General features: G+C 36.8%; 6 protein-coding genes across 7 annotated transcripts; 1 reads left to right on the top strand and 5 right to left on the bottom strand.

Annotated features, from left to right (window-relative positions):
* Positions 1 to 255: 255 nt before the first annotated feature.
* LOC103343062 (Sterile alpha motif (SAM) domain-containing protein) lies at positions 256 to 3,983 on the bottom strand. The gene is made up of 7 exons (XM_008246739.3): positions 3,576 to 3,983; positions 3,115 to 3,260; positions 2,755 to 2,804; positions 2,095 to 2,657; positions 1,266 to 1,346; positions 807 to 869; positions 256 to 626 (listed from the first exon to the last, which is right to left on the bottom strand). Exons 1-7 carry the CDS (start codon positions 3,627 to 3,629, stop codon positions 561 to 563), a joined length of 1,023 nt encoding a protein of 340 aa, XP_008244961.2. The 5' UTR covers positions 3,630 to 3,983; the 3' UTR covers positions 256 to 560.
* Positions 3,984 to 20,764: 16,781 nt separating this feature from the next.
* On the bottom strand, positions 20,765 to 22,578 carry LOC103343063 (protein JINGUBANG-like). The gene has a single exon (XM_008246740.3). It carries the CDS (start codon positions 22,226 to 22,228, stop codon positions 20,906 to 20,908), a length of 1,323 nt encoding a protein of 440 aa, XP_008244962.2. The 5' UTR covers positions 22,229 to 22,578; the 3' UTR covers positions 20,765 to 20,905.
* Positions 22,579 to 23,547: 969 nt separating this feature from the next.
* MMP (matrix metalloproteinase) lies at positions 23,548 to 25,186 on the bottom strand. Its single transcript, XM_008246741.3, has one exon. The coding sequence runs from the start codon at positions 25,090 to 25,092 to the stop codon at positions 23,815 to 23,817; it is 1,278 nt and encodes a 425-aa protein (XP_008244963.2). The 5' UTR covers positions 25,093 to 25,186; the 3' UTR covers positions 23,548 to 23,814.
* Positions 25,187 to 30,028: 4,842 nt separating this feature from the next.
* Positions 30,029 to 33,479, bottom strand: LOC103343066 (zinc finger MYND domain protein). The gene is made up of 7 exons (XM_008246743.3): positions 32,756 to 33,479; positions 32,412 to 32,552; positions 31,959 to 32,324; positions 31,333 to 31,575; positions 30,987 to 31,079; positions 30,582 to 30,782; positions 30,029 to 30,495 (listed from the first exon to the last, which is right to left on the bottom strand). Exons 1-7 carry the CDS (start codon positions 33,077 to 33,079, stop codon positions 30,283 to 30,285), a joined length of 1,581 nt encoding a protein of 526 aa, XP_008244965.2. The 5' UTR covers positions 33,080 to 33,479; the 3' UTR covers positions 30,029 to 30,282.
* A 906-nt stretch (positions 33,480 to 34,385) lies between these two features.
* On the bottom strand, positions 34,386 to 38,103 carry LOC103343067 (zinc ion binding protein). Of its 2 annotated transcripts, XM_089045346.1 has the most exons (13): positions 37,836 to 38,103; positions 37,579 to 37,617; positions 37,284 to 37,317; positions 37,068 to 37,181; positions 36,840 to 36,958; positions 36,681 to 36,727; positions 36,506 to 36,606; positions 36,134 to 36,221; positions 35,807 to 35,915; positions 35,449 to 35,620; positions 35,227 to 35,298; positions 35,017 to 35,130; positions 34,386 to 34,921 (listed from the first exon to the last, which is right to left on the bottom strand). In XM_089045346.1, the coding sequence occupies exons 1-13, from the start codon at positions 37,934 to 37,936 to the stop codon at positions 34,814 to 34,816; spliced, it is 1,218 nt and encodes a 405-aa protein (XP_088901472.1). In that variant the 5' UTR covers positions 37,937 to 38,103; the 3' UTR covers positions 34,386 to 34,813. The 2 variants fall into 2 exon arrangements, with proteins under 2 accessions (XP_088901472.1, XP_008244966.2); XM_008246744.2 differs by lacking the exons at positions 37,284 to 37,317; positions 37,579 to 37,617 and having other exon boundaries at positions 37,835 to 38,089.
* A 3,847-nt stretch (positions 38,104 to 41,950) lies between these two features.
* Positions 41,951 to 43,400, top strand: LOC103343069 (two-component response regulator ARR5). The gene is made up of 4 exons (XM_008246747.3): positions 41,951 to 42,374; positions 42,467 to 42,546; positions 42,654 to 42,802; positions 42,902 to 43,400. Exons 1-4 carry the CDS (start codon positions 42,212 to 42,214, stop codon positions 43,206 to 43,208), a joined length of 699 nt encoding a protein of 232 aa, XP_008244969.1. The 5' UTR covers positions 41,951 to 42,211; the 3' UTR covers positions 43,209 to 43,400.
* The last annotated feature ends 17,548 nt before the right edge of the window (positions 43,401 to 60,948 follow it).

Below are 60,948 nucleotides of genomic sequence, written 5' to 3'. Positions count from 1 at the left end.
GAGGCGACTCTGCCCAAAAATAGGACACATTATTTTGTTAGTCAGTGTAACAACTACTTCGCTTACTTTCTCGGCAGAAAGAGTCCATTTAATTTACTAATGTGATTGTGTGACTTCGGAGGAAACTAAAATTTGAATGTGTTTTCTTTTATCTTCCTTTTCTCATATCATATCTCACCTTCAGAACTCAGCCGAAGGGGTAGGGTGGACATAAGGATTAAAACGCTGCAGTATGACCATTTTGCTTTTACAAAATTTTACGCATAAAATGTTCTTCGTGCTCATATATGAAAGGCAATTAACATTTTCCAGTTCAAAAGGGGGAAAAGAAAAGAATAGGGTATTCTACATCTCAAAATTTTCTGGTGCCATCAATTACCGTAAAACCAATAACGTTCACATCTTAGATTTAAAATATGACAACTGGTTGAAGGGCCACTTTATAACCCTAATTGAGAGGAAGTACATCGGAATCATTTCATGAAGAAAAAAAAAGGGCTTTCTAATATGAGCTTTCAATCATAGAAAAGTAACTGATGGTCCCTAAGATATCTTGACTTTCAACGTATCGCCGGTGGCCGCTTGGAACGGGGCAAGAGAGCAAGAAGAATCTTCTTCCTTGGTCCCTGCAACAAAATCAATCTCCATAAGGACAAAATATGACAACTTATAGTACATTCACCACCAATAACATGCAAAACTTCATGACTACTTATGCAGGATTAAGCAACACAACCATAAAACACCAAGTTGGACCGCATTGATAAAGCAAACTAAAAGGAAAAGAACAGAAAAGGGGGAAATACCATAGGTATTCCCAGCTCTTTGAGATCATTTTCTCCCATCTGCTTCAATGCAGTCATATCAATCTGTGTAACATCAGACATATCAATTATAAGCTGAATCAGAGAAAAGGTAGTAAATCAATTACTTGTCCACAGCAAGCTTATAAGCCCACCAAAACTCCAAAGTTAGCTATATGAGTGTCTGATAAAAGCTAAATGGTTTCACATGTTATTCAACAAGCACATGATTTTTCACTAATAGACTTAGATATAATGCCCACATCCCTAATGTTGGATTCTTACAACCAAATGACCTCTTAAATAGTTATAAAACAATGCCTCCACTAAGTAGTGTGGTTATACGCCACTATGGCAACTTGTAGCACTATCACAATTTGTTCTTCCTTTTATCACTTAACATAACCTAATGAATTACCAAGGACGTTAAAATAGTAAAAACAAAGATAACAAGCAACATACTTCCTCTGCCTTAAAAATGATGGCATATTTTCCCAACCCCAGCGTCTGTAGCAAGCCATCTACAGTCTGTTGTTCATCACCCTACAAACAATAAATACCCAGAAAAGGGGAGAAAAATCAGCAGATTGAAGTAAATTACTAAAATTTTAAAAAGAAAAGTTGGGAACTTATTATTCCACCACTTCATTATGGTTAAAACTAGCTAATATTAATAAATGAAAGTCAAAACAAACAAATGACTAGCACAGAAGTCAAATTATACATGTTCTATGGCAGAATACCATTTTGAGGTAGAGAGACAAGAATACGTAATTTGATACGTAGACAACGCTTAGGTAATTATAATTACAGAGCTTAAAAAACTTCAAGATACAACCACAGTAAAGTACTTAATTTCCTTGTAACTCCAAGACACAGGCCTACTGTTTTCTTCATCATGCAGACAGGGCACAGTTCCAACATGAAAGAAAGAGATGGTTCTAATTGTAGGATGTGGGGGAAAAGCTTGATGCAGACAATCTATGTAAAACTCAAGTGCCATCCTACTTCAATTTTCAAACTTTCAAGAATGCCTAGTCAGCTCAGCTAGTAAGATTAGCATACATGAAAACATAAATTGGACCTATAAGCATAAACAAGTTCAATGAGTTTCTTCATGGACATACAGCTACAAGCACAAAGCTTATCTGGATAAATAATAGAAGCAAATCCCATTAACAAAATATGAAGCAGTAACCACCAACTAGCTATCCACAAAATAAGCTGCACTTGAGTTTTAACTCATACACCAAAAGATAAAAGCAAATAGCAAAAGGCAAGTAGCATGTACCACGTATGAACTTTTCTGTACAACGCTGCTCAGTGGAGGAAGTTGGCTCAAATGGGGTGGAGGTGGAGCCACAGGCTTCACAGATCCAGGAGGCAATGGAGGATTAGACATGAAAGGAGCAGCATTTGTGGGCCTTGTAGCATCTAGAACATCTTTGCTCATATATGGAACCGATCTGACATCATCAAATGCCCTATTTAATGGCCTTCTCTGCAATTCTTCAGGATTCCTCTGTGGGGAGAGGCCCCTAGAAGTGACTATAACTCTATCTGGGGATCTTCGTCTTAAATGGTCCAGTGTCCAAGGGGAATAAGAATTTCTCAATGAGTCCACATGCGGCAAATCATCTGCACTTCTTGAAGAAGGGATACGAGCCATGGCACCAGTCTCCTTTAGTTCTGGCAAGCGCTGCCGTGGGTCAAGGCCAGTAGAAGGTCGCTGAACTGCCTTTGAAAGCTTCTCACGAAGGTCCCCATGTCTCTGATCATCATCACTCTGAGCTCGTCTAAACGCATTCTTTTGCATGAGTTTAAAGCGGAGATCACCTTTACCAATGCGCGCGTCTTGGTGATTTAAAGGCAGAGAGGTTAGAAATTGGAAATTAATTCAGAAATACAGTAATGCAGCGATATTACAATTGCTCCGGAGTAAGCTTATTACCATCAAAACCATTGGAGTTCAAATTTGACACACCATAATCTCCTCGCTGGCTGCAAGGTAAAATAAGACCATAAATTTGACTTTCGCTGGGGACTTTTATGCTCATAGGATGTAAAAACCATATAGACATCAAAACATTCTAGCTGCATTGCCGACAGTCATACGTATTGCCTGCGACTTATACCAATATTTCAATATAACTCAATATCCATGTTATTTAATTTTGTATCAATAGTATAATTTACAAGGAATTATAAAAGGCACCGAGAGAAGCTCTGAGTCAGACATGGCAACATTCAAAGCAACAGTATCTTTCTAAAAACAATAATAATAGAACTTGAAAAGTAAAGAAGGGCATACCGTTTGTTGCTGTTGTGTAGGCTTCCATGCGAGAAAGCACCATCTACATTACCTCCTAACCTATCTCTAACAGACCGCTTGGTCCCAGCTGCAGGCAGAGAATCAGATAAAGAACCATCAGACCCGGAAACTGCCCTCTTCACTACCTGTCAAATGGTGATACAAGTCATTGCACTTTCATGGACACCAAAACCAGGGAAAAACCTAACCTTCCTAGCATTTGCTGATATAATTGAGTAAATACAAGTAAATGTTCAAAATTCAATTCCTTCAATTCATGTTGCTTTAGTTTCTTTCTTTTCACTAACTAACAATGTAGACTTACTCAGTTTTATGAATCCCAAAGAAAAAGTTGTACATACACATACATATAATACAGAAAATGAGAAATTGGATAAGTTGCATAAGGAAGCAATGAAAGATCATATTGCAAGCTTAAAGAGGTATAGTGGATTAGATACCTGGCCACCACGCCCAAGCGTAATGGTAACTTGGCCCCTCGAAGTCCCTGACATATTTTCGAATCTGAAACCCTAGGTTATCAATCAGCTAATCAGTCTTGTACCACGACTATGACGGCTGGTAAACGAGGCATCACCGCTGCAGAAACCCTAATCTCATTGCCGGTGCCAGCCAAAGCGAAACTCAAGAAGATTGATAATCGTCTGTTTGTCTGCAACTTATGGCGAGCAATTAGGGTTACAAAGAGAGAGAGAGAGAGAGAGAGAGAGAGAGAGAGAGATAGAGAATTTGAGTTTGGCGTGTTTTTAGGTCGAAATGAAATAAAATGAAAACGATGACAATGGCGAACTCGGGAAGATGGCCCCAAAATTTTATTTGATCGGACCAATATGAGACGTCTTCTTACCGGACACTCTCAAAGTCTCAAGTCTTTTGACCCTCTTTTCAAACGAAAGGCCAAAAACTAAATTAAATAATTAAAAAAGAAAAAGGAATGAAAATGTAAAGAAAGGAAAGAACGGTGTTTTCTTCGGTAAATAAATAAATAATAATTGCCTTTTATCACATATTTGCAACTTGCAAGAGACATAATTAAAGTTGCACATAAAATTATTTATGAAAAGAAAAACAAAAATTGGACCATAAAAAGATAAGGGCCGAGGTCTCCTAGAGCCCACCAAAGATAATACACGGCCCAAACAAAAAAGTCAAAGTCAACATCAAGTCAAAAGAGACAGCAGCAGGAGCAGCCCAACGTTGGAGGTTCAGAGCTTTCTTTACGCCAAGAAATGAAAACTTGGCTTCAAGCCTTCATCAAATAATTAATTATAGAGAGTCTGAATTGGCTGTATGACGTGTCTCTCTGCCTTCATTTGAGTTAAAAGCTTATGGTTACTTGATAAATTATTCTGTTTTCTTAATTATACAAAAAGCATATGAAATTGTTGAGAATTTCTTTTGTGAGATAGACTTTTTCCGGCGAATTGTGTTCTTTCCTGACAAATATATAATACTATAAACCTCTCCAATACCTATAACCAATTGATTTTGAATTGTTCAAAATTTGAAAAACGCACACATCCATAGTCTACGAACTGAATATTGGGTGAGATAAAAATTAATTCACATTATTACAGACAAGTAAATAATTTCTTCCAGCTAGCCCTACTTACAGTCCATCCTAGATGTGAAGATTGAGCGGAAAAATTAAATGGATCGGCTGTCATATATGCTCATGATCATGTGCAAGTATCCAAGATAGTTGCCCAGCAGAAGGAGAAATTATGAAGCATCCAAATTAACCACTAAGACTTTGTAACATATAATTATATATGGAAAATTTTGAAACATACAGATATGTTTTTATTGAGAGGACTTAATTAAGCTACTCAAATCTTCACACATATCATAGGTCGAAATTGAATTCATTAGGCATTATAGCATCCAAACATAAGTGAGCTTCTGGATCAATTGAGCTACTCATATATGATACAAAACGACATTAATATATGTTCGTTGTAGTACATGCAAATGGACTTTCAGATCTCTACCTGTTGTTGCCTTTAAAGAAATGCACACCATTAGTTTTGATATTTAACGAGAGAGAGAGAGAGAGAGAGAGAGAGAGAGAGAGAGAGAGAGGAATTGAACGTACATGATATGTATATTGAATGTTCTTTTTTCCTTTTTTTACAGCACAAGCACACAACACAAAGAACACAAGGAACACAAGGAACACAAAGAACACAAACACAAATGATAGGATCCTATTATTCAATCAACTAAACCAAAGCCCAAACATACTTACTAGGTATATATGAGTCCCGAGACTCTCACGAATTCAATTCAGATCGATATACCAACAAAATTAAAAAAGCAAATCATTGTACAAACACACGTACGAAAGCACTCAAACTTGTGTAGATTTGCTTGATGCAGCAAACAATCGGACCACAACGCTTCAATTCCCCAAGAGATAGATGAAGAAGAGAGAAGAAACTAACATCAAAATCTGCTGCTAGCATATATCGAGATCCAAGAAGAAGATCTTGACCCTAGCTAACCCTTCGATCGGTATTCAGAATAGATTACTGGAAACGGATGGTAGGTAGGGTTTCTTCTTCTTGAGTGAACCCATCTTCTCTAGTCTAAATCTAACGGCCTAGCTTGCTCTTTAGTCTTCTTTCGCTTTCTTCTCGGTTTGATCTTCGAGGTGGAGGGTGGTTTTGGTGGGGTTGGCAGGTGGCTTAAGAAGGAGTGGGAGTAGCAGTGGTGATGGCGATGATGAGGAGAGTGAGGGGTTAATGATGAGAGGAAGAGAGGAGAAGACATGATGATTAAAACCGCTGTGCAGCTAGCTGGTTATTGTTGTTTTTTTTTTTTTTTTTTGGGCTTTGAAGGGAGTGAAGAAGAGATTTCTATACAGTTTCAAGAGAACTGGATTTGATGGCTAATGTTGCTTCTTCCACATGGAGATAATTATCACAAAGCTATACCATCATTCTGCCTTTCTCTCTTTTCTCTCTCCCCAAAACCCCAGAAAGTCCTAACCTAATAAGCCCTTGTACTTCTACCACCTAAAAGCGAGGCGGTGGAATTTGACTGTGCACAAAGAGAGAGTAGGGCAGCAGAGAAATATTATCTATAATATCTTCTTCTTTTTTCCCCTAAAAAAAAAACTCTACATATATTATTTTTATTAAAAGGGGTGTTGAATTTAAACTCGACACCTCTTTCAACTTTGGAAATAGAAATTTCATTGCCCTAGCTAATAGTTAATTTGTAAAAATATATGGTTGAGGATTGTTTATTTACTTGCAAAGAAAAAAACATTTATATAGTATGTTTGTTTATAAAGTGTTATACTATATACCCACGGAAGTGCTATCCATTCTCTTACATGCGTGAAAATGAGAGTACATTTAAATTACAAAAAGGGAAATGCTAGGCAATGGCAGATTCGAGATTCTTGGGTCAAGGGGTCTTAATGTAAAAGTGTCAAAAAATTTCCTACAAAGAAAATAATACTAGTGGAGAGGTAGTGGTGGAGGTTGGGAGGTTGGGGCTCCTAGGGTTGTGAAATATTAATTTGGAAATGAAAGGGGTTTGGGGATGTGCTGTGGAATCAGATAAATGGGAGGAGAGGAGGATAATATTTTCTTTGTTTTTTGTTTTTTGTTTTTTTGTTTTTGAGTAAGTCTAGCTAAAAACGATGTAATTTTGAGGTCAGGTCAATTTAAAAAATTGAATGAGCTTTGGACCAAACAACGTCGTTTGGTCCAAAGCCTTTTTTTAATTAAAAAAAAATTGGATGTTGCCTGCCGCGGAGCAACAAGGCAAGCCGACAGGGGACTTTCATCGAGCACCTTATGTGCATACAAAGAGTCACTCTGCTGCTGTCCGAGGGATCACTCATGGAGTCCACATCTGGATTTTCGGCATCCTAAGGGGTCATGCGACCCTTCTTGTCCCAACGTGTGTGCGCCCTTAATACTAAATATTTTTATAGCACATTGTGTACCACTTCTCTAATAGAGGTGGAGCCCACCAATACAATGGGGCTCGTTTATATTAGAAAGGTGGTATACAATGTGGTATAAAAATATGATAAGCCTAACATTTTCCTTACATAAATGGGAGGTACTAATTCAAAGCCGATATATATATATATATAAAGAATACAGATCATAGTGATCAACCTATAGTTTGTCTTTGCCCCAATCATGAGATGTTGATGGTGGCGACACTAATTACAAAATTTAATGATTGTGGTTAGGACCTTAGGAAGCTGAAAATAAGTATTTGGCAATGGAAAAAAGAGATCGAGATCGACTATATAGCTCAAGTTGATGATTTATGATTATGATGTCTTACGAAATTGATGCATGCATTAACAAATTAACTTTGCCTTTTCCTTTCATGTGACAAACTAGCCATATCTTTGGTGCCAAATTAACTTTGCCTTTCATCATGTTAACTTGCACCACTCAGTTTGCAAGTTTTCATAAGCCAGTTATGGAAAAATGAACTGTATAGCAATCAAGCAGATCAATTTTTTAGTGCAGCAATAAAAATGAGTCACTATATTTTGGCCTCATGATAACAATTTCTAATTTAATTTACGTTTGACCCTAATTTTGAGTAAAGTCATTTCTTTTAATTTACTCAATTTTTTCGATTCCAATTCTTTTTAGCTACTTTCACCTAACGTTTGAAAAGACCGCATATATATGAAATGAGGGGTAGTGCAATGACCAATTACAGGACGCATAATTTCATCACTAATAAGTATTTCCGTATCGATAAAATAAACAAACACAATCCTTTTCCTTTATGCTTGCTAGGTATAGCTTCTACTAAGTTTGAACTTGAGCAAAGCATTGGAATAAGGTTAGCTTCTACGATGTCACCACATTTGACTGAAGTTTAGAGGTCAATAAACGTCACGATTCACGAACAATAATGCAGAGGGAGCATATGATTAGTTCTTCATGGATCATAGATATAGCACATGAGTTTTGGTCAATTTTTAAAATCTTGCATAGCTAGAAGGAGGAGATATCATCATGTCAATCCATTTACTTTGCCAATGGTCATGATTATGATTCCATTTTCTGGGGCAACCCAAAAGGTCATACTTTTTTGGAATCAAAGTTATTTCTTTTCATAAATTTGGGGGAGCCATGTAGAGCACTGTAACAACACCCACCAAGTTGGGCTCCACAACAAATTTACTCAAACCCAACCCTTTCTTTCTTTCTTTCTTTTTTCTTTCTTTCTTTCTTTCTTTCTTTCTTCAACTCCAAAACGAGTCAAAACCAAAAGGCTACATTTTCACTCTCAATTTGACTTCTCCATTGTTGACCCAAAAAAAATAATTTTGACTTCTCAATGAGAACAGCCAACAAGATTGAGCCACGTGCCACATGTCATCATCACCTCCCTCAATCAATTGGAGAAAAGTATTGTCTGTAACTTTCTGTGTGACATTTACTGTTTTACTGCTTATAAGCTATAATATTACCCTACCTCTTACGTAAGATTACGGCAGCACAGAAGAACTCTTTTTCTTTTTTTTCTTTTTTTTTTCTTTTTTGTTACTTATCATGTAAAATTTTCTCGGTAGATTTGGAGGTGGGTCTTAATCTTTCTTCATTCTAGGATAAAGAGAGGAATTTGCGGTGCAATGAGAATGTTGGGTTAAAGCTGGAAAATGACGGCAATGTTGCGTCCTACAGAGAGAAAGAGAGGATAACGTAGGAAGTGGGACTAGGAAGCAGCTAGCTAGGAACCAAAACCTAAAGTCATACTACTTGTTGACTTTCCTACGCATTACCTTTTCTTTCTTTCTTTTGTGTCGGCTTTCTAGAATGTCCAAAAGTCTTCTCATATAAGTCCGAAACCTAAAAGCCCAATGTTTGGGCCGTAATGAACTTGACCCACCAATCTACTGAGCCCGCCCCAGGTTTCCAAATCAACAAACGCAAATAAAATGTGCAAAAATGTACAAAAATCTTAGGGCCTATTTGGTATCCTACTAAAACAATTAAACCCCTCTGAATTATAACGCTTGTCGAAATGTCCACATTGAATTATTTTTTCATCCAATTTAACTATCAAACTATTTGAAATGGTCAATTTACTCCATGTCGTTAGTTTCCATGAAGTTTCATCCAATTTTCCGTTAGAAATAATTAAATCCTTAAAAACTAAAAAAGTAAAAAAAACAAAAAAAAAAAAACTAGCAATCAACGTCTTCCCCACCCCATCCCCCAAACCCTCTCGACAGCCACCTTGTCAGCCATGGCGAACATCATCTCTTCATCGACCTCGTCTTGGCCTGTAAAAAATGTAAAATAATCTCTTTGTTCTTTTTAGAATACTCAATCAAGGAGCTTGGGAATGGTGACTCACTTTTCTCAGATTCTTCTTCTGTCTATAAGTAGAACAGGGGGTTTGGGACCATTTCACGCTGGGGCACTTGAGTCAGCGGCGGGATTGAATACCTGGATCGAATCAGAGTTCAAAGCAAAAGCAGAAATCCCAAAGAGAATCGGGCTATTTCAGCTCACGACTTGAAATTAATATCTGCTCTCTCTCTCTCTCTCTCTCTCTCTCTCTCTCTCTCTCTTTCATTTTTCCTTCTTATTCTTCTCTCCATCTCACTTTCTTTTAAGAATCTGATTCCATCTCAGGCGGCCACCTCAATCCCGTTGTCACCTTAGCCGCAGCGTTCGTCGGCCTCATATCCCTCTCACGTGCCGCGGTCTACATCTTGAGCCCGTGCATGAGGGCGGTACCAACCAACACCAACAATCAAATAAAAACAATACAAATTTATAAATAAACCCAATCCTAGATATGTATTTATAAAAAAATCCAAGCACTATTTAAATATATAAACACACCCAAAATCAACCTCAAAGTCAACTTTTTGGGTGTGTTTATAAATGGGTTTTGAGTGTGTGTAATGATGGGTTTTGGGTGTGTTTATATGTTTAAATAGTGCTTGGGTTTTTTTATAATTTCAGACCCCATTTTGGGTGTTTTAGTGAAACTCCCTAAAAACAACCCAATCACCCATAAAAATCAGCCAGTCTCCGAATACCCAAACACTGAAATGCAATCCCTAAATCCCATTGACCCAATCAAGAACAAGTAGGTGTTGATGAAGATGAAACCATATCTTGATTATGATTATATGTTTATTTACATGAACCAACCATTGGCATGCACTTGAAAACCCTTGTGGATGTGGGATTGAAGACAGAGTCTTGGGATGAAGGGGCTGGGGAAGACGTTGATTGCCTTCCCCCTTTTTTTTTTTTCATCTTTCAATTTTGTAATTTTAAACATTTAATTATTTTAAATTTTAAAAAATTAAATTTTAATTAAACAGTAAATCACGTGCCTAACATGTGACATTTAGAAAGAAAATTAGATGAAACTACATGGAAACTAACAGCATGGGGTAAATTGACCATTTAAAATAGTTTAATGGTTAAATTGGCTGAAAAAATAATTCATGATGGACATTTCGACAAGCGTTATAGTTCAGGTTTTTGACAGTTTACCCTTTTTTTTATTATACAAACATGAATTTTTAAATACTTATTTTAAGAGGAGAGAGGGAGAAGAGAGAGATCTAGGAGACCAAGGTGCGAAACTAGTAGGTGTTGACGACGAGATCTGGGAGCGGGTCTGGGTAGGGTCTGGCTTTGGAGAGAGAGAGAGAGAGAGAGATGTAAAACCTCACTTTTTTTGTTTTTAAAATTGGGTTTTTTTAAAGTTGTTTTTTAGTTGGGCTTTTGAAAAATGGGCTTCACCAAATGCAAATTATGGGCATTGGACTAAAAAATTATATTTTAGTTTGAAAAAAGGGATCCAAATAGGATTTCAAACGACCCCTTAAATATCTCTCCTGGAAATAATCAAAGATGATGATTGGTTCATTCGTATATTACAAATGGGTATAAACATAATTCCTCATTATCAATACTATTAACGGACGAATTTGTATATAACGGATTAAGACATATCACACACATAACACAAATGTTTGAGTGGTTCACCTATAATGGGGCTACATCCACTATAGTTTATAGCTTTGTATTTGTATTTGAATATAGAGATTACATTGTCCATGAGAGATATAGAGGGAGAGAGGCTTGAGAGCTCTAGTAAAAGAGAAATAGAGAGCTTATGAGAGCTTTGGACAGCTCTTGGAGAAGTGAAGAAGTAGCAGCCGACTCTCCCTTGGTTGGAGGTGGTGAGTTCCCTTTTATAATCCCCTTAAGTTGGAGTAGACAAGGTTGATTGATGGCTAGGACTTTTGCATGACTCCCCTTAATTTGAGGTCTTGGTCATTGAGAAGGCTTTTGCATGGCTCCCTTTGATTTAGGGTCTTGGACATTGAGAATGCATAGGAGGTGGCATGGCTACTCCTTGGTTGGTGTGAGGTATGACAAGCAAAGATTATCCCTTAATTTGTGGGATTTGTTTAAGAGGGAGGTGAGGTCAACATGGTGTCAACAGATACTTTATGTATTTGATGATGTAAAATAGAAAAATTGATAATATGATCATTAAATTATAAATGTTACTATCTGAACCATGGAAATTTGTCTGCGTGCATGATCATTTGTAATCTTAGCTCGGATAACTGACCCACTAACTTCAATTACATCATATATAAACAAAGAATTATGAGAAGAGGTGCGTATAGCAGATAATATACGAATGGTCAAGGTTTAAAGAACTAGACATGACATATAAAAAGCATCCTTTAAACATTATTAATTTGATTTGTTCAACCAAAAGAAATTAATTTGATTTGAAACATTTGTGTTAGGTAAACGATTGGATAAAGTCGCATAATTCTTTTCAACAGGCAGAGTTGACAAATTGTGCACCTTTCAAAACACCATTAGGATATACAAAGGTTAGGTACGTCCAAGTTCAGGTTGAAAAATTATGTACATCTTGTGACTTTCTCAACTTTAAGTGTATTAAAGTATTTAGTAATAATATATATATATATATATATGGAAAAGCTTTGAATCGAAGAGAAATATTGTCTTACGAAAGCATTTCATTGGCTGTGGTATGGATTACGAAAGCATTTAAGACAAATATTATCGATTGAAATTGAAATATTGTCTCCCAAACTTCCATCTCCTATATTTCCAGATGATGACTTCAAACCTAACTTGTGTTACTTGTTTAATTTTGAGAGGTTTTTTTTCCTTTTGTTACCAAATTAATTTGGAGAGCTTTTTGTGGAGGAAGGTTTGTTGCTCACCAACTCGAAACATTAAAATCTGAGGTCAGCCAGATTTTGAACATCTGGTCCTGTGAAGCATAGAAGAGAAACGACCCATCGTTCAATATTGTTAAGGTATGAGAAAAACTTAGTTACAATGGGGATATCATTGTTTTGCGTTTTTGTGTCCAATAATTATGTCATGTAGAAGTGTTATCATGTGTATCATAGTGTTATTCTTCAGAAATAACAAAATAGTAATATCCGCGTTTCATAGAAGCCTTTATCTTAAAGCCAACAACCGTGGCAATTTGCAACTTGGGAAGTTAGTGTGTGTGGCCCACATGAAGTGACCTATGTGATAAATAAATTATTTAATTGTTCAATAAATATTATTCCGAATAATTATATTAGTCAAATAAAGAGAAGTAGTTTTCTATTTTATTAACGTGATGGGTGGTAATTGATTATGGGCTTCACTAGGAATCGGGTCCTCTCTGCCTCGTGCACATACTCATCTTATGTGTACACTGATGAAAACATATATTAAAGTTTTCTAACGTGCAAAAGGCTAAAGAGAGAAACCTATTTCCTCTACACTTACGGCCAACGGATCACTCAAACAAATATCTTGATATGGTAGAAGACTAATCATTCAAGGTATGTATGTAATTTAAGTCTAATCGAATTTCTGCCTAATGCTATTGTGAAAATCATGAAGTTCCAGATCTTGGATCATGGATTGAGTCTTATAGTTTTACCCAATATTAAGTTTACATGTGGTATTAGATATCTTCCACCCATTTGCCATGGCAAAGAGCAAGGATTGTTACTAGTTATGTGAATAGTGGCAGCCATTGCAAAAGGTTGTGGTGTTTTCACCCATTGTCATGGCAACCACTATTCACACGAGATATTAGGAGAGGAATTTGTATATAGTTTTGGTATGTGAAGAGAAGAATATGACTAAGTATTTTTTAAAAAAAAATCTAAAAATTCTAGTATTTTTTTAGATTTTTTTTTTTAAAAATTATTTGTTGCTAACGTCAGCAAACCTAGGCTAGAGGTCAAGCTGGTTTGGCCTACGGGCTGGCCTAGTCTCGTGGGACTCATGGCTTGCCAGGATAAGCTTGGCCCGCTGGAAGCTGTTGCCTGGGCTCGGACCCTATTCTGCCAGGGTTGGGGGTAATGGCTAGACTTGCTCGTAGAATATGGTTAAGAACTCTCGTGATTTTCCATCATGGATGGTTTGATGGTTTGATCTTTTAATTTAATTGAACCGTAACAGTTTTTTCATGATATGTTGTGATTTCGATTAAATTTCTTTGATCAAATAATTGGTGCACGTTTTGACGGTGGGTGAATGTTTAATATATGATATTATTTGACTTCCTCAACGAATGAGTTACTTTTATGACTAATAGTGATTAAAGAATTTGTTACTGCATGCTTTCAATCGTGATGATATTATGGGTTTATTTTATTTCAACCATGATGGTATAAATCCATGTGCACTGTAACTAGCTATTGTCGACTCATAGAAACTATAATATTCATTGCTTTGAATGACATCACGTGGCTATTACAAGTGCAATATTTGCAGGCAGTAGGCACAACGCTTTATATGCATATGCATATATATACAGTGCCGGAGCCAGGAATCGAAACACAAGGGGTCTTAGTGTAAAAGTCCCAAAAAAAAAATTAGGATGGAATCAACATATATATTCTACATATGCAAAAAAATGAAAATAAAAACTCACATTGTTACTGGAAATTAGTGCAATAAACATCTCTAATACTTCACTTACGCACTAAACACATAAACTTGAGACATCATTTTATTTGAGATCACATAGAAAAGGGAGGGACGAGAGAGGAGATTATGTAGTTACCCTAAATTCCTTAATTAAACTGCTGCCTAAGTTTTAATTAAAAAAAAATTAGAATGGCATGCACAAGCTGAGGCGCAAGAGTGGCAGAAGTTGCAGCTTCGGATAGATATTAAAGTGTAAACTTTGTTATTACTGGGGGCAAGAATGCTTTGTGATGGTCCAGAGGCCAATAGATAGCAATTTGCCATTTTGCTTTGACTTCAATTATAGTGTCTCACAGACGGACCCATAATTTTTTTAGCGGAGGTGCAATACTGACTAAGTATGAAAAATGGTTTTTCGGAATAATCATTTTCTCAAAATAATTTTTGGCGGCTTTTATTCTCTACATATCAAATAAGAAAACTTGATTTTATGGGATTTTAGTATGAAGTATATATTGACTTAATGAGCCATCATTTTTAGCCTAAATCATATTTTGCACTAAAACCGAATTTTCATATTTTGATTTGGTGAGAATTTGATTTTCTAGTATTTTTATTTGAATCCAAATAGGGGGTACTTCCTTATTTACATTGTAAACTTAAGTAAATGGAGTAATATAAAAATAAATAAAAGTAAAAGGACAAAGACATTTACTTAAATGTTGAAAATGGAAATAAGGACAGATTGGAGAAGCAGTAACAAAAGAAAATTGGGGGTTTTGGAATGGAGGAATCGGATTTGTGGAGAAGGAGAGGCTGGAGGATACGCTGGTCATTATCTTTTTTCTTTAGACCTGGCCCAAAACGACGTCGTTTTGGCCAGGTCATTTAAAAATTCCCTGGGCCAAAACGACGTCGTTTTGCCCAAGTTGTTTTTTAAAAAAAGACGCGCGCCAGCCAGCCTCCTTCTTCTTCAACCTTTCAGCGAACTCTTCCTTCTTCTTTCAGGCATTTCATCGACCACGTGGTGTGCAGCTCCAAGAGGTCGCACCAGCAGCTCCAAGGGACCTCTAAGCTTATTTTCATGGCTTCCAAGAGGTCGTGCGACCCCATTGACCCCACTGTGGCTCTGCCTCTGTATATATATATATATATATATATATATATATGGCTATGTCGAAAATTTTGTATTGTTTTTTCATTAATGAAGTCATATAAAAATATGAAGTAATATGTATGTGTATAATGAATGAAATAGAAATTGTTTTATTTCTATATTAAAGTGCACATACAATGCGGAGGATAAATTTTTCCTTCTCGATTTCTATGTGTACGCATATGAAACGATCGTTTCGAGTTTGCAAAATTCATTTGCTAATATGAATTGGAGTGCTAATGACTATTGCTAATGAATTTGTCATTTAATTGGAAAATTATTAAATTTATGCTATAAAGTTATAAATATTCGTTTGATTGTCTGACTTATGAATTAATTAGGGTGCTGACAGTAAATATAGTAAAGAATAACATCAATTTTACTGTCAATTTAAATTAGAGAAATTTACATAAATACCACATGAACTTTCAAGTATGTGAGTCATTACCTCATGAACTTTTAATTTTTATTTTTAACCACCTGAACTTTGTAAGGTGTTGCAATCCACCACTTACGTCTAACTCCGTTAAAATTTATGTTAAGTTTAAGGGTATTTTCGTCAATTAACTATACCAAAGAATAATGATATATTAAAAAAAACAGATTTTAAAAAAAAAAGTGACCTAATTACAGCCCCTTCACCCTACCCCTACTCCTACTTTTCGAACTTTTCGAACTTCAATTCGCTCCACCGCAAAAAAATTCACCATCTGCACACACAATACTCTATACTTAATTTTACTATCAGTTTAAATTATTATGTAGAAATCTTAATCAATATATGTTAAATGTATGACTACTTATTAACTCATCATATGATCCTGGTGTAGACATGTACAATGAATTAAAGTTAAAAAAAATAAATGCAAACGTATTTTCTTTCATTGTCATTGTACTTTGTCTTATGAGGGGAGACAATCTAAAGTTCTATTGCCCACTACTGTTTTAAAGTGGTCATATATTTTTGTAACAGAAAAAAAAAAAAAAAAAGAGGTGATATATTTATATCAGTTAATCTAATAATCAATTAATCATTAAAGTGTATCAATTAATCTTATGTAATCGATTAACTATTACAGTTCTTATCAATTTAATTTGACATTCATATTATAAATGGTTTGTTAATCATCAAAATGGCCAAGCTAGAACATTCCATGAATTTCAAATTAAATGATAATTAATCAATTACTTGTGACTTATGGATGCATATAAATGAAGTTTAACCTTATAATGTTTCCATGGTTTCAACATCGTGAGTATATTTATTTTCATCATATTCATAAGAGATATGGATCACCTAAAGGTAAATCCACTATTTATATAATTGGAGATATAAATGAGGTAACTTGTATATGTCTTATTTAGATTTGTTTTTGGATATCCAGAAGTAATAAAGCTTTTCTAATTGTTAATTATTGGTATTGTCATAATATATCCCAAAGGAGAGTTATGATGATACGTGTATGATATTCAGACTATATAAGTATGATTAATGTTTATTGGAAATGAATGTAGCCACAACATATAATGCAAAAAACATTCATAATGGCAGATTAATTTGGCTTATTCTAATTGAGCTAAGTTGCAACAGAAAAAGTAATTTTTAATACTTTTCAATATAGAGGGCCCGCTGGTTTTCATGCTTTTGCAGGTTCTGTTTTTCAAAATGTGGGGCCCACTGGGGCTCTAAGGCTCAAGTCTACAGATTTATGATTATCTCCGGCCAGTTTCATGATATAGAACCCAAAAATTCTCCCATTGGGGATGCCTTTTTGCACTTGGGCTCTATATTTATGAGCCCCAAGGAGGTAGAGCCCAATTTAGGGCTCCCATTAGAGCATTGGCAGCAAAGGGCCCAAGGGGAGGGTTGGAGGGGGAAACCAAAATGTGGTTTCTAGCAACAAGAAGCTGCTAGGGCAAGCGTGGGGCCTACAAACCGGCAAGCGAGGGCAGCCCGCGGCTGTGATGACGTCGTATTGCTATTTAAATTTTTTAAAGTGGCGTGTGCAATACACGAGCCCAGTTTAAAAAATTTGACGCTACAATAGCCGCCAACGGCATGATTCCACGTGTTGCATCTTTGGGCCATCCGATCTGCTTTTTAAATTTATCCAACGGCAGCCATTTTTCGCGAATAAAAAATCGAAAAAGCAACCCCCAACGGCTCTATGCCACGTGGAAGCTCCTGGGCTCTCGATTAGTTTTTTCCAACAATCCAACGGCAGACAATTTTTTGCCCAATAAAAAATTGAAAAAAAATCGAAAAAATTTAAAAAATACGAAAAAAATACTGAATTTTTTTTTCTATAAATACCAACCAATACTCTTCACTTTTAACACCGACTCTTCATATATTTTCTTCTCATTCTACTATTTTTCACTTTCTAGTCAAATTTTTTTCACTTTCAAGTTGTTTTTTTCTCTCTTTCAAGTTGTTTTTTTCTCTATCATATTATGGGTTCTTCTAGTGAAACCGGAGGAGGGGCATGGAGCATGACGGAAGATATTAGCTTGTGTGAGGCTTGGCTCCAAGTTAGTCATTGTCCCGTAACGGGCAATGAGATCAAATTCTGTCATATGTGGAAAAAAATTCATCAGGAATTTTGTGAAAGGGTAATTGGTTCGACCCGTACGGATCAAGTATTATCTAGTAGGTGGAAAATTCTTAACAAAGAGTTGGGAAAGTGGAGAGATGCCTTGACAAAAGCGATGAACAACCATAGAAGCGGGCAAAACCTTAGCAGTGAGGTAAATTATTTGTAATTTTTATTTATTAATTTCTATGTCATATTAAATTTTATTTAAATGTTTCTTGCAATTTATATATTATGTTAATATTTCTTGTATTTCCAATATTAATATGAATGTTTCTTGCAATATTTATATTTTGTTTTGCATTTCTAATAAATGGTTAAAGTTTCTTGCGTTTCCATTAATTTTTTTAATACTTGTTGCATTGCCAATATTTTTTAAAGTTTCTTGTATTTCCATTATTTTTTGTTATACTTGTTGCATTGCCAATATTTTTTAAAGTTTCTTGCCTTACCTTTTTTTTGTTTTTTTTTTTTTGTATAGATTATGCAAGCACAAATGTTTTTTGGTGCTACTGGGTAAGGGAAAAAAAGTTTCAACCATACCCTATGTTGGGAGGTGGTGAAGAATTGTAAGAGATTCCAAATTATTCTAACGGGTCCAACGATAGTGTTGAACGAGATGCCACTTCATGAGACACCGACATCGGATTCACCTATGGATTCCCTGATGAGTCAAGACTCACCTATCGAAAAAGAACCGAGGCCTATTGGGAGGAAGGCGGCGAAGGCGAAGAGAGGGAGTAATTCTACCAAGAATACATCTAAATATTTGGAGGAGCTTTCAAAGATGCAAGCCATGAGAATTGAAATGGATATGAAACAACAAGAGCACGATAGGGCAATGGAAGTAGAATATGCAAAAGAAAGGGAGTTTGTACGCCAATGAATAGTATTGACAATTAGGAACCCAAAAATCTTATCCGAAAATATTATCCAAATTAATTGTTTAAGTAAACAAAGTTGTGAAAAAAACAAAAAAAATGAATAGTATTTGCCATGGCAAGCCTTGCATTGCTGGAAACACAATTTTTTTTTTGTGCTAGGGCAGGTACTATTCACATGAATAGTACCCCCTAGGGCTCCTCTTGTCATGGCAATGGGCTAACTGGTGGAAGTGCTCTTAGGTATGGCCTTATCCACCACTATCTACGAATTGTTCTCAGACAGATATCTTGATATGGTAGAAGACTAATCATTCAAGATATGTATGTAATTTAAATTTAATTGAATTTCCGCCTAATTCTATTGTAAAAATCATGAAGTTCAAGATCTTATATAATAAATTGGGTCTTATAGTTTTACCCAATATTAAATTAACAATCGATACTCACAACCAAGGTCTAAAATATCGATGGTTTCAGAAATATTGGTAGTCCAAAAACACTGAAATTTCAATGGAAATATTGGGATATTATCGATATCGATAAAAATTGAATAAAAACCAAGGAAATTGTAAGAAAAACTTAGAAATTTTTCTTGAAACTTTGGAGGATGTTTATTTAGTCAATTATCTATTACTTTATCACAAAAAATTGAAAGGAAACATATTGCATTATGGGTTTAACTGATTTAAGTTGAGTATATAGCAAACTGACAAACACTACTAGTGTAAAAAATTTTGTAGTAATTAATGAAGAATATTAAACACACCTATTTCAGTTTGAGTGAAAAAGTTCTCTTTATTCCTCCATTCATACGTATTTCGGACATTACATATATTATAAAATTTCATGCAATCATTTATTTATTACAATATTTTACACTTTATACGTTGCATGTAAGATACATGAGTGACTTAGTACCACATAGAGTTCCTATAAGATTTAAATTTGAGTTATTTATAGTAACACCTCCGAAGGTTTTCAGCTTTTTCACAGCTTTTTCACAAAACTCCTTGAAGTTTTGGAAATTACAAGAACACCCACTGAGGTTTTAAATTGTTTTTACAAAACTATTTTTCATTGATTTTTCATCCAAAGATTGATGATTTTATAATGAAAAATTCTCCAAATGACAAAGTTGGCCTTTGAGATTAGATTGCATATACTTCATTGAGGTTAATTTTGTCATTTACATAAGTTTTTTTTTAATGAAATTATCAAGTTTTGGACAAATAATCAACGAAAAGGGGTTTTTTTGAAAACAAACTGAAACCTCAGGGAGTGTTCATATAACTTTTGAGACATGATGGGGTTTTGTGATAACACAAGAAACATCAGGGTGTGTTGGTATAAATAACTCGTCAAAATTTTCATTGTCTTCATCATCTCGATATTATTGATATTATCGATATTATAGCGATATTTTGACCAAATATTGTTGAAGTGTAAGAGAAATTATCGACGTCGATATTATTGATATTTATACAATATGTGTATAGATACGTTTCAAAATATCATTGATCTAAAAAAAACGATAATATCTCAATATTTCGTTGATATTACTTATATTTTTTTATTTATTCTCACAATCTTTTACGAAATGGCTTTTGCGTTGGCAAACAGATATTTTCGTATCAATTTATTTTGTGGCCCGAGGTTTTCTTGAGTTTATGGATATTTGACAGATCATGCATTGCTTTTTGTCCATTAGGTTGAAGCAGCACTTGGAAAGTGGGAACACAAATCCAATGTGAAATTAACTTTATATATATATATATATATGGAGAATTTTGAAACCAATAATAAACACAAACTTGTCAAAGTTTGGATAGTCCTTACTTATTGTCTTATCTAAAGGGTTGGTAACCTGGTCACTCAGTGCAAAGGGATATTTCCTTTTGCTTTCGTCATTGAGGTTAATTATAATCAACTCCGAAATGAGAAAATTCCAACAACAAACCCCAAAATGATCATGTAAGGTCCAAAATACCCTAATCTAAAGCCTACGCGTTAAAATGTCAAAATCAACTCCTCAAATCTCACAACAATGTTAGAAATTTATATTTTTGTACCACATTTGTTTTTATCAACCGACGAAACCCCAAGCTCGATAAACTAAAAAACATTCTTAGCATCCAAATGAAAAATAAATAATAAAAAAAAAGAGAAAAAGTAACGTTAAAAAAAGGGAACATGTATTTGCCAGACCTTAATATCACAATCCAAACTACCACTGTAAACAAGAAAAGAATCACCAGAATCATCAGAATCCTCACTTCTATTGTTACAAGCTGCAGTCAAACACTTGACGGGCTTCCTGTGACCTTCCAACACAGCCAAGCAAGAATAGCCGATGCTCCTATTATGATCATCATCAACTAGCCGCCCTGATCTCCTCCAAACCCTAACACTACAATCCGCCGACCCACTAAACACCAAATCCGCCACCACAGCCAAGCACAATATGGCCTTGCTGTGTCCCCTCAGCGCACCCACCACCACCATGCCACCGCCTTTAACGCCACGAACATGATCACGATCTCTTTCCCACACTAAAATTGACCGATCGCACGCACCGGAGTAGAGCACAGAGCCATCGGAGCTAAAAGCCAAAGCATTCACAGCCGACTTGTGCCTCTCCAGCGTAGCATCAAGCACGACCGACTTATTAACTTTCTTCCACACCTTTATTTTCTTGTCTGCAGAGCCGGTGTAGACGAACTCCCCGTCACGCGACGACGCTATAGCGTTGATGGCGTCGTCGTGGGCGTTGCTCACCGACTCCAAGCATCTGAAATCCGACGTCCGCCAGATTTTGAACGTGCGGTCCCACGAGGCGGAGTAGAGAAACGACCCGTCGTTGGATATGGCTAGGGCGGAAACTGTGTCGACGTGGTGCACCCAGGTGCACTTCTTGTGTCGCCGGATTTGGACATAGTCCTTGGGAGAGAAGAATCGTGGGACCCTGTCTTTTAGGGTGGGGAGGGTGGCGATGCATTTGAAGTGTTTTTGATGACCGTGTGGGTTTGTGATGAGATTGATGTCGATTTTCCAGACTCGGATTTTGTGGTCTTGGTGAGCGCTGAATAGTAGCTCCCCAATGACCGCTAGAGACTTAACGGTGCTGTTGGTGGTGGCTACCACCTTATTGGGTGATGAAGAGTGTAATCGGCTCCATGCTATGATCTGACCGTTGGATAAGCCGCTGTATAGGAAGTTTCCGGAGAGGGCTAGGGAGCATACGTAGGAGGAGGAGGTTTGGGTTTTGAGGGTGGCTATGCAGAGGTGGTGGGTGGTTGGGGCTTCTAGAACAAGTTGCAGTTGGTTGGAGATTGAGGTAGTGAGAGAAAGGACAGATGGTAAACTTGGTTGGGAAGATAGAGAGGAGGAGGAAGAGGTTGATGCTTCTGATTGGAGGAGGTGAATGGAAATATTGGAGTGATCTTCATGAGATTTTTCTGTGCTTGTGTGACATGGCAAGGGACATGGAACAAGTCCCATTAAAAGAAAGCTTTGGTTTAAATAAAGAAAGATAAAAGCTTCTGTATTGTTTGTTAGAAGGAGTTTACCTTCTTATGAAGAGAAGATATGAAGTTTCAAAAAGGTGACCGCGATGATCCGCTGGAACCATCATTTTCTAACTTTTCTTGACAATAAACTAGTGGCGATCAGATAAAGAGAAGGCCAGATTCTTCCATCAAAACGAGCTGCTGGGGTAGGATGCAAGTTAGATATATTAACCTCTCGACCTTTTTTTTTTTTTTTCCAAATGGCATGGCTTGGTTGGGTAGCTTTTGGATTGGCAAAAGAGATATTGGTATCAATTGGCCTAATAATGAGTTGAAAGCTTTTGTGGATTTGCCATTTGAAGGATAATGCTTTCCACTTTCCTTTGTTGCTGTACAAATATCGCTGAAAGGAGAAAAGTATGGGGCCCTTAGGTCATTTTGCTGATGTGTATAATTAGGTTAGAGCAATTCATGATGCTATAGCTAACCACCGCTCTTGATGCAGTGCTTAAATCTTTACTTTTTTGGATCAGAATTTTGAATTTAATTAATCAAATGACTGACTTAAAAAAAGGGTTGGAAATATATAATCTGGGTCGGCATGGGTCCACTTCTCTGCGAGGGGTCTTCCGCTTTCGGATTGTGGAATTTGTCGACCAAGTGGCATCTTTATCGTTCACATTGTTTTTTGTAAGGACTAGCTTTTCCGCACTAGCTAGGAAAGTTTGGCATGGCGGACCAAATGCAAAGGACTAATATAAAAAGTCTGTCAAAACATTGGACCATAATTGTAGTGAGTCATATATATACTCTGTCAAAATTGGACCAAGAATGGATCGAAATTATTAGAGGGTTCCATTCACTTGCGAAGATGCCACCCCTTTTCCTCTTTCATACTGAGTTAAGGTTTCATCTTCATAGTAAGTTTATACGTTCTCATCAGAATTTTCCCTTGACCGAGAAGCATCATTCAACATTTTTCATTCAATAGGCTTACACTAGTTGTAAAAGACTTGTAGTTCAAGTAATTAAAAACACTATCCACGCATTCGACGCTGGTAATCAATAAGCATGGACTAGTAATTGGGCTTGTCAATCAAAGATGAACCACTATAACAAAACGGGTGGCCCATTTGCACTTCCATAACAAAATTATAAGACGGAAATGGGCTTTTGAATGTATCCCCAACCGGAAGAGAGAATGAATGGTATCAAATTAGAACTTCTATTTGTTTGAAGTCAGACCAATTATTGCATCGTAGGTGAACAGCTCACCAACCTGCAGATATTTTATACTTTGATTGAAGCTAATAAAATTAAAATGTATGTATTTTAAAATTTAATAAATAAAAATGTATATATACATGTACAAAGTGGAGTCCTAACTGTATTCAACTGTATCTGAATGCCAAAAATAAAAATAAAAAACCCTACTGGCAGAATCATACGAGTAAGTAAGATATGGCCTGTCAGTAGAGTTGCCAAATCCTCAATAATTACCCCAAAAAATTATAAATAATAAAACAATATAAGCTAAATCTAACTTTAATCAATAAAACCAAAAAATATGAGAAAAAACTAAAACGACAACAACAGAAATCCGACGGCCAGCAAGGCACTGAGGCCCCACAACCTTGGAGCGGAAGTGAGGTGGTCCCCAGCAGCGGACGTTTCCCGTGCTTGAGTGGACGGCGTAGACGAACCACTCGTACCGTCGTAACTGGGATTGGCGCCGTACAGCGACTGAATCCCCAAAACGTCGTCGCTCGCCAGCTCCACTTTCTTCGTCCGCGACGAGATTGTCGGGAACATAATCGCCTCCTCAACCGACGAGTGGCCCAACCCCAGCAGATGCCCAATCTCGTGAACCGCTACCGACTCCAGGTCGACCGCTGACGTCACGGACGACGTGCTAATGTCACCCGTGATCACCCAGTTCTCGTCAAGGTCCAAGTGGAACCTCCCGCTCGGCGGCGAGAACGCGTGCGCCAGCGTCCCCAAAACCCCATCGAACGGCTCTCCGTCCCCGTGATCGCCCCTGAAGAACCCAATCTTGATATCCGCCGTGTAGAACGACGTCGTCTCGGAGAAATTCAACGGCGTCGCTGCCGACCACCGCTCGAAGGCCCGTAAAAACACTGCCTTGACGTCGTCGGCAAGCTTGTTCTCCGGCAAGAATGCGTAGGTCAAGTCGCGCCGGTTCAGCGGCCAGACCGGCGTCCCCGGGAAAGTAGAGTAATGAGCAACCGTGTGGAGATTGGACGTGTTAGACGACGACGGTTTGCCGGAATTCATGGTAGTGGTGCCGTTGACTATATCGGGATTGCCGCATCGAGGCTTGACGAGGTGCTGAATGGTAGGCTCGTCTAGCTCGCCGGTGACGTTGAGATTGAAGTTCTTCTGGTAGGTTTTGAGAGCTGATTGGAGGTCGTCGTCGAAGTCGTCGGTGAAATTGGAGGGCAAATTGGGAATGTAACCGAAGTAATTGAAGTATTTCTTGAGCTTGGCGAGGCCTTCGACTTTATCGCCGGCGTGGCAGTTACCGAACTTCTGGAAAGCGTCCCAGGCGGCGGGGACTGAAGCGGTGAGGTTGGGGACGAGCGAAGGAGGGATGGATGAGATGTTGGGGAAGAAGCGGGCTGAGGTGTGTATGAGTGAGAATGAGAGACAGAGAGCAATGGCAACGGGAAAAAGGTGAAACGGCAGCCTCATGGTCGTTTTAGTTAATTTGGTGTTTTGCTGTGGAATTTGAAACGAGACTGAATGAGGAGATTGAATGGTTTTATTTGAAGAGGGTAAGTGGAGATATAAACAAGAAAGGTTGGAGCCGGCAAACACTAGTGCATGATGCATCATAGGAATTAGTCTTTGGCATTGGAGGTCTTTGTCAATTTAATGAATGAATTTGAATTTGCGTGTTTGATTTTGTTTTTATAAATAATAAAAAATAAAAATAAAAAAGCTGAAAGTTTGTATGCTTTGAATTTTGATGTGTGTGTGGAGTGTTTTCATAAATAATGCAAGAAGAAGTAGATGGCAGAAGTTTCTTTCTAGTTTCTTCTTCTAGTTGTATTGTATGTCTACGACGACCAAATAGACAAAGAAAAGAATGGAAGATGTTTTGACTTTAGGATCGTTCATATATGCAGCAGCAAGGAGAGCAGTGGTCAAAGTTGGGGGTTGAACTGCATGGCATTACATGTTTCTGAGCCCAGTTATAAGCGTCCACGTGGAACAAAATAACTGGTTATAAATCTTATCGCTGGTTGGACCAAAAAAAAAAACACTTCTTCTAACGGGATCCATGGCCACTAACATTGACACGTGGAAAAGTTTCTCATTGTGTTATTAGTCGGAGATAGTAATAAGTGTTATCTCCGTTACACGAGTGTTTTTCTTCCGTACTAGATTACTCACTTTCTGATGTGCATCTTATATATGTACGTATTTGAGTTTGTATAAGGCCAATAATTGTCAATTGACTTGGCAACACATAAGGGCACCAAGATGTATCTTAAGACTTTTCCTATGTATTATTATACTCTTTCGTCCAAAACAAATGTATTATTATACTCAAATACATGTTCCTTTTGCCATTCTATACAGGCAGAGCAGGGAGAGGGATTCCGTTCCAGTGCGGTTGAATAGTATAATCGTATTATTAATAACATCAATAATAATCAAATGATTAGGATGCCAAAATCTTAAATTTAATTGCAAATGACTTTATCATTTGAAATTCAGGATTTTTCCATCAGCATTTTCTTCTTCACAAACCTGCTTCTTAATACCATGTTAACATAAGAATTCTTCTTCGCAAATTTTATATGTATGTATATATAAAGAGAGCTTTAATTAAGGGATTCTTTAAATAAATTTATTTGATAAACATTCTTGTAGGGTCCACTCTGTATTGTATTTCACTAATTCAACCCGTCTATTTTGTAGATGTTTATTCAAATATAATCTCTACAAAAAAATCACTTGAATCCGAAATCATTTAACCACTCAGTTGAATTATTGAAATTTTAGTACTTTCTTGAAGCACCGTATTTACTGATTTTGTATGACACAATTGGATGTGGAAACGATTTCCGATTTATCTAATTTCTTGCAAGGATAATATATGAATGTATACTTAAAAAATAGATCATTTGGATTGTTAAAAAAATATTCATAAGGAACCTTAAAGGGTGTCCCTCAAATATTTTATTCGAGAGATTCCTCAATAAAATGGGACTATATATATGTAAGGATGCAAATTAGATACACTATATCTAAGGATTAAAATATCGAGGATATTATTTTTTCTCAGGTCTAGAATATTTTGGAACACATCCATACACATATCGTAAAGTATCGATAATTTGGAAAATAGCGACGTTAATAATTTCTCTCACACTTCAGCAATATTTGGCCAAAATATTGCTATAATATCGATAATATCGAGATGATGAAGACAGTGAAAAATTTGAAGAGTTATTTATACTAACACCCCCTGAGGTTTCTTGTGTTCTCACAAAACCTCTTCAAGTCTCAAAAATTACACGAACACCCTCTCATGTTTCAGTTTGTTTTCACAAACTTTTCATTGATTGTTTGTCCAAAAATTGATGATTTCATTGGAAAAAAAAACTTATGCAAATAACAAAATTAACCTCAATGAAGTACTCAAAGGCCAACTTTGTCATTTGGAGAAATTTTTTGTAAAAAAAAAAAATCAATCTTTGGATGAAAAATCAATGAAAAAGAGTTTTGTGAAAACAATTTAAAACCTCATGGGGTGGTCTTGTAATTTCTAAAACCTCAAGGAGTTTTGTGAAAAATCCAAAAACCTCAGTGGGTGTTAGTGTAATTAACTCAAATTTGAACCTTATAGGAACTTCATGTGGTACTAAGTCACTTATGTATCTTAACATGCAATGTATGAAGTGCAAAATGTTGTACTAAATCATCATAAATAAATGATTATGGTGTGTTTAATCTTCTTTCATTAATTACTACATATTTTCTACACTCGTAGTGTTTGTTAACTCGCTATATAATCAACTTAAATCAGTTAAACTCATCATACAATACATTTCCTTCCAAATTTTTTTTTATGATGAAGTAATAGATAATTGACTAAATAAACATCCTCCAAAGTTTTAAGAAATTTTTTCAAGTTGTTCTTACAATTTGTGTGGTTTTTATTCAATTTTTATCGATGTCGATAATTTCTCGATATTTTCATCGAAAATTCTGTATTTTTCAATTACCAATATTTCTGAAACCATCGATATTTTAGACCTTCATTATAGCTAGCATATCTAAAGCGGCTATTTGTATTTTGGTTAGTTGAACTACATGTATAACTGGGGCCATTGCCATTGGGAGTTGTATATCCTTATTCAATGTCAGCCGTATATCACCGTATCAGAAGGCATGCTGCATCCGAGTTGAATAAGTCAAGCTAGACCGCATAATTAAACAAGGTAACATATCCAAACAATCTCTAATCTAATTGGATTAGCCCCAGTTTAATTAAAGAAACTGAATGAAAATATTTGGTTATAGAATCAGATTAAGTGCAATGCAGCCGCCGAACATGCATAAAATAGCATTAAGAAAACAGATAAAACAATATGAAACACTAACACGCCAAGGAATAAGATCTCTCCCATATATGTTCCCACTGCCTTTGATTATGATGTGGAGAAATGTCAAAAGTCTTTTGCATCATCCATGTATAAAATTCTATTTCTACTAATGAAAAACGCACGCATCATTTCTAGAATTGACATCATGCATTAGGTTAATAGTTAGCTAACCAGGTTGAAAATGGAACCTTCCACAGCCCCGGCCCACACGTGACAACATCTACGAGGGTTCCTTCTTAATTGACAGATATTTTATTTGTCAATTTCCAGAAGGTTCAACGAGAGCTGAGTTTATTTAATCAATTGCGTGGAAAGAGAGAAGGTTCGTTTCTTTGGTTGCTTTCAGTCTTTGCTGCTGCAAGAAGGAACCTTAAGTTGTAATCAAGTGCGTCAACGAAACGTGTTTGCTTTTAAAAATGTCATGGAAGACCCGCGCTTTCAAAATCAGGCTGCCATCATATCCATATAATAGTCATGTTAATGTTATATATATAGACCTCCGAACCCATCACAGCCAAAAGCATCAAAGTTTACTTACAAAAATTAGAACCAAATCATTCATCTTCTTAATTTGCTTGAAACAATGGCATCAAGTATCTCAAATCACGAGAACTCATGGGCTGATCAGTGGGACTACACCAACCCAGACCCCTTGCCTGTTTCTGAGACCAAGAACAGCTCCGGCGCAAAGGCGAAATATGCCAAGAAAGTTGAAGAAGGGCTTGGAAAAACAAAAGAAGTGGCATCAAATGGCATGAACAAAGTGAAGTCAGGAGCTCAATCGGGTTTCCACTGGATCAAAGACAAGTACCAAAAGACAACCGGAAAGCAGTAGCTAGCTGCATGCAGCTTTGCCTCCATCGTCTTATATGGAACATTTATACATATTACATATGTATATATGTATATGCTACCATTTTATCATTCTTTAATTTTTATGACATTTTGTTTTTGTTCTTGTATTTCGTATTTGTATACGGATTTGATTTGATCTGATCTGATTCATTATATTCTGGTTATTGATTTGATTTTTCTGTTTCCAAAATGAGTCCATTGTTCAATAAACAAAACAGAGCTTCCTTCATGGAGATCAATTCAACCTCAAAAAAATTTGAAGCATTAAATGAGGATCAAGAGGTAGAGGATATATATGTTTTATTAATAAGATATTGAAAATTTGTGTGTATAATGACTTTAAAAAAATGTTTATATCGTCTGAGGTTGTCCTTTCGATTAAATTTCTGGTTCTGCGACTGTTTGTTAGTAGTTACGCACGTTTTGTTGACTTGAAAAAAGGATGTTTCATTAACCAAAAAAACAGATATTATATGGAAACTTCCATCAGGCCACAGGTGACAACTGCCACGGTTCCTTTAACATAGTTTTTAGTTTACCCCAACAAGGTTCCACGAGATCAGTTAGTTACTTGTGTTGAAAGAAGGTTCTTTTCCTCTGTCAAAGTTTCTGTTTTCTGTACAGCGTTAAGTATTTCACCATTAATATAAGTATCACAGATCGTGTTTAGTTTTCAAAACACAAGGAAGAACCGCGATTTGATTTCTCTCTCTCTCTCAAGAACACTCTGGTTTTCTTCATATTTCATATTCGAGTGCAAAAGGGTTTTGTCAATGGGATCAAGTAGGCCGTACGATACCCCACAGGGAGATAAAAGGGATGACAACAACCAAGACCCTGCTTCTGCTTCTGAGACCAATAAGAGCTCTGGTTCTGCTGATTGTGCCAAGGGTAACTATACTAGGAAAGTGGAAGAAGGATTTGACAAAATTAAAGCCGCAGCATCAAATGGTATGAATAGGGTTAAGATTGCAGCTCATTTGGGTCTCCACTGGATCAAGAGCAAGAGCAAGACAAGCCGAAAGCAGTAGCAGCAGCTTATCTTTAATCTTTGTACAACATACATGCAAGGCCATTGCCATTCTTTAATCCGAGTCGAAAAAGAGAAATTACCACATTTATAAGTTGTCCTTTTTATGACTTTTTACATTTATTTGTAAATATAGTCGGTTGATTAATTGTGAAACCATGCTTTGATTCATTTTGCTGTTCAAAATTCGAATGGGAATTACAACTAGTTGAGGCCAACAAACCCCCTCTCTTTCTTGGGTCTAAACAAAAACAAAAAGCCAAAGAAAGAAGAAAAAGAAAATTGTTTATGGGGGTGAAATATAAACTGTACAATTACCACCACTTCAAATAACAAACTTTGTAAACATAATTCCTTGTTCCATCCACAACTATATACAATATTTTTATTAAGCTCAAGTGAAACAGAGAAAATAACCATTGCTTACCCATAAGTCTTGCGAATTTTAAATAGACAACTGCAACTTGATAAATGATGTAATACATGCCTAAGTGGGAGGTACAAATCTAGTGGAACTTGAATTTAGCATCGTAGAGGTCTGTCGTAAGTAGGAGGTAGGGAGGGGCAGTGCTCATTCATGTTAGTGTATGGCTCTATGGTGTTATATTCAGGCAGTTCCATCCGATATTCACCAAGGATCTGGCAGAATGGGAGCTTTTCGTTCTTGCCATTACACCAACTTGGCAAGCGGGTTTGGTTATCCTCAAAAATCTTAAGCATGTACGCATCACGAATCTGTGACCAAGTTTAATAAAGCCATGTCATATATAGTCACGGTTATGAAAGTTAAAAGAAAACCACGTGTGTGCAAAATGACTTACAGTGAATTCAGTAACTTGGATAGAGTTGGAAATAGGACCAAAAATCCCAGCTTCTTTATACATTGCAAGAATAAAAGCAACACATGTTGTAGATTTGCCATCGCTGTATACCCATTCATCTTTTTCTGGAATTGTAAGCAAATGATCAAAGGCTATTTCACGATTCTCAACCTCAGTTAGAATCTCGTACAGGTCCAAACCCTAAAAGGAAGCACACAGGTGAGAATTAAAATCAGATTCAATATGGAGCAAGCAGACAATATACTAAAATAACATTAGAACAGACAAACGTATTCATTCCCAAATAAACAAAACAGAACAATGTGGCATGGCTTAGGATTTTAAGTAAGTTGATTTAATAGACACCAAAAGTAAAATGAAAAACCTCAAGCAAAGCATAATTACCTCTGTCCCAAGCCGCTTGTTGAGAGCTTCATTCCACATATTTGCAGCGTAAGCAGGCTGCATCCTGGTCCACATAGACATGACAGAAACAACCTGAAAACAGGAGCTGCCAATTAGGATAGAAAACTTAATTGACCAAAACCAAGTATGCTCCATCTAAAAAAACATATACGTACATACATATATACATGCATGTGTGGGGAGATGAAACGCAGGATGAAATTCGTGCGTGCATGCTGGTGAAATAACAATATAAACTAACAACCGACACAATGATACCCTGCCTCATCTCTATAATGTTTAATTGTACTAGGATACACAAAAGTTTAAAGCAGTAATTGCATACCAAGTGAGTATCAAGAGGAGGAGGATAGTTGTCAGCCATGGTGTCAATCCAGCTAAATATCATATTGTGATAACCATATGGCTTCCCTGACATACTCCGAGCATATTCCCATGCTGCCGTAGAATTGAATTTTGCACGCAATTCTGGATGCAAGGGAAGCAAGGCTATTTGTGGATTAGAACTATCCTTGAGTGCCAGTTCCCACCACTCATCCCATGGAACCACCGCTATAATTTCTTCACCCTGCAATATTAATACATGTAAAATGTCAAAACAATCCAACACTCAGTCAGACCAATCGAAATAACTCCACAGAAAGAGAAAGTACCAACCAAAGCTGAAGAAACTTAAAAATCTATGCAACATTGTCATCTATTTAATTTTTTTCACTAAACAAATGCCCATAATCTGTTTAAGTGACACTTCAAGCCCGATTCAACTATCACTTCCACTCTTTGCAAGAACCAAAACATTTAGAAAGCTTAATTTATATTCCACATAAAGTCCAAACCAATGAAATCAGTGAGTTACTTCTATTTAAAGCATGTACCCAAGGAGCAATTGTTTCTCATACTACTCTTTATATTTCAACCTTAATGAGCTATAAAATGTCCTTAATTTGATACCTTTTCATTTTCATGTCCCGATTCACCAACCCATAGATTGCCCATCTCATCCTTCAAGCACACTGCTGTATGGCCAGCAAATGCTCCGGTTACCCATTTTTCCAATGTCTCGAATCCACCCCATCGGCCACGGATCTTTGAAACTGCTAGAAAATCACCAGAATGAACATCTTCTGGATTTATAGTTGTCTGCCAAGGCTGAGAACGTTTTTCAAATGTTGCACCCATGTGCTTCTTCAAAAAATCAATGTTTGCACTTTGACCCCAAGCAGTGTTAGAAAACAGCGGCAAAACATCTATTAAAGAAAGCATGGTCCCCAGCATCCCTGATGGCATGAGAAACACAGAGACCCCATGCTGCTTTACCTGTTCAACAGTCATCACAGTGTCATCTCCAAGCAATTAAGGTTGTCAAGCTTAATGTTCAAACAGATTACAGATAAATGTACATACATATTCCAACTCTGCCTGCTCTTCCCACGAGTCGAATTTCAAGGTATGTTCTCGAGCAGAGAAGTAGTAATCCCATGTAATCCGATAGGGTGTTGCAAAAACATACAGATCCATACAAGCCCAACTGTGTGCCTCAGAAGTCTGTAAAAGAACCAATTTGACAAAATCAATCCGAGAAACTAAATTTACAATAATTCACTACTCAGAAGTCCAAACCAAGATTACCATGAACTGATTTCAGCTCATGTTAAAGCTGAGCATCCAATACAATTAACTCAATTGAAACAAAACCAATCAAAATCAGAAAAAGCATTCAATAGCTCAAACCGAGATAAAGACCGAACCTTGAGATAGAGAACGCCACCTCCCAAATTGGGTTTGTCCCGATCGCCTTCGGTGAACTCGAGCCGAGCCTGGTTACCAGAAAAGCAAGCTCCTTCCCATTCAATTGATGTATTGTCGGGAGTCACCGACCCGATAAAAGAAGGCAACAAATCCACAGCACTGTGGAAATTGTTGAGCACCGGCCACGATATCTGACGTGGCAGAACCGGAAGCACATCCTTGATCCTGAGGGGAACCTTGAGAGCGTCCCCAAATCCTAATCCTAACCCTAGAAAGCACAACAGCAGCAGTAATAGCCATGGAGTGCGAGAGAAGAGAGACATTGATGGACGGATAGGATGGGTTTTTCCTGGAGCAACTCCAATTGATCAGAAAGGGTTGCAGGGAGGGAAAACCCTAACCCTAGATTTTGGGGACGTGGAAACGGAGGAGTGTCAAAAATGGAGGAGCGCGAGGAGGTGACGATTATCCATGGTCGTCTCGTCTTGTTGGAATTCAGATTTTGGATTATTCTTCGTCTTTCTTTGACTTTACTATTGCTTTGCGATTGGGTCGTGCGTACGTTTCTATGTTCAACGTCGCGGGAATGTTTGCTAGCTTCTGTCCGTTGGATAATTTTTAAGAAAACGACACCCTCTGCTCACTGCTCCGTTTCGCAGATAGAAACGCCACCCTCTCGGAACGGAGTTATGGAACGGTGTTTGAGTTTGATTGGTCATTATAATTTATTTTAACTCCACATGACTAGCCGTCAATATATTGGCATAAAAACTTAAATTATTATTGAAACTAGCCCTGGCACATGCGTGAGTAGTTATGTTAAGAAAATATAATATGAATAGTTACATTCCACAAAAGTAGGATTTATTATCTAATTTTGTTTTTAATTTAAATTTTTTTTAAATATGAAAAAAAATATGAATTATCATATTATCCTTATTTAATTAATAATTTCAATTCTTAATGTTTGAATTAAACAAGGGCATTTTCTGGTATTTTGAATGTTTCACAATTTTCTGCTTTTTGCTTTATATATATAGAAGATTATTGAAATTGATTTCATGTTTATTATATAATTATTTTGAAATTGATTTCATGTTTATTATATAATTATTTTGACATACCTAATAAAAAATTATATGTGTCCAACATTAAAATTTAAAACGTAATTTAATACCTGAAAACCAGGAATTATATTGATAAGGAAAAACATTTGATCTTGCACTCTAACATCTCTAATTCATGGACTTGTAAACGGGTCGAATTTGAATCGATATACCTTAATCTATATTTGAATCCATTTATAATTGGATTATCGGATTCAGACTATCAAATTGCACCTATCAATCCATAGCCGTTACACATTGGATTTGGATCGGATTGGATTATTATCATATTTATTTTGTGATGGACAAAAAATCAAAATTTCATTAGTAGCGTTGTTCTTTTATTGTATTTATCTACTTTTTAGATCAATTTTTGATATTTTATAATAAAATACAATTCATATCCAAATCCATTTATAATTGAATTATCGAATTCGGATTGTAATCGGATTATCGGATTGAGAAGTCCAATTCATCTCCTATTAATTACACCGGATTCGGATCAAAATCCGATTTATTGATAGATGTACTAATTCGTGACTTTTCTCATTCCATGTAAGTAAACATGTTATTACATTGAAACAATGCGTCTACAAAAAAAAAAAAAAAAAAAAAAAGGTTATTTGAAAAGAAAAAAAAATAGAAATTCAAAAACACCCCCAGCATAATTGAAAATGTTCTACAACGCCAGATTACATAATACTTACGTGCATTTCAACACATTTGATTACATCTCACAACAGCGTTAGAGATTGTGTCGATTTGTTCAAATCTCTTGACCTGCTCAGGCACTTTGATGTCATATAAACTGCAACTGGAACTTCAACATTTGGAGAGAACGTTATCACGTACCAAATCTTGTCTACCTTCATAACTTGTCCTCCTTTCGATCTGAGAGACAGCGACTTATTTGAAGAAGCAGACAGAGAGTCTTCGAGACAATGTATAATTTTAGAGAGACCACTTTGACATCCCGTAGAGAAAGCAATTCGAGTAGCAAGGAAGCAAGAGAACGCTGTCTTCCACCACCATTGGTTGCCTGAACGGATTTAATTGAATCTACAAGACAGAGGCATGAATTTGGATATAATCAGATTAAGCACTTATGGTTCAATGCATGCTATAAAACAACAGTCAAGTAAGGTTTAACGCACAGGGATATTGAGAGAACAGCCAGTTACACCAGTAATGCAACTAGCTCCAAGATGACAAGCTTCTTTGCAGTAATCGGAAAAAACTGCTGGGATATTCATATCCTTTATTAGCTCCTGAAACACACATCCAGGCAACCAGCAAAATTAAGAGAAACAAATTTAAATAAAAGAGGAACTGAAAAGAGAGATGTTTAGATATTAAAAACAGACAATAGTTGGTAGCCAGCTTGAATAAGCAGCAATTCCTGCATTTGGAGCAACGATTAAGTGCGGAGATGAATCCTGCCCACATTTGAGAAGTCATCAGAAACAGCAAAAAGGAAAACTGAGAAGGCAAAAGAATGAATATACGACTTAAATGAGAAAAAAAATATATATACTATCCTTGGCAGGAATGTTTATGTCCATTGAAAGAGACAGAAGGTACACGACCTGAGCTATATCCTTGTAACGGTCATGATAAAAGCCGCTTCTAAGTTGCAATGTAACTGTTGAAGGTTTACCAGTATGTACATCCCAGCTGACAGTCTCACTTGAGGATTTACATTTGCAATCTCTATCAAGGCAATGGGCATAATTGCATAGCTCAATCATCTCACCATCTCTATCCATCTCAAAGAGGAAAAGGAGAATTAATTACAAATCAGAGGTAATCTTTAAGCGCTCACCACAAGAGACACCAAACACAAGCAAGCAATCCTTGTTTTATCTTCATGAGGTAAATTCGAATTCAAAACACCAGATGTAGATGAATCCCATGCAGAACATTATTTCAAAGTGTAGAACTGACCTCTGTTGTGGAATTGCAGGCCCAACAAGCTCTATATGCACGTGCACATTAGGAAAAAGTGCATGCAACTCTGAGAAGACAGAAAGCTGAAGAAGCTCTTTCTCTGGGCCTGTCAAAATTCAGTTCATGTAACAAAACTAAATTTTCAATATAACACTGACAGTAAACCATAGATATGCAAACCAGATAACTTACACGGCAACTGTTAAAAGGTTCATAAATCAAGAAAGGAAATTCCCAATGTTACATCCGTAAATAAAAACAGTTCAGTAGAGGCTCCAAACTTTATACTGCAAATTAGCACATTTAGAAAGATGAAACACATACCAAGATAGTGTATGTGCAATTTGTGGCTGATTCCGGAAGTCCACCTTCCTAAACCAGCTACTTGAGTGGCATAGTAAATTGTAAGAGGCTGGAAAAAAAGAAAAGAACAAAGAAACAGGTGTTAATATTTGTGAAACATATCAACATATCCAAAAACGAGCAGGAGATATACAGTATAAAATGAATTCATGGATTTGGAAGGGAGAAAAACTTAAATTAGGCTCCCATATATTCAAGCCAAATAGGTATCGTTCCTTAACATGCATGCTCCCAACTCTCTTGTATAGACTAATTGCCAAAATGTAATACAAATTGTTTGAATTTGATATTTTATACGCAAATTCCAACTCTCAACTGACAAATATATCATACCCGGTGGAGTAGCAAAGAAACAGGTGAATGCAGTGGGATGGACCTCCATTCATAGTACTCCTTCCAACTGGTTAAATGCTTTGATATCATAGATAAAGGCTCTGCATGTGTGCATCATAAATTAATAAATATCAACTTTTATTGAATTATCTTAGCAAGATGAACAAGATGATACCAGTACATGGGCAAAAGGTATTTGAGAGATCCCAAGAATTATTTAACCTGCCAATGGAAAAAAAAAACATAAGTGGACAGAAATAGAATCAACATGAAAAACAAACTAATACAGAGAATTTCAGATGTACCAGGCAGAACAATTAAAAACAAAAGAAACCTTGAACAATCAAAGGAAATAACTGAATTCCCACAACAACATTCATACAACCACATTCCCATTTGATGGACACCTTTTTTTTTCAAGACTGAACACCTAGTCTCCAGCTTTTCACACACCTGAAAGATCACACCCGGAAGAGACATCAGTGATAACACTCAGATGGCAGAATAGAAAAGCACTACTCAAGGTTCCCTGTCTTTCAAAGAGAAAGAAATTGTTGATTACCTGAACGGTTGCTTCTTGAGTAAAAGTGAAAGGAAACTCATTCAAGATATCCATATGCTTCATATGTTGCTCCAACCTTCCGCACTCTTCTTTATGATCAGGCCAATGCACAATCTACGATATTTATCAAGTTGGAAAATAACATAAATTCAAGGAAAAGCATGACAACCATAAAATTTTATTGTCAATGGAACTTAGAAAAAAATTGTCACCCACCGAGTAAACAACATTCAGCCATAATGAAATTGAGCTGTGAGGGAATGAGCATAGTGAGAAGACTTAGCAACCAATGTGAACATACAGGCACATGCCTAGATGTGGTGAACCTATTCACATGGACTATAATGCTAATACCCAAATAATCAGCTAACCCATTATCAGTAATTTCTTTGTTTTTTGAGTTACTTAGTCTTATTAGCTCAACTGCAATATTATTTGTTGTGGGCATGAGCTACCACTGAAGATACTATTCTAAGCTGCAAACCAAGAACCTAGACCCAAGCCGACAGACCTTTTAAAATCAATTTCTCCCGTCCTCACACGCCATTGCCGCACAAGTTAAGACTAACCCAATTATTGCTCTCTTAAATGAAAGCTAAAAACATAGCTAAATATCAGAAGCCATGAAAAAATCAAGAATAAGGTTTCCACACTTGTATTTTTAAAACGAAGCTGTCCATGTTTTGCAGCATGCTTATGAATTTCTGATTTGCTTTCAAAGCACAGCCAATCGAAAGAAAAAAAAAAGTCATACAAATTAGAAGCACCTGGTGAGAAACAGAGCAATAAGCAACAGCTCCACAGCGAGCACATCTTCTTGTGGCCGGTCCTGTGCACCGAGTCCCCTGTCTCTTCCCGGCACACTCCATAGTTTCGCAGAAGCTTTTGCTCTTCCTCAGCTCCTCTCAATTTCCGTTTGAACTTGGGCACGTTTATACTGCACGGACTGCGGCCCTTGGAAAACTCTGGGCCTTTCCAAGCCACCCATATTGGCAACTAAGCCCATTTCGTGATGAAGTTTGAAGCCCATTAAAAGACTGGTTCTTAATAATCGTTCGATCTTATGCATAATTATTATTGGACTGCTAAATTAAACACTTCATCTCATTACACAAGCACCCGCAAAAATATAAGTCATTTTCATTCCCTTTTATTAGGAAGATGACTCGTGAAGCAAAATATATCCACACACTACCAACAAATTTTTTTAAAAAAGCAAAACATATCCACCTTTTTCACAGCTTGCATTTTCCATATGAATGGAAATGGGGTCGGTTGGATTGGCTGTTGCAAGATTCTGTGCTTTCCCTACAGCTTTCTGTCATTTTCTCAATAATCAAACCCATCCAACAACTGATTGAGTGATAAGTTTATTAGTTTAAGCATGCACAAAAAGAGGACACTAAACTTTTCAATCCCAAAAAAAATACACTTTGTATTATAATCATAGATTAAAATGTTGAATTCTTGATGGTATCTCTCTTGTTTAACAAAAATAAAAAAGAAAATTTACCACATGATTTTTCCACCATTCATCTAGCATGGCTTCTGAGCCCTCCTAACATATTTTTTTTCTCCCTTGAATGCCATTATTTTCTGAGTGATGAGATTCCTTTCAATCAAATATTATATTCCCATCATCTTCAGTTTAGTCAATTGTCTCTCTCATATCTTCAAACCTAAAATGTCCTTGTGTTTTTGTGTTGAAAAGATGGAAGGTGTTCTCATTGCCTGTTTGGTAAAGAGAGATCCAATACTCCAATAAATTAAATTTGTTAGTACAATGAACTACAAGAAAAAGATGCCCCAAATCACACTCAATTACAAAAAGCAAGATGCCATATCTTCAAAGAAAAAGAAGGATCATTCACACGCGGTGATTCCATCTTTTTTTACCTCCAAAGTCACAACAAATTTACCTCCACAAATAAAAAAATGTTCGTTGAGAAATATGTTTTTTCCAAATTATTGGTGGCGCTAATTTTATTAAACCTGAGATGTTTGAGTTTTTGCTTGAATAATAAAAAATTCATGTGTTCATGTTGAAAGAGATCTCGAGTTCATCGATAAATCGGAGGGACCATAGAGTTAGTTATGACTGTCTGCCTGCCATGCCATAATTAAAAAAACGAAATAGGCCGTGTAACCATTGGGCTATATGAAGCGCCATATTATTTACGAATTGACAATAAATAATGGAGTAGAATGTGTGTAAAGCTGGCCCGATGGATGGTATATGGGACGGTGGGGAGTGTTGGCCCCACACTATCGATGGTCTTTTGATAATCATGCAAAGGTGCTGGGGCAATATAAATTTGTGGGACCTGATTGATGCCCCAATTTGAGATTATGTTTGACCGAAGTGAAGCGTTTAATTGGATCTCATTGTAAAAAAGAGTTGGTTTATGAATGCTTTTCATGATTACAAAGTCAACCAATTCTTAATAGCTCTTCCAAATTCAAGGCGAATATTTGAAACCTTTGTATAATACTATAATGCGTTGTGGAGACTAGGACTAATTAGTTAGTTGATTAGAAGATTTCAACCCATAATTTAAGCCACCATACCATAAGCCATAAGCCATAAGCCATAAGGTGGGTGTAAATGCATGTATCTAGCAATGCTAGTTGTTGGAATGTACCCTAAAATTTACAAAATTAGTACATTGTTGGTATGTAATCATCAAGGAAATAAAGAACGAAAAACGAATGTTGTTGGTTTTTAATGTTTATGTAGCCTACAATTATGTAAAAAATTACAAACTAATAACAAGCCTCAACATTGAAATGAATAATGTTATCGATAATCATTCACGCATATAAAATCATCGTTCATACGTATCAATTCTATAATACATCACCGCACATACATTAACTACTTGTAGCCGCTTTTAAGTTGATGAGCGATGTAAACTAATGAACAACTGTACCAAACGTTGGGCACAAATTGTGTCACACGTTAGAACAGATGAAACCACAGATGAAGAGATGGTGATGACAACCATCAAATCGGTTGTAAATATGAGTAGGAGATGGAAAATCAATCTTGGAAAGACAGTACGAGCGACGATATCTCCCAGATTTGATCCGCAGTGTCTGAATAATATATTTTGAATTTTGGTAGCAAAAGTCCAACCATGAAAAAGGCCAATCTTGGTCCCACTCCAGATTATTTTGGGACTTCCAAATCTCCTCAATTCTATCTTTTGTCTCGTTGTCTTAGCACGTACACACACCCGTGTTGGGACCTTGGCCAAACTTTTATTTTCTTCCATTACCAAAAAAGAAAATATTTTTCTTTAATAAACTATGGTCCATATTCCATGGCCGTAGGGATAAGCTTTACACACCAAACAAAACCTAAATGCTCTTTTTCATTTATTTAAGTTTTAAGCAATAATCACCTTTCACTTTCCTAATGTTAAGTTCCTCAAAGCCTTAACTGCAGTATCGTAGCATATGCTTCCGCGATGTTAGGTCATGATCGGACACAATTTTTAATTTGGTTCACTAATTTTTCTTTTCAATTATTTGTAAAATTTTGTATGATCTTCAGAAATTAAAAATCCAAAGTGAGAACTAGTGGTGATTTTTCCACTGCTCTTTTGTCTACTTACACTTTTTTTTGTTTTTAATAGTTTTTACTATAACAAAAAAATAAGTGTGTAAGTGGAGAAAAGAGGACTAAGAACATACAATTTTTAACAATCTACAAAGATATTGTTAGACCATCTCCAACCCAATGGGTGAAAACTCAAATTTTGAGTTTTGAGTCCAAAATTCATCTCCAACCCATGTATTTTCAAGGGTGGAAATTTGAGATGGGTGGAATTTTGGGTGGAATTCCAGTCTGGGTTTTGCCTGGATTGGAAATTTTTTGTGGACCCCAACTCATGCTGCACAGCCCATATGAAGAGGAAAAATAGAGTGGGCCCTACGCGGAAGAAAGTTGCAGCTCTCCCTTTGCTTTTGCATGACAAGTGGCAGCTCACCATTTGTAGTTATCGTTTCTTTCATTTTTTATTTATTAAACTTGCAACTTACAGTTGCTTTTGGAGTAAAAAAAAAATTTATGTTTTGAATTTTGGATTTTTTTAGGTTAAAATATTTAGAAAATTAAATCACGAATGTTGAAATAAAAATAATATCAAGAAAAATTAATGGCAAAAAAAAATTGAAGGCTAACTATTTTTAAACAATTTAGATAAAGTAGTAGACTCAAATTATGAGTCTACAAGGTCGGAGGAAAAAACAATTTGAGTCATAAAAATACATGAATAGTTGTATTTTAAAGAGTAAAAATTTGAGTTTAGCCTCAACATGGTTTGAGATGATCTTAGTAGATAAAAAATGAATGGGAAAATCAGTGCCCATAAATAAATAACCGTTATCACAATAAAAATATACATAAAAGAAAAATAGAAAGGGGATACGTAGCACGAGGTAGCACGTGGAAGGAGAGGCGGTGGTGGGGGCAAGCCAAGATTCGGGAGGAGATACTGATGCCAAAGTCTTTTTATTGCAAACCAACAAAACACTGCACCACTCGGGGAACTCCCCCGGTCACTATGTATGTACCAAACCCACAGTCAATGCCACCGGCAAAATCCGGTTCCCACCAATTTTCCCGCGTTTGTATACCCCCATTTCGGGACTCGCGCTTGTCACTTCCCAATTCGCAATTCCACACCCAACGATTTGACGGCGCGGCCCACCGCTGACCACCGGTCAACGCCTCGACCCGTTACCCAGCACAGACCCCGACATTGACCAATATCTCGCCATGGCCGAGATACCGGGGTTTGATTTGGAAGATCGCACCAATGTGGATTTCAGAATCTCAGCGTTTTATGGCTTAAAATTAAAAAAATGAACGAGAAAAAGAGAGTAGATTTTTGAGATTTGGTAGAGAGAGAAAAGATTTGATTTTGCGAAAGAGACCAATACATAGTAATACTATATTACAGATAGGAGAAACACACACGCAGCACGCTGGTGACGGACGGAGACAGACAATTTTACCTGATTTTCATTTTTTCTCTCCTCTGTACAAAACATTGGCCACAAAGGCAGAGCAAGCCTTTGTTCTTCAACTAAGCCAAAATAAAGAACCAATCCAGTTTTGTCTCACTCTGACTCGGAAGATGGCCAGGAGCGGCGTCGTTTCGTGGCGGAGGAGGTCGGAGAAGCTCGACGGCTTCGATATGGTGCCGATGAACTCCGAAGAAGCTCACGTCCTCGCCGTCGATGACAGCCTCGTCGACCGCAAGGTCATTGAGCGCTTGCTTAGAATTTCTTCTTGCAAAGGTAACACTGAAAACAGAGCTTCATTTCTGAGAAACACCGTCGATTTTTAGCTCTATGTGATTTTGAATTTGATTTTTGGTTCGAATGTGCAGTGACGGCTGTGGATAGTGGAAGGAGAGCTCTGCAATTCCTTGGCTTGGACGACGACAAGAGCTCCTCCGTCGGATTCGATGTAAGCTTGTTTGATTAACAAATCTTAATCCAAATTCGTAATAAATTTCATCAATAAACTTCCAATTTCGAATTTCGAATAATAATTTCGTTGCGATTAAACTATAGGGCTTGAAGGTGGATCTGATTATCACTGACTACTGTATGCCTGGCATGACCGGGTACGAATTGCTCAAGAAAATCAAGGAATCTTCAGCTCTCAAAGAGATTCCCGTTGTGATTATGTCATCTGAGAACGTTCTGGCGCGCATAGACAGGTAAATTTCTTCGTCAATGCAATTATTTTCATTGAAATTAATCAATTCTTGTGCATGATTTTGATGCTTGATTTTAAACTCGAATTTGGTGTTCGCCAGGTGTTTGGAAGAAGGCGCAGAAGACTTCATAGTGAAACCGGTGAAGTTATCGGACGTGAAGAGGCTCAAGGACTACATGACGAGAGAGGCCGGACTGGAAGAGAGTGGGATGAACAAGAGAAAGCTACGCGAGCCTTGTGATGTGCCTTCCTCACCACCGTCCATTCTACCATCGTCACCCTCGTCCTCTTTATCGTCACCGTCAAAATCTCCGTCGCCTCCTCTGTCATCGTCGGTCTCGGCTCCCTCGTCGCCGACGTCGCTTGATTCCCCAATCCGACGGCTGAAAATGACCAACTCTGATTAGATCAACCGAACCCGACGCAATCACTTTTTATTCATCAGGGCCAAACTGCAATTACCAGTTTAACTGGTTTTTGTTGAATTACCTCCTCTTTTTTTGGTTTTGTTCTTGTTTGCCTTTGATTTCTTTTGTTTGTTTATATATGACTGTGATTTACACATTAATACTACTGATTAACTGATTACTTTTCTAAAATCTTCCATTAAACAATCAATTCCAGTTCGTTGACTTTGACTTTATTTGCATCTTTATAATTCACTTTTGAGTATTCATAAGATTCATATATGATTAAAGTTTTCTTTTGACAAACAATTTGCATTTCAAACTTATGACACATTATTTTCCTCCAAAAATCATTTAAAAATACCATTTTCCATGGTTAGGATGTTCAAATGTTATAAGAAAAAGAAATGGGTTGAAATGGATTAGTGGATTAGCTTGAAACAAATAAAATTTATAATTAAGAAAAGAAAAAGAAAAAGAGAAAGATAAAAAAGGAGCTGTATCGTGCTGTACACAGAGTGTTGAATCGGGATTGAATTTGATTTGGTTGAGTTGGAGAGATAAGTTTGCAAGATCTTGTCTGGTAGAGAGAATATTGGAATGGGATTGTGAATTGGACGTGTCACAAAATGCTCCCTTTGGGAGGGACTAGGACACCTTGGTTCGTTTGGGACCCTTTCCCCTTGCCTTCAACACCCTCCAATTTTCATGTCTCATTGTCTCTTTGGGAGTGGCATGCTTATCATATGCTCTCCTCTCAAATCTTCATAGTTGGGATGAGACCAACTCATGCTCCATATACCATTTTCAACAACGATTAATGAATGATTGATAGACCATTGATGTATGTGAGATAATTTTGTCTACGCATTATGGCAGCAATGTGTGTGCAACTTTTTTTTATGACAAAAGAAAGGGTACTACTTTTCCCACTCCATTTTTAGGGATATTCATAGAAATGTCACCTGAAAAAAAAAAATTTAAGTGAAATGTCACCTGAATTTTTCAAAATCCATGATTTGTCACATCACTTTAACATCATCCAATTTTCCAACTATTTTCAAGGGTATTTTAGTCTTTTTATTTTCAAGAGTATTTTAAAAATAGAAAAATCATTATAAAAAAATTATGAAAAGAAATTATAAAAATTATATATCTGTTCACATTTAATCCCCAGCCATTTTTACATTTAAGCTTTATTTTTTTAATAATAATTTTTTTCGTTTTTAAAATATCATTGAAAATGAAAAGACTAAAATACCCTTGAAAATAGATGGAAAATCAGATGATGTTAAACTCAGTGACAAATCATGGATTTTGAAAAATTCAGGTGACATTTCACTAAATTATTTTTTCAGGTGACAAATTGAAACTAAGATATAAGTTCAGGTGACATTTCAACAAATATCCCCTATTTTTATCCACTTACACTCCATTTTTTTAAAATGATATGTTCTCACTTCTCTTTTGTTCGCTTATACTCCATTTTATCTTATAGTAAAAAGTATTAAAAAAAATAAAAGAAAATGTAGGTTGATAAAAGAAGAGTGAGAAAATCACCACCCAAGAAAAATGTGTATGCACATTTATTAACGTTGTCCATAAAACTTAAAATTAGAATTGGTTTGGAAAATTGAAGAGATTGATGATACTTGTAGGTGTGGCAAATCTTTGAGGAAATATCATTGGACCCACATGAGAGAGTGGATAGCAGGGAGAGACATGTAGTGTGGAGCTGTAGAAATTTTTTCACTAAAACACCCAAAATGGAGGTTGAAATTATAAAAAAACTCAACACCCAAAACACTTTATAAACACACCCAAAACCCATCATTACACACACTCAAAACCCATTTATAAACACACCCAAAAAGTTGACTTTGGGGTTGATTTTGGGTGTGTTTCTATGTTTAAATAGTGCTTGGGTTTTTTTATAAATACATGTCTAGGATTGGGTTTATTTATAAATTTGTAAATTTTTTATTTATAATCTTTATTAATATTATCTATATCTATAAAGTAAAAAGCAGAGAATAGTGAAACATTCAAAATGCCAGAAAATGCCCTTGGTTAATTCAAACATTAAGAATTGAAATTATTAATTAAATGAGGATAATATGGTAAATTCATAATTTTTAATATTTTAAAAAATAAAAATAAAAATAAAATAAGATAATAGGCCATACTTTTATGAAACATAATTATCCATGTTATCTTTTCTTAATTCTAAAAATAATTTTTTTTTTTTTAAAAAAAAACAATTGACACATGCGTGAGCATGTGCCAGGGACTAGTTATTATTATTGTGAATCAAAAGAAAAAGAAGATGTGGGTCCAGATTAGTGGTTGTGACTGGTTAGGCTTTTGGTCTCAACAAAGGCATCAACGTTTATTGATCTAGGTGCCACCAAGGCAAGGAACAATCGATGTAATAAGGAAAAATTTGAACGAAAAGTACATTAAATTTCTGCCCGTTGCAAATGCGTGGTGGATTATTCTAAACCGTTAATTAATAAAGTAAAATTTGATGTGAAAATTCAAATTAATAGCGACTAAAAGTTATATAAGCTTAGACTATCTCTAATCACAAGGCCATCTTCAACTTATGAGGCCAAATTCAAAATATCCTATATTTTAGCACAAGTTATTTCCCAACTAAAGAAAATTAAATGGTCAAAATTTAGAAAAACTCAAACTTCGAGCCAAATGCCTGGATTGGAATTGTTTTTGGTGTAGCCCACTGAAGGCTGATGCAACCCATGTGCAAGGAAGATTTCATGGGCCTCGCGCTGCTGCTGTGCTACATCTGTCGTCTCGCCAGGTAGCAGTAACTGGTGATGTTGCTGTTGGAATCCAATGGCACCAACAATTCAAACATCTCTCTCTCTTTTTTTCCTTAAAAATAAGGGAGTTTTCACTAAAACACCCAAATGGGGGTTGAAATTATAAAAAAACTCAAGCACTATTTAAACATATAAACACACCCAAAACCCATCATTACACACACTCAAAACCCATTTATAAACACACCCAAAAAAGTTGACTTTGGGGTGATTTTGGGTATGTTTCTATGTTTAAATAGTATTTGGATTTTTTTTATAAATACATGTCTAGGATTGGGTTTATTTATAAATTTGTATAAAAATAATTCCAATAGTAACTCCAATCAATGATTCATATTAAATCCAAGCTATTTTAACAGTAAAAAAAAAATCCAACAGCTGAAATTTAAATATAATGGTCAAAATACTATTTAAAATTAATTTAAATCAAATCCAACCCCAAAACTTATTCCAAACTCTATAAATACCCAATAATTTCTCAAATAATCTACCAAACTATTTTTTATAGTTCTCAGATTACTTTTCCTTTGCCAATTTCATCAATCTCCTTTCATTCTTGTTGAAGATGTCCACAAAATCTCAAAGATGTGTGAATTGGAGGCCCGAAGATGAGGCATTGTCCAAAGGGTGAGTTTCCTTCAGTGAAGATGAGGCTATTGGCACTAATCAAGCAAGTGCCACATTTTGAATGTGTGTATATCAAAAGTTTTTGAAAAATGATCCTGGCATTAGTGGACTCGAGCGACGAATATACCAAGTCATTGCTTCTCAGTTCAAGACTATCAACTAACAATATTCTCTTTGGAAGGCATGCTTGACTAAAGCCAATATGAACCCGCAAAGTGGCTCAAATCTACATATTGTGGTAAGTACCCATTCTTATTAAAGCTTTAAATTTATATTTGTAATTTTATTCAACTCCAAACTTTTTTATTATTCATGTGTAGGACGTGTATGCGGAATCGATCTTTCTTAATGATAATAAGCCTCCGAATATGCCTTTCAAGTTGTACCATGCTTGGGAAATTTTAAAAGATTGCCCAAAGTAGAACGATATAAGTGAGTCTCCCACACAACGTTCGTCTGGAGCTAGTGCAAGTATGGTGAATTTGAATAACGACGTTGGCGATATCATCATGCCTATTCCACGACCATCCTTGCCTAGTCCAAGGCTTGAGGAGCCAGATAAACAAAAGGCTGCCAAATAAAAGGGAAGATGGTTGACCTTCTCAACAAACAAGGGATGAGTACTTGGAATCATTGGTTGAGCAAGGCATTGCTTTCGAGGAGGATAGGAGACGGAATCTCTACATATTAGACAAGTTTGTCTAGCATCAAGCTGATGCTTATACCTATTAGAAACAACAAGATAAGGAAGTCCAAGAACAAAAAATAATGTCCATGAATGTGTCCAAATTTACTCCAAGAAAGAAGAAGTATTAAGGGGATAAACAAGATGAAATTATGCAAGAACATGCACTGAAGATAATTCAAGGGACTATTATCCGAGCCCCCACGATGATGGTTATTAGTTTATTCCTATTAGGTTTCATGTATGATGAATTTGAAGTATTGTGTGTTTTTTTTTTTGGAATTATGTAACAACTCGGTCCTTAATTAATATTTAATTATTAATTTATTCCAATAAAAGACCACTATACCCCTAGAATATTTTAATGATATAAAAATTGACTTTATGATCGGGAATGAATATTGGGATTTCAGTTATACCGTTGCGTAGAGCGCGACGAAACGAGTTTGTAGACATGCAGTACACTCGATTCCGAGTTGTATTGAGGGAGATACGGTCAAAATACGTTCAAGGGCAAAATGGTAATTTTGGAAAGTCCAGCCACCGGTCACAGCTGCGAACAGGACCGGTGCCAAAAGGACCGGCTCAACCCCAGCGTCAAGACCGGCCCTTTCACGACCTCGGCCGCCGCTCCACTGGAAAATATGATTTTCAGTAGGGTGTTGCTCGAAATTCGCTGGCTCGGATCTTCCTCTTCTAGCCACCAATCCCGACGAGTGAGGTATGGTTTCCCACCTATTTTTCGAGCTCTAGCTGCCTGTTGGGTAGGAATTGATCAATTTGTAACGTAGGCAACTCCATTTACGAATTGAATTTCGGTCGATTCGATGGGAGATTCCGCCACTTCCGGTCAGTTTTTGGGGGTAAGTCGAACAAAAATGGCTCCAAATAGGGTGTTATACCTAAGGTAAGAGTCTTGAGCTGTGGTTTAGAGTTTTTCCGGTGGAGTGTTATCGCTTTAGGCACCACGCGCTGCCGGCGTGTGGCGGCGCGTGGGTAGCGGTGAGGACCAAGATCAGCCCTAGAACAATCTCCTAGTCCCCACGAGGGCGTAGGATTTGGCGGATCTTAATTCGGATAACGTTTGAACCCCGAACAGATCTCTCCTAGTGGGTGATTCCGTGTTCAATGTTTAAACAGTTGGATCGTAATCATGTTCCAGTATGTTGATCTAGGTAATTTCGAGGATAGTATAGCATTTGACGAATTGTAAAATAGAGTCTCGGATACTCCAAAATGTCATCCCTAGAGTGAGGTTTCTGATAAAACAAACCGATTCACAGTCGAGAACAGAGGAATGAACTACGTGTGGCTTGATCCTCGAGAAGTGCGTGGCGACCTACGATTATTAGGACATTTTGGTCATTTACAACCCACGTTACAGTGTCGATTTAACAGTTTCGACCCGGATTCCAAAGTGGAAATTGGGTCAGGTTGTTTCAAATTATGTTATGTGTTTTCTTTTGGAATAAAATTATATTTGTGAAATTTCAATTTTTTTAGGTCAAAATGTTCAAAATAAATAAATTATGAAGTTAATTAAAAATATTAAATGAAGAAAATTTATCCATTATTTTTAAAAAAAAAAATTAGACTTAACCATTCTTAAACAATTTAATAAAGTTGCGGACTTAGAATTTAAGTATGAAGTGTTGGGGGAAAAAACGGTTTGAGTCCAGGCAAAACCCAAATTGTTACTTTTTGGAGGGGAAAAATTTGGGTTTAGCCCCAAATGGGTTGGAGAAGGCCTCAGGCCATCTCGAACCCAATGACCTAAACCCAAAATATCCCAAATTATTGCCCAAAACATTTCCCAACCCAAGAAAGTAAAGGGCTAAAATTTGAAAAAATCCAAATTTTGACCCAAATACCAGTCCAAATATTGCTTGGACCCAAAACTATTCAGTGGAGTCTACCAAGAAAAAGGCACACCCCATATGTATCAGAAAAACAATGGGGCCCAGTGCTAGTGGCTTTGTCTAATGGCCCATCCCATATGTCTGCTCCTGGTCAATCGGCCGTTGCAATTCAAATGCCTTTAAAAAAATTAAAAAAATCATGCAAGTAACTTCAAAAAGGAGTCTGTTTACTTTTTAAATCATGCAATTCAATTGGCCGTTGCAATTCAATCCTCCTTTTGTGTTTTTTTGAGTGCTGCTATTTCCACACACTTGTCTTATTTTCCTACCTACTTTATCTCCCACTTACCATGTAAATTTGAAAAAAAATATAATCCTATCTTTCCACCCACCATTATTCTTAAAATACCCTTTAATTATTAATTCAAGCAAATTCTCTTTTATGTTAACTTGTGAGTCATTTAAATTTGATTTAATGATTGAAAAGAGCAATTGTTTGCTCTAATTGGAGTGATTTGAAGACCAAAACAAAACTAATAGAACATATTTTCAACATGAGCATCTGATTACATTGGGATTTGCTCCTTGGGAAGAGAAGACTTTTGCCATGTCGATCATTGGGATTTGCTGGCCTCCTACAAATGGGAGGAATACATGATGACTGGAGTTTCTAATGAAGAATCCATTGTTTTGGCTCAAAACTTTTGGGGTTAGGATTTTAGGATGGAGATAAAATAAGAAGTTGAGGGGTGCTTTGGATTTGATGTTTGATCTTTGTGCTTTGGATTTTTTAAAAACTTTTTTTTTATTTTAAGTTTGAGGCAATTGTTTTGTTTCTTTTAATCATTTCCATAAGTCCTTAAAAGTCATTTTATAAAGGGGTAAATTTGTCTTAAATTTTCACCCTCCAAAATACAACTATTCATCTATTACCTGAACTCAAACAGTTTTTTCCTCCAACCGTACAGGACTCAAATTTTGAGTCCAATGCTTTATTAATTATTTAAGAATGGTTTACCTCTACAAATTTGTTGTGTTTAATTTTTCTTAAGTTAGTTTTGGTTTATACCATTGTGATTTATTTTTCTTTTTAACCTAAAAAAATTGAAATTTCAAAAATAATATTTATAGCATTGCACAACCATTAATTAAATGCAAAAAAGTTTTGGATTCATGGAGCACAAATGAAGGAGAAAACGGAATTTTAGGGATGTGTATGCTAAAATTTTCCATTTATAACCAATGGCATATCATGGAATTTCATTCACTATAGTGGACATAAGAACAACTTACATAGTCACACATTTGGCTTGGTGGACTACAATTGACAAGGGGAAATTAGTGTCATGCATCCATTACATCACAGCAAAATTGGACCTATACCTAAGAGTCCTTTATATTTATATTATGGTTGTCTCAGGGTCTCGGACTTTCTGGACATGTTGCTACAAGCTGTTATTGGTCCAGATCATTGCAAGATTAGTAGGATTGTCATATCTATTATGCAATGTCAAATTCAATCTAAAAGAGCCCAAGTTCAGTATCACGAATGCGTTTCTTACCCAATTCAACCACACAACCATGAACCAAACTCTGGACTTAAATTTTTCCCAAAACATCACAATAATAAACCCAAACAAAAGGGCGGCCATAAAGTAGCATGGCATCCAAGTCACTGCAGTGCAATGTATAGCAAAATATAAAAACTCTGAAGAGTTTGTAAGTAAGAGTCGTTCTATGGTAAGGGTGTCATATATATGGACTATAGATATGGACGTTCATATTAGCCACAAGATTCATCTGAATAGTAATTTCACCTAAGTTAAATGAAATGATACTGTGATTAATATAAAGGTCCACATAAAGGGTCTATATATGGCACCCTCACTATAGAATTTTGCTAGTAAGTAAAGGCAGTCTAAATTTCCTTAGTGGGCTTTTGAGCTCATTGCAACTCACAACCAAAGTTTATGGACTACTTTTAGCGGAAAGGCTATAATGAGGGCTTAAAGTGAGGAGGTTATTTGAAGAGGTCAAATCTCACCATCAACAAATGTAAAGAAATCATGGGACTTGAATATTTTAAATGTTTTGACGTTCGGATCGATCTCCTCACTTTAACTCCTCATTGTAGAAGCTCCCTACTTTTAGACCCACAATGCTGCTTTGTAAGCCAGCCCAGTTAAAGATAATAACCAAAGTTTATGGACTACTCTTAGACCCACAATGCTGCTTTGTAAGCCAGCCCAGTTAAAGACAATAAGCAGTGAAAAAGTCTTCAAATGGATTCCTATATTTAAATCATATACTATATAATGTTAATTTTTTGTCTTAGTGAAAAAACCTTGGTCCCCCATACCCTTCAACACCGCACCAAAGGGCAGAGGTGGTCTCTGCCTCTCCTCCCCTACCCCCCAATCTTCCTTCATCTCTTCCTCTCAATCCCTCCTATCTTCCTTTTTCTTTCCTTTTCCATTTTCTCATCTGCTAAAGATTGGATTTTTGGTTTGTGAAGAGGCTCTAGATCCACGTGGATCTTGGTTTTTGTTTTATTTTTTATTTTTCTGTTTCTGGTTGCACACGGAGGTGGCGGTGTCGACATTAGTGGGTTAGCAGTGGTTGCTATGGTGGTTTGTAGCTGATGTTGAAGCAGCCACTGTAAAAGATCATTGTCGCCATAATTTAGTTGTCATTTTGGCCCACATACACAGAGGTTTAGCTCCAGTTTTGAGTTTTGAGTTACAATCATGGAAGTTGTGGGTTTGTGTGGCCTGGGGTTTAACCGGTATGGCATTATGAGTCTATTCGATTGCCAGAGAGGATGTGGAGTGGTGGTCATGTTTCTTTGTTCATTTGTTTTAGTGTATTACTCTTTAGGAGTTTGTTGTATTTTATTTTAATTCTTAGGAACTCTTTAGGAGTTTGATGTGTTTTGTGTTTTAATTTTCGACTGCAATACTAATCTTCCATTTAAGTTGTTGTACGATGGATCTGTATTATTAGTTTGAGTACATGCGCTTCGGGCTGCTGAATTAGGGATTTCAGTATTTGTTGATTTAGGCAGAATTCTTTGTGGCTTTGTACTTGTTCTGCTTCATCAATAAATACTATCACTTTTTTTCTCCAAAAAAAAAACAAAAACAAAATCATGTACTAGATAATAAAAAATTCTTATAATTTTAATTATTTACTTAAAATATGTTTAATAATATAAATTATAAGATATCATCCTAAGCATAATATTATTAAAATTATTTCAAAAAAAAAATATCTAAGAGATAATCACAGGCAAGGAAGACCCCCTGACCCACATCTTCTTTTTAGTCCGCCTTAGGGTGCAAGGGTCTTAATGACGAGGGCATGTGCCAACTTTTCCCCTCCACCCCTAGTGGTGCCGCTTTGAACTGGTTCTATTGGCTGAACCCTCCACTATACCGTCAGACTCAGTACCCTCCCTATCCGAACCCAAGGCTTCATCATGTCTATCACTCTCCAAGTCCTCCCCAGTGAAGGCATGGGTACTTTGCGGACTTTGGCTTTCTCTTTCAGAATTTTCAGATATCTACAAACACAAATCAAGACGAACTAATGGGCATGTGAAGATTGAAAAACAACTTTCCAAAGAACATGGCATGCCTGATCTCCCTATTTACACATATTCATCAAAGTTCATCAATATTCATCCAAGTTCATGTACAAACTCAACAAAGTGCATACTTCAATCCAAAAAAGCAATGAAAGGAGAATGTACCGTGTTATGAAAGCTAGAAAACCTAGCCGAAAATCGCTCTGCAGCTTCAAACACCACCGGAAATTGCACAGCTGCTGGAAATCCCACGTCGGAAATCTCCCTCTCTTTCACTTTCAAAAACTCAACACAAACTTGGAAGGCACAAGTGACTCCCTCTTCAGCCCTTTATGGCTTTTTAAAGGCTCACAAAGGACACCTCAACATAAAAAACGTCGCCCCTCTCTCCCAACCACCCCAATTAGGAAAAACTCCTCGTTCCTCACAAAAAAGCTCTCACATTCATCCGACACGTGGCCACGCTAGACGTCACACCTTGCTTGGCACACCCCGTGTCAAAGCTTCAGATGGACTCACGCAAACCTTCACGACGCCACACCTTTCGTTATGCACACCCTGTGCGAAGCTTCGAGGGACTTATGCGAACCTTCGGCGTCACACCTTCCATTCGCACACCTCTTGCGAAGCTTCGAAGGACTCAAGCGAACCTTCGCTAACTCACACCTTTCATTTGGTGCACCCCATTGCCGAAGCTCGGGACTCTGCGAACTTTCGTTGACTTTATACCTTCTCTTGGGCATACCCCGTGCTGAAGCTTTGAAGGGCTCACACGAACCTTCGTTAACATCACACCCGTGCGAAGCTACGAAGGAAATCACGGAACCTTCATTGACGTCATACCTTTCGTTTGGCACACCCCGTTCCGAAGCTTCAAAGGGACTCACATGAACCTTCAATGATGTCACACATTTCGTTCGGCACTCCCCGTGCCAAAGTTATAAAGGGACTCATATGAACCTTCGCTAACGTCACACCTTCCGTTCGACACTCCCCGTGCCAAAGCTTTGAAGGGACTAACGCGAACCATTACGACGTCATACCCTCCATTCGGCACTACTCATGCTGAAGTTCCGAAGGGACTCATGTGCACCTTCGCTGACCCCACACCTTCCGTTGGGCACACTTCACGCCGAAGCTTCGAAGGGACTCACGTGCACTTTCGGAGACATCACTTATCTTGTTCAGCACCCGCGTGCGGAAGATTAGGAGGTCAAGGCACGCAACTTCCTTTTAGCTTTGACACCATGCGCACCGAAGGCTAGCAGGCCTAATGCGACTTTGCTAAATGTAAACACCACCCCTTCGGCACCCTTTGTGCATAAGCTACACATACCTCAAACACCAAGCATATGACGTCATAACTTCCCTTCAGTTCCCCTTGTGCCGGTATTTAAATGTACCCTTTCAGAATGGCCTTCCAAAGAATTGTGCCTTATAGCTTCAAAACTTGGGGACTAGGGGAATGCCTATGACACCTGTCATACTGAAACGTTCAATTTAATCACTTAACATCTTACAAGTTCCCAACCCAGAAGCCACTCATTGATTGGCAACTTGGGGGACTACTGTTTACACCATAATCAATCAAGCTTATTCGACATTAGATGTGATACAGGCAAACGCACTGGCTACCAAAAGGAAGGAATGCTCTGAAAAAGACACACATACAAGCCCTTAAAAGGCGAGTAACATCATCACCTTCTTAACCTACCAAAAGAAGGCTCCCCTTCCGAAGCGGTAACCACATGTTGACACTCTCAACTACAGAACCTAGTTTTCATGGACACGTGTCACCTCCACAACAGTTTGCACAAAGTCCCACATTGAAACTTTGTGCAAAACTCCTAATTTCACTTCCTTATAAACGGGGCACAGTGCCCAAGTAAAATGGGTAACTATTTTTCACCTTTATTGTTACTCTTCCAAAATTACCACACATCGATGACTTAAGCATCAAAGAGCCTTCGGCAAGTACCACACCAGTGCCCGAGGTTTGACGACTGCTTCTTCCTTTTTTTCTTCTGCAGAATCTCTCCATGCCAAAGGTCCACAAACTTCTCCTCCTGCTGAAGATCCAACACTCCTTTACCTAAGTTAACCATCCCAAAAAGAGCATCAACAGTAGGAATGGAGTTGAGATTTGCAAAGGGAGGGAAGCAGGAGCAACAAATGGTTAACTAAGTGGGATCTCGACTTTTATCCTATTGGTAGGAATGAAGTTGAGAGTTGTAGAGGGAAGGAAGCAGGAGCAACAATAAAGTTAACTAAGTGGGATCTCTGCTTTTATCCTATTGGTCGTCGAAGTCTAAACACTTGTTCTTGTTCTTGTGCAGATTTTTTGATAAATTGGTATTTCTTTTCTCTGCTTTTTTTATCTACTCGATGACGTTTTACCATATAACATGTATATTGGGATCAGTTTGTTTTACTATCTATATGTATACATATATGGTAGGCCTCGTCAATGGGCTGGGCGGGCCGAGTTTTTTTGAAAATTCAAAGCGCTAGCCTAGCCCATGGACAGGGCTTGAAAAAGCCCATCGGGTCGGGTTGGGCCTAATTGGGTTTACTTTATTTTGTCTTTTTTTTAATATGTATTTTTTTTTGTCAATATTTTATTATTATTTTTCTATGTTTTGGTGTGTTTCTGTGTTTCCTCTTTTTTTTTTTCTTTTTTTTCATAGTTCTCTAATTACATTTGTCTATATGTTTATGTCTCCATTTTTTTCTTTGTTCATAACTTCATAGTTTTTTTTTCAGAAATATAAAGATGTAGTTATACAACCCCATATTAATAAAATCATATTCTATCTCATACTTCATTTTTTTTTTAATTTTTACAGTGATAATAGATAATTATTATTTTTTTCATATTTCATTTAACTTGGGTTTTTTATATATTTATTTATATGTATGTGAGCCCGTAGGCCGAGCTTTTATGGGAGAGCCGGGTTGGACCTTCTTAGGCTTGGCCTAGGGCTTTAGACATCAAGCCCAAGCCCAGCCACTTAATAACAGGCCGAGCTTTTTCTCAATGGGTTGGGTGGGCTCCAATCAGCCCATGGGCTTGCGGGCCTAATGATGACCCCTAATATAGGGTGCCATTACAATTACTGGAGTTTTCCTTTTAAGATTTTTCCTTTTAAGATCGAATGATGTTGAACCTCGACTTTGAACATTTTCCCTTGAAAGTACACCTAGTTGATATTGTAGTTTTCTAACATTTATCAAGTGAGTGCCCAAAATCCAAACAAATTGCCAAAATCATGAGTTCTCTGACTGCAAATGGAATTAATTGATGGCAAGAACCAAAATCTTGTATAGTTACACTTTTCAAAAGAAAACAGAGTTATGGTTTCGATAACAAAAGAATTGAGCTTCTTAGCAAAAAAAAAAACGCAGAGGTGAGCTGGAAACAACATTTGGAACAAGCTGTACTTCCAACCATGCTCTTCAATTACCTTTGTTGGTTTTAAACATTATCAAAAGATAGAATATATAAAATTTTGGGTTCTGAAACAAAAACACACATTCTTTTCTTTGGAAATCAAAAGAAAACTTTTTTTTTTTTTTTTTGTTCTTTGGAAATCAATCCAATCAGACCCTTTACTTTTGTGAAACTCCTCTCTTTCAAAAGTGAGAACAGAGCAGAAGCACAACAAGAAGAATTACCAACAGAAGCAGATCAAAATTGAATCCCAAAGTTTTTATTATTATTATTATTATTATTATTTCTTTTTCTTTCAACTTTCTGCTAATTTGGGTTTGTTTGTGTGTATCCTCTATCTCTCTTTCTCCCAAGCTCCTTCTTCAACCTTCTCTTCTGCAATGCTATAGTGCCCCATAAAATATTGGTCAAATCTTACATTGCCACCTTAAAGTTAAAATGACCCACTTTGCCTTCTTGACCGATGTTTTGTGTCTCACTTTGCCTCTCATCGTCAAGTCTGTTAAAAATTCCGTTAAAAATGCTCATGTGGCACGAATGGGACCCACAATTTTGCTAAACTAAGTGACATGTTGGAAAAAAAAATTAAAAAATTAAAAAATTGTTGTAAAACAAATGGAGCCCACAAGTTAACGTAAACTTTGCCTATAGAACAAGGCTCAATGACAGAATGAAGAACAAATCAATTAGGATAAAAATTCGATCTCTAATTTTTTTCTCTTCTCTCCGCAATTCCCTTTCCTTAGTTCTATATCACATTATCAGCATGAATTCGCTTTTAAAATACCAACTGAATTCTCTGATGAAACTGATCTCTGCTTCCAAACCCAAAAACCTCACTCACTCTCTCTGTCACTCACTCTCAATGACAAAATGAAGAACAATTCAATCAGGGGAAAAATTCGATCTCCAATTTTTTGTCTTCCCTCCACAAGTCCTGCGCCGACAACACTCCTCTCGCATCCATCGGAGTCAGGAAAAAAACAAAAACAAAAACAAAAACCCAGAACCAGAAACACCAGCACCTCAAATGGGTTTGCCTACCAAGCAATCTCCTTTCATGTGCTCTCCTCTGCTTTTCGACACAGACTTTGCTTCCTTTGCCATCACTTCTGCTGATTTCACAAACTTGGTTTACAAGGGCTGTGCAAACCAAAAATTCCAGGACCCAAGTTCTTCACAAACCCTCAAATCCCTCTTTGATTTTATGGTCTCACAATCTTCACAAAAGATTGTCTATACAAGCACTTCTGGTGAAGGCCAAAATGCCATCTCAGTGAAAGCCAAAAGTTCCAGTAGTGAACAAAATAAGCGATTTTCAGTCCCGCATAACCTCGCTGCTGGACCCATCTTTTCTTTCACATGCCTTTTCGATTTCGATTTCCCAGAAGCTCCAAGACGACGAGTTCTCCAACATCGACGACGATGATGAAGAAACCTTTTCCATTTCGTCGCCCTCCTCCTTATCCGATGATGAATTAGAATCCGATTCCAAGATATCGTACGATGAAGAACGTTAGTTCCAATACTAGGTTTGAACATTTCTTGGTCAAGGGCTCTGGTTACTACGAAGACGACCGAGGGTTGGAGAAGGGTGATGATGATTTGGGTTGGGATATAAGGGCTGGCGTTTTGGCTTAGGGAGGGGGCTGGGTTTTGGGTCCCTGAGAGAGGAAGAGATAGGAGGGGATTTTGGGTTTTGGGTTTTTTGGATTTAAAGTATTATTTTTATTTTTAAAGTTAAATTAAGTTTTTTAAAAGACAATTTTTTATTTTTATTTTTTTTCTTCACACATGGCACTTAGTTTAGCAAAATAGTGGGCCCTATTGGTGCTATATCAGCATTTTTAAAGGAATTTTTAAGGAACTTGACGGTGAGGGGTAAAGTGAGGTGCAAAACATCTCAATGAAGTAAAGTAGATTACTTTAACTTTAAAGGGGGCAATGTGAGATTTGACCAATGTTTCAAGGGACACTGTAGCACTTAAACCCAAAAACAATTCAAAATTGAAAACCCTAGAAAAATATCGAATTATAATCCAACAAAAATTAACCAATACAAATCTTAATTTTCATCAAATTAATCTAAGAACAAACAACCCCATAATTAAAACTTAAAAATCAAACCAAGAAATAGTTGATTGAACCCATCAAATATCATATCACCAAGGAAAGAGACAAACATAGAAGAAGAGTGGAAAGAGAGAAAGAGAGTTGAACAACTAACCTTGAGTGAGTGAGAGCAGAGCACAACAGAAGAGGAAAACAAAGCAAAGTGGAAGAGGTGAGCCGGAGCAACGTCGAAGGGGATAATGGCATACTCAATAGCAACCTCGTTATTTAGCGGCACCTCTTCAGAGTTCGCTATTTTATGCCAATGAGCGAAGCCTTTTTTTAAGGCCCAGATTATCTAATCTCATTTAACTTAACGAAGGGCTGCACCAAACATGACTTAAGAGTGTTATTTAAGCTAGTCCAATCCAAGGAGGTGTAACAGGTTTGCCGCCTCTCAACCCGTGCCAAACAACCCTCTCTCTCCTCCTTTTGCACCAGTGGGTCCCGCATTTGGAGATGTAAAAATGAAAGCAAATGTAGCAGGCGATGTTCTTATTTAACATCGCTTTGCATCCCTCCATTGCAGCCATTTTTGACAACACAAGATGTAAGTAAAGGCAGTTTAAATTTCCTTAATGGGCTTTTGAGCCCCATTGCAACTTGTAACCAAAATGCGATGGACTCACTTTTTAATTTGTGTTAGAAAGTTTTTTGTAATATGGAGTATGGGCTAACTACTTTTAGACCCACAACATGCTTTGAAAGCCAGCCAACCCCCCAAGTTAAAGACAATAAACAGTTAAAAAATCTTCAAATGAATTCTTATATTTAAATCATATACTATATAGGCATAAAAAATTCTTATACACATGACATTTAGTATACGCATTAGTGACCTGCATGCAATGAGAATTCTCAATACAATAAAGTAGATGTAGGGTATGGTCATTTGGTATCGTCCAGTTTCACAGGATTTGATCTCTCAAACTTTCCAATAACAATTAATCAGAGTGAGCCTCAACCATATATATTTATATTATGGCCGACACACGGCCTCAGATTTTCTGGTCATGCTGCTTGCTGTTGGTTGTGATCGTTGCAGGATTCTCATATGTAGAATGCAATGTCATCTTCAATCCAAAAGAGCCCAAGTTCAGCGTCACAAATGTGTTTCTTACCCAATTCAACTACACAACCACCGACCAAACTCTCGACTTTAATCTTGCTCTCAACATCACAATAACAAACCCTAACAAAAGAGTGGACATAGAGTACCATGACATCGAAGTCACTGCAATGTATGAAGACAAGGCGTTTGCTCTTGTGAGGTCGGGTGATCGGGTAATGCACTTTTATAAAGGCCACGAAAATACCACCGTTTTGCAGAATCTACATGTTCAAGGGAAGCGGTTGGTGAAGTTTGGGGAAGCTGAGCTTCGCAAGTTTAAATCCCAGACTGATGCAGGCATTTGTAGTATTGACTTGCAGCTTGCTCTTTAGGTGAAGTCTAGGTACGACATGTCATTCAAGAGCACAAATAATAAGAATGCAATCCACTGCAAGTTGATGGTTCCATTGACCACATTTGGGAGATCTGCCGGTGGCAATGGAGGAGGAGGCAACGAAGGCGGTTTCGACACTACAAAGTGCTTCATTACTTACACATTTCTCGACTTTTCATCCCATAAGCCTCTGCGAACAAATAGACTGTTTCATATTACTATGACTATTGCTATTGTTGTATTTGTGGCAATTCCCTTATCATGTATAATGGGGGTTGTTTATTATATGTTGAAGATATATGTGAACCTCCCAACATAATTTCTCTACTACTAATTAAATAATGGGGTTTTATTATTTTTGGTTCAATCCATTCAAGACGCAGCCTCTCTTAATTACAATCCTTTGCTTTAAGAGAACACCATTTGATTTCATCATAAAGAAACAAATGTGTCTTTTGTTTTGCGGCTGCCCCTAAGTAGAACCTCAGAGTGCCTACATATGCCTTGCTGGAATCAAGCCATTCGTAGTTCGAAAAATTGCAATGAATAAATGACTCATTGCAAGAGAAATTTGATTTGAATTGTATTGAGAAGTGTTTCAGTGAATTTAGCTAAATAAACCAGGGATTCGATATGGAATTGTGTTTGGGGGCGAATTTGGTTAAGAATAAACCAATAATTATGTTCGAATTTAAGATTTGGACGGTTGCATCTAGATTGAATCTCTAGATTGCATACATACCCTTTCGAAGGGATCAAACCAATGTAGTTCGGGAATTTAGAAATTAATGGGTAAGTGTAGCCCACTAATTTAGAATTTGTGTCTTTGAGACAATTTGGAGATTTTAAGATTTTCATAGGTAAATGACCCATGGGAAAAATTGAAAATTAATGGGTAAGTGTGACCCACTAATTGAGAATTTATGTTTGAGAGATTTGAATTTAATCTCATTGAAATTTGCATGAGTAGATGATCCATGAGAAAAATTGGATGGTTTTGTACTACTTTTCTTATTGTTAATGTCCAAGAAAAATAATGAGCAATTTTGATAAACCCACTAATTTTCTACAATTGACATTTGCATTTGGACCCAAATATAGCTTTGAGGATTTTAAAATTGATCCATTAATC

The sequence above is a fragment of the Prunus mume genome, linkage group LG2, assembly GCF_029339155.1.
Source record: "Prunus mume cultivar Tortuosa linkage group LG2, ASM2933915v1, whole genome shotgun sequence".
NCBI lineage: Eukaryota > Viridiplantae > Streptophyta > Magnoliopsida > Rosales > Rosaceae > Prunus > Prunus mume.
The sequence above is the reverse complement of the archived record's forward strand: the minus strand, read 5'-3'. Positions and strand labels throughout refer to the sequence as shown.

What these genes read in the sequence shown, in the direction of transcription:
- LOC103343062 (XM_008246739.3), bottom strand. Translation starts at nt 3,629, where the DNA reads ATGTCAGGGACTTCGAGGGGCCAAGTTACCATTACGCTTGGGCGTGGT. An exon ending in CGCTTGGGCGTGGTGGCCAG is followed by an intron (nt 3,261 to 3,575) that starts GTATCTAATCCA and finishes ACCATTTGACAG; the next exon opens with GTAGTGAAGAGGGCAGTTTC. An exon ending in GAACTCCAATGGTTTTGATG is followed by an intron (nt 2,658 to 2,754) that starts GTAATAAGCTTA and finishes TAAATCACCAAG; the next exon opens with ACGCGCGCATTGGTAAAGGT.
- LOC103343063 (XM_008246740.3), bottom strand. Translation starts at nt 22,228, where the DNA reads ATGGGACTTGTTCCATGTCCCTTGCCATGTCACACAAGCACAGAAAAA.
- MMP (XM_008246741.3), bottom strand. Translation starts at nt 25,092, where the DNA reads ATGATGCATCATGCACTAGTGTTTGCCGGCTCCAACCTTTCTTGTTTA.
- LOC103343066 (XM_008246743.3), bottom strand. Translation starts at nt 33,079, where the DNA reads ATGTCTCTCTTCTCTCGCACTCCATGGCTATTACTGCTGCTGTTGTGC. An exon ending in AGCAGGCAGAGTTGGAATAT is followed by an intron (nt 32,325 to 32,411) that starts GTATGTACATTT and finishes ACTGTTGAACAG; the next exon opens with GTAAAGCAGCATGGGGTCTC. An exon ending in CGGGACATGAAAATGAAAAG is followed by an intron (nt 31,576 to 31,958) that starts GTATCAAATTAA and finishes TTAATATTGCAG; the next exon opens with GGTGAAGAAATTATAGCGGT.
- LOC103343067 (XM_089045346.1), bottom strand. Translation starts at nt 37,936, where the DNA reads ATGGAGTGTGCCGGGAAGAGACAGGGGACTCGGTGCACAGGACCGGCC. An exon ending in TTTCTTTGCTACTCCACCGG is followed by an intron (nt 36,222 to 36,505) that starts GTATGATATATT and finishes CTTTTTTTCCAG; the next exon opens with CCTCTTACAATTTACTATGC. An exon ending in GCTGTTCTCTCAATATCCCT is followed by an intron (nt 34,922 to 35,016) that starts GTGCGTTAAACC and finishes TCTGTCTTGTAG; the next exon opens with ATTCAATTAAATCCGTTCAG.
- LOC103343069 (XM_008246747.3), top strand. Translation starts at nt 42,212, where the DNA reads ATGGCCAGGAGCGGCGTCGTTTCGTGGCGGAGGAGGTCGGAGAAGCTC. An exon ending in TAGAATTTCTTCTTGCAAAG is followed by an intron (nt 42,375 to 42,466) that starts GTAACACTGAAA and finishes TCGAATGTGCAG; the next exon opens with TGACGGCTGTGGATAGTGGA. An exon ending in GCTCCTCCGTCGGATTCGAT is followed by an intron (nt 42,547 to 42,653) that starts GTAAGCTTGTTT and finishes ATTAAACTATAG; the next exon opens with GGCTTGAAGGTGGATCTGAT.